This window comes from Varanus komodoensis, unplaced genomic scaffold (assembly GCF_004798865.1).
Source record: "Varanus komodoensis strain SLA01 unplaced genomic scaffold, ASM479886v1 scaffold66, whole genome shotgun sequence".
Lineage (NCBI taxonomy): Eukaryota > Metazoa > Chordata > Lepidosauria > Squamata > Varanidae > Varanus > Varanus komodoensis.
In genome coordinates, this window is record NW_025336296.1 from 1,506,815 (window position 1) to 1,578,903 (window position 72,089).

At 46.4% G+C, this 72,089-nt stretch overlaps 1 long non-coding RNA gene across 1 annotated transcript; it reads left to right on the forward strand.

Moving 5' to 3' along the window:
* Positions 1-4,020: 4,020 nt before the first annotated feature.
* LOC123033699 lies at positions 4,021-39,490 on the forward strand. The gene is made up of 3 exons (XR_006416626.1): positions 4,021-4,295; positions 4,783-4,873; positions 38,629-39,490. It is a non-coding gene; the product is annotated as an uncharacterized LOC123033699 (long non-coding RNA).
* The last annotated feature ends 32,599 nt before the right edge of the window (positions 39,491-72,089 follow it).

Below are 72,089 nucleotides of genomic sequence, written 5' to 3' on the forward strand. Positions count from 1 at the left end.
AACCTTCCAAGTAAGGTGATCCTATAGCGAAGCAGTCTGACCCATCTGGAGGGTGTGGGTTGTAAGTTGTGGCTGCTGGGTGCCATCAAGTCATCTCCAACTTGGGACAACGCCATGAATGAAGGCTCTCCATAATGTCCTATCCGTGACAGCCCTGCCCAGTTCTTGTAAATTCCGGGTAGCTGCTTCCTTTCTGTGGTCCATCCATCTCACATTTGTTCTTCCTTTTCTCCTTCTGCCTTCTGCTTTTCTTAGCTCGATGGTCTTCTGCAGGGAGTTGTGACCGAAGTAGGACAGCCTCCGTTTTGTCATTTTAGCTTCTAAGAAAAGCTCTGGCTTGACTTGATCTGGGACCCACTTTCTGTCTGTCCAGGAAATTCCCCAAACTCTCCTCCAGCACCATCTTTCGAATGCATCAACGTTCTTCATCGTTCTTCACTGTCCATCTTCCACACCCATACATGGGTTGCGAGAGGCTGGTATGAAGGCTCTCTGGAGAGGGCAAAGCCTCTGACCAGGACCTTGAAGCCCTGCTGAAAATGGGGTCTATTCATCTGTCCAGAGGGGCTTCTAGGGTCCCAGTATGGGTGCCGCCTACACTGGGAAGTCCGCTCACCTGGCTCAGTGTAGGAAGCATGGCCTACTTCTGCCACTGGCTGGCTTGCTTACCTTCAGGAAGGGGCGTGCAAAGCAGAGTTCCCAAGGCACTCGCTTTTGCAGCAACAGCCGGTAGGACTTTGCAAGCTGCCCTGCCTGGCAAGTGCCGCCTAGCGGGCTTTTATGCACCTAAAGTGCACTGAGCTTTCAGGGCAAGCACCAAGGGAGGACGCACCAATTCAAAGGAGTAGCTAGCCAGCAAGATGTGTAATAGCTTCAATGGATCAAGCAGAGACCAACCCTGTTGCGGGATGCCTGTGAACCACCTGCCTTGGCCCCTTGGCGATGGAGCACTCCCGCCCACCGTGGGCCCGGGGAGCAGAGCACGGATAGATCTACTGAGCTTCAGTGAAACATCTGTAGAATCTGAAAAGAGGACCACGATTGTCCTTTGCTCCCACCAACAGCAGCCCGATCACTACTTGGCTTTTGGGCTATTTTTGAACTGCCTCCTTCTGCATATTTTCGGCCAACAGTCAGCATAACTTAGTCACCTCAAGTTCCTGTTTTGCACCACAAAAATGAAGCAGATTTTCATGAATGGAGCCTGAAAATGATGGCAAAGTCACATGAATACTGTATTTGTTCCAACAAGGACACCAAACTCGCTTATTTATTTTGCTCAGCTGCAGCCTTTTGAATGTTGTGTGCCTTGGTGACTTAATTTGCTTCTAGACCTCAGGTTTTGTTTTTGTTAATTTAAGCTTGGCCTTTGATCTGTCTGCCATAGCATTTTTCTTCCCTCACTCCTCTGCTCTGCTTGGGGTGCATTCATAGTCTGGAGATGGGCTACTAAGTTAGGGGGCTTCAGGAAGAGTTGATCCTGCCAATGACCAGACTAGATGGATTTCAGGACAATACGTATCTCTACTCTTTTTGAAAAGTGTGAATTATATTCCATTCAGCTTTTGCTTTTCTTGCTAGAGACAAAGCCATGCAAATACCACTGATTGCAGAAATAAGCAGTAAGACTGCTATTGTAGTTTGCCGGGGCAGGTTTTGGAGGAAGAACTCCGAGTGAAGGGCTGCCATTCTCTCAGTTTCAGATGCTGATGCGAAAGAAAGCTGTGGGCTCTTCAGAGCAGTCATGCTTTCGATCAAGAAATGTGACACGTGGGAACAGAGGCAGCTGTTAGACCATTGCTCCAGTCCAGTACCATTGGAGAAGCTTTCCCAGGTTTAAGGAAACCGTTTTTCCAACTCTTCCTGGGAATGCCAGGAATTAAATCTTGGCAAGCCTTCTACTTCAAAAACAGGGTCTTGCCACTAAGATATGATGTCCTTGTCTAAGTCACACTGTGTGCAAATCATAACTATTTTTCCCTTCAAGATGCAGAGAAATGAAGGAGGAATAGATTCTCAACAGTTTCTAACTGGAAGCAATTGCTTTCTTCTCCAGTGGCCATCTGCATAAGCTATTTTGGCTCCTGGTGGTGTTCTTCACAGCAGGATCAGAAGGCTACTGCTGTTTCTGATTCCATCATCTCTGCCTCTTCTTTTCCCATCATGCACACCTTCCCTCTGTTGACAGCAGCATCTCCCTTTAAGCAGGGGCTCTCTAGTTTTGCTTCAAGGTCTGTTTCTGTGGAGGGATGCCTGCTCATCAGCAGCAGGGTGGGATTGGAGGAAAGAGGAGAATGCAGGAGCAATCAGCCAATTGTCTGTGGGGGGGGGGCGGTGCTGTGATTGGCTGGCTGTGCAGGTGCTGATGGCAAAGGGAAGATGAAATGCGATGCAGGAGAGAAAGACTCCTGGGCTAGTGGCAGAGAGATGTCGCAGCACAGAGTGGAGCAGAACACCCTCTCAGTAAGGCTCTCTCTAAATCCAAGGGTCAGAACTGGCCTGCCCATTGAGTGACTGATGAGCAGCAAGGAGGGGATGGCCATGAAAGGTGGAGTTCTGGCTAAGTCTGAAGCTGCTTAGCCCCAGAGGTGGAGAGGAGGGACGGAAAGTGGGCTTAGTGGCCGTTCCTGGAAAGAAATGTGGCTCCTGTTTGGATAAAAGAGAAAGTCAGCTAGCACGGGACTGGGAGACCTAAGTTTCTAGTCCCCACTTGGCCACGAAGCTCCTCTGGAGCCAGTCCCTGCATCTCGGCATCGCCTACCTCACAGGGATGTTGTGAGGATGAGGAGGAGGAGCGTGTGATCCACCCTGGGTTCCTTGCAGGACAAAAAGCCAGGATATGCTGTTACTTGGCTCTCCTTGGGCATTCCTGAATCAAGCGACATCTCTCTTGTTCCTTTGCTGCATGAGTGCCTTTCCCTGTGCGTCTCAGTGACTCTTCAACACGCAACCAGGCCGCAAGCAAGGGTGTGTGGAGCCCTGGGCCACAGGGAGGGGAGCAGCCACGGTGCCCGAAGCGCGGAGGATGCTGCTGCCCGCCACGTGCTGTGCTGCTTGCTTGCTTGCTTTCCTTTCTTTTCAATACATGCACCATGAATAATTTTCTACACTTCAAAGCTGGGGCAACTTGCCCGGGAACACACCGACCTTTGGCACAATGATTTCTCTTTCCCAAAGTTAAAAGCACTTGACTGAAAAGGGAGACGAACCTGACATTTTCTTTCTTTAACCTTCTGCTCGGTTTCTGTACATCACTTAGGAGGGCTGTTCTCTCCTGGCAAAGAGGGTTGCTTCTCAGAGGTGATTGAATTCCTGGGCAAAGTGGCATGTGAAGCCGCCTTATGCCAGGGCTGGACATCCAGCCTCTCCAACCTGCAGTGTCTCTGTCTGGGGTCTTTCTCAGCTCTGCCTGGGAGCTTTCCCTGACTGCTCTGCTGCCACGATGCTCACGGTTTTCAGAGCGGGCCAACCTTGTGGCCCAATGGGTGGATCAGAAATGCAGTTATCTTTCAGATGTCACATGTATCTGCACTCTGTTATGCGATTGTTGGCTGGCAACCAGAACAAAATGCACTGAAAAAAACCACTGTTTTAGGCTAAAACACGCTTAAGGTGCAACCCAGTTGGATGCCTGTAACCCTCTGAACTTGGACAGGTGCCCAGTGGGGGCAGAGTAGAAAGGTCACCTTGACACTCCACCTACCCTGCAAGGCCACTAGAGCTGGTTTGGGCATCAGGCTGCAGTCCTTTGGACTGGGAGGGAAGGAAGCTGGAGAGCTGTCCAGATGCATTGCATCTGGGGCCCCTGCCAGCCTCCTAGAATGCCGCATATACTCCTCCTCTGAGGTCACTCCTACAACCTTGGAGAAGCAGCCGGCACAGTTCTTAGCAAGCTGGCTGTGAGGTGTAAAAGATGATCCAAGCAGGGATGCCCAGCTCTGCGTTCAGAGCTCTTTCCTGATCGCAAATCGGTCAGTATGAAAAGTCGTACCACTATCTCAAAGTTGCCTAGTGGCTCTAGAATAGCACTGCCAGAAACTCTGAGCTTAAATGCATTCAGAAACGTGCACTTTGTAGAAGAACGCATTGCAATGTGTATTTAATACGTGGTTAAACATGACTTTTGTGCCTTCAGAACACCATCACTGATTCTTGTGGAAACAGGCTGGGAGAGTTTTATGAATGAACACACTGGAAACAGACAGGAACCAGAAATTGACCGGACTGTCCATCTCTTTCTTCCACTGAGCTTTGCTGATGCAAGCTGTGTATAGTGATGCTGTTTTTTTCTGGAGGTGAGCACTGAGTTGCAAGTAGTACATTAAACCATCCTATTACAGTGCCGGTCTCTGCTCCAGTGCTCTTGGTGCATCCTGAATCCTGGAATTCACATACCAATTTAGAGGAGGTCATTGATAAACAGTATGTCTCATCTTCCCCGAGGACTCAAGAAAGGACTCCAAGTATCCCGCTTTGGAAGTTGTCAACTTTGCAGTGATACAAATGTGATGCCTGCGTACACAAAATTTCCTTTGCTTTCTTCTGCGTGAAACTGAAATGCTGTCGCCATTTTCTTGTCCGCATCCGGAACTTAACAAAACAAAATGAAAATGACCTGCTCAGAATGGAATAGAACACTTGATATCACCTTTAGACCTATATTCACGTTTTTGGATTTTTGGAGACCTCTATGCAATGGCAAATGCGAATTTCTGCATGCAAATTTGAATGAAATCCCCCACCCCTCCCAGCTTACATTCTCTTTTTCTCTTTTTGTTCTAGTACTAGCACCACATCTGGGGATGAAACAGGAGTGAAATTCCAATCATGCCTTGCCTCTGAACCTCACAGATACAGTGCCAGGCCATTGTTGGTAAGCAGGTTGCTAATCTAAAAAATGTTTTTTCTGATGATCCAGTCTCATGTACACCAAAAAAGGGAGTAGCTGGCTTTGGCACCACTAGGACTTTCCCACCTCTATAATGTATCAGCGACAGGCATTTCTATTACTTTCCATTTCTCTCATTTTCTGCTTTGTCCAGTCTTCATTCAGGTTCTTCCTGAACTTCGAGTATTTTTAAAACATGTTCACATGAACATTCAGGTGCCTTTTTGTATGTATTTTTCCATGGGTGTTTTTGCCCATTGTACACACTTCTGCAAACTGTTCACCAAAGGTAATGCTTTTAAAAAACATGTTCTTGTTTGCATTTTTTATAGAAAATTAGTTTTGCAAAATTCTGAGAAGTGCAAATTTGGAAGACTATATGTGAGTTCATGTACCAGTCAGCTGGTGCAAAATTGGCAAGTTTGCTTTAAAATATATACTGAATAAATTTCTCACATCCTCTTAATTTAGCCCTTGTTAGCAACCTGGACCATCCAGCCACTGAGTGAAACAGTACCAGAGGCCCTGCTGGACGCCCCCCCCCCCCCCCGTTGTGACTAATTATTGCCCCTTTCTAAGTGGACCTTACTCCTCTTGCCCGTTCTTGTCCCATCTCCCCCAAACTCCCCCCCCCTTTCTCCTCCTTACTACCAACCTGCTTGCCTGCATTATGGGATTCGGACCTTCACTTTTCTCTTAGGGCCAATCCAGATGCTCTTCAAATCAGTTTGGCTCTGCACAATTAATTTACCTCTGTGTAAAAACGAGCGACCCATATTTAGATGAGGTCTGTAGTGATCTGGAAGCTGGGACTGAAACTTTCCCCTTCTTATTTTTATCTCTAAATTCTGTTTTTTTCTTTTTTCTTTGACCTACCCCCAGTGTGCGCATGCTCCCCCCCCCCCCCCGTGTGTGTGTGTGCGCACACACACATGCAATTTTGGCATGAACACAAGAAGGGGATGCATTAATCCTCTTCCCAAGTTACCACAGTCCCGGTCTGAATTTTGCAGACTTATACAGAAGTAACTGAACCATGCATAGCGCTGCTGTTTGTGAGCAGAACAGCATCTAGACTGTCACCATCATTATCATCTCATTTATGCCCTGCCGTTCTTCCTTTTGCAAGGAACTCAAAGCAGCTCACACGAGTCTTCTCCCCTCTACTTTATCCTCACAATAACAGCCCTGCAAGGCAGGTGGGTCTGAGTGTCTGTGACTGACCCAAAGCCGCTTGCGTTGTCAGGCAGGAAGCACTGCAGCTCAGTGCTGCCGCAGGAGCTTTCCATGGGGAAGGTGCAGTTCTGGCATCTCCAAGTTGGGGAATCATGTGGCAGAGCCTTCTCTGAAAGAATAATTGGCTGGAAGGACAAACCGTCTAATCTGGTACAGCACAGCTTCCTACTTGCTAACCTAAACATTACCAAGCCTGCACGACAGTGCCAGGGTCTTGGAGGTACGTTGTCAAGGAACTGCTGGCTCCTTTATGAATGAAGGCCACGTTACACCAGCTAACCTTGGGGAGCGATGCAAAGGAGGGACTTGCCCGTAGTTTGCCTGGAAAGGATTGGGGGCTTTTGCTGGGGGTTATTGTGTGCTGCCACTGAGAACAAGCCCTGATGATGCATTCACACACACACACACACACCACTCAGGAAAGGAAAAGGTATTCAGCAGAAAATAAAGAGCAGCCACAAGCTTTTAGCCCAGCGTTGTCTAGACAGCAAATATCCTTACTGCATCCTAATCTTACTCTCTGTATCTAAAAGAGCTTCCGGCCTAACAGAGAGAGAGAGCGAGAGCGAGAGAGATGGTTGTTTGGGAGTCCTGCGGGGTGCGGGGGGGGGGGGAGGATTCCAGACAGCTGTCCCCCGTTTGGGCAGGAAAAGCTCAAGGTGTCCACAGGCTGGGTGGAGGCAGCCCTGGGTTCAAAGCTGGCCCTTGCTTCAGGTTAGTGCCTGCCTCCCCTTCCCGTTGAGTCCTCGAACGAATGCTATTTGTGCTTGCCACTAAGGGAAGGACGAGTTTCCCAGACTGCGACTGATTGTTGGATGGGTGCTTGATTGCTTCTTGATGAGCTTACCTATTGTTCCTGGGGGGGACAGTGGGAGTTGTTTGTGGGCTGCTACTGATAGGTTAACTGCCAGGTGCCTCAGGACAATGCATCACCCTCCCTGCAGGGCTGTTTTGCCTAATCTCATTGCAGAGGAAAGGTCTGACTTGCAAGAATTCCAGCATTCATTCTTATCTCACACTGTCTGGCCCAGGATAGTCCATCCTTCTTCCCCGAATTCAGCAGTGGCCCTGGCCTGAAAGCCAGTTCTGGCCTGGGAGCTTATGGTTCTGCACCAGTATTGGTAGAAGCACTTGCTACAGGCAGAACCTGCGTCTTTGAATGAAATCCACCATGCAACCATCACAAAGATAAAGCAATAAAATCCTTTGCACCAGCACATGTGGTGCATCATGAAGCAGGTTGGGAAAAAGGGTTTGAGCAAAGCTCTCACTGGCTGGTCTTGGAGCAGGGAAAGATCCTGCCAGCAAGCTTTTCCAGAAGGATATGATCCACTGATCTCTGGGTGTGCTGAGTAACACATCTCCAGACATGGTGGGTGATGCTTCTCCACAGCTGTGATTCATAAGGGCCAGACTCTTGGATGGCCAGTTGCACAATGTGACCACAATAAGAGCCTGCAACATTCATCTTTGGATTTCTTTGCTGCTGGACTTTCAACCAAGCAGCCTTTTCAGAAAGATTTATTTAGGTGCTTATTTGTTTATTCATATCCCACCTTTTTCCCTTTCAAGGAACTCTAGGTGGCTTACCTCATTCTCCTCCTCCCGCTTTCAATCTTATCCCCACAACAAGAACCCGGTGAGGTCGGCTGGGCTGAGAGTCTGTGCCTGGCCCAAAGTCGCCCAGTGAGCTCCATGGCTGAGTGGAGACTCGAACCCGGATCGCCTGAGTCCCAGTCCCACGCTCTTCGCCACTATGCCGCACTGGGTCTGGCTTTGCTGCTGTGAGGTTCGCCACTTGGAGCAGCCTGAAATATTCAGCCTCTTGGCCACTCGTATTTTCTTGCCCTCTTAGCGTGGTAAGGTGGCCGTGCTTTGGTGACAGTAAATGGGGTCACCCTCTCAGAGCGGAGACCTTGCATTCGGAGGTGTGTCCCATGGCTGGATTCCGTTTCCCAGAAGCTTCTGGGGCTCACATTCCACGGATGTGTGGGACAAGGGTCAGCGCTGTGGCCACCAGCCCTGGGAGACAGGCCCCTAAGTACTGTGTGTTTTGACTTAACTCTCCTGCTGCCAGTGACGTCACCTTTGGAGAGGCAGTTTCACCTTTTAGAATGGACGGGGACATGAGTAAAAGCCAGCAAGCTCAACGCTGGCCAGTGTGGCATTGTAGTGAGAATGCTGGATAGGAGATCTGAGTTGCCGTCCCCACCCAGCCACTGAAGCTCACTGGGTGACTCTGGGCAAGCGACTGACTCTCAGCTTAACCTGCCTACCTCACAGGGTTGTTGTTCTGAGGGTAAAATGGAGATGAGGGGAATCAAGCACCCCACTTTGGGTTCCTTGGAAAATGTGGTAGGACTGGTAGTGGTATACTAGTCATAATGATGATGAGGAGGAGGAAGAGAAATGATCAGGGACCTGGGAAAATCACTTGAAGATGTGAGCATGGCTATCCAAGGACCAACTGACTCTTTGCCAAAGGAACCCCCCCCCCCCCCACACACACACACAAACCTGGCCCAGCCATGACCAGTCTAGACAGATCAGTTGCCGGACCTGGTATAAAAACTTCCTAAGTTCAAGGTATGCATTTAAATCCTATGCAAGCGCAACATGGAGAACAAGCGAACCAGAAATGCAAATGAAAAGCTACAGCGCCCAAATCTCTGGCTGCTGACAGCAGAGGATACACAGGATGGGTTCGCAGAGATCAGTGGCGGTCGGCGTTCTTTGGCAAGCGCGTCACAAGCCAAGCTTAAAATATGAGACAGTGCTGCTTGGTGTGCAGTCCTGGGACACAGGGGGCCTTCTGTACATAGCGTGAAATAGAAGTCGCACCGGCTCGTGTGTGTGTGTGTGTGGGAATACATGCGCATGCTTTTGCATGAAGACTTTCCTCTCCGTCTGGGCCCCAAAGGAGGCTCCACTGGGCTTTGGGGTGGGCTTCCCTTGAGTAGGGCAAGCCAGGGAGAAACAGGCATGTGAAAGCCAGGACATGGGCCAAAGCTGAAGACCTGTGGCTGTGCACCGGGGCGGGGTCAGCATGGTGAGCCGCTTGCCAGGGGCCGTGGCACAGCTGCCGCAGGTCCGGATCCCGTCCCGCTTCTTCTCATCCTTTGCTCTGGTCTCTCCCAGCAGGAGGAGTAGCAAGGGCAGCCGTCCCCCTCTAAGCTGCGCCTCCTTATGGCACTGGCAGAGAGACAGCGGCCTCCGCTTCGGCTGGGAACAGCAGGCCAGCTCAGCAGGCAGCCACCGCCATCCCGCGGTGCCTCGCTGCTGTTCACTGGCCTGCCATGGCAGCTGCTCATGGCCACTGGGGGGGCGGGGGGGGGGGCTGCAGCAAAGCACAGGGCGTGCTCTGCCTGCCGAGGAGGACGCTCTAAGGGCTCCCCCTTTTGCCCTGCCGGCTCTCCCGACCAGGGCCTTTCCCGGGGCCACTGGCCGGGATGTGCTTGGAGGAAAGGACCTGGCAAGCCCTGGCCAGCATCAGGCAAGCCCTGTTGCCACTGCAAAGCCAGCCCAAGTGGATGAGAACAGGCAGGGGAGGGGCAGATGCTGCTGTGCCACAGGATCTTCCCCCTAGCGGCTGTCTCACTCTGCCTCAGGGTAGGACCGGCCCTTTTCTCACCGTTTGTTCTTGCACGCAGACAGGAAGAGCAGGGCGCTGAATGCATCTTACCTAAGCCCTCCCCACCCAAAACCTGGTGCATCTCCTACACTACAAGTCCGTCACCCCGTCCCACAGATGTTCCTGACACATCTGGATCTGGCTTTAGTCAGAAGCAACACTAGCCTACATCGTGTGGCCCAGATGGAGAAGAAAGTGTTAACCTAAAGACACACACCACCAGCAGCAAATATGACTTTTATTTCATGCCTCCTTGCTATGACACATTTGAATGTTTAGTTTGGGGGGGGGAATATACCTATAATTTCTGTTTTGGCTGAGTGAAGAGTGACGGCCGCTCAATGGCGCATTTTTCCCCCCTGCTCCGAAGGGCTGCCTGTTGCGGGTGCATGCCTCGGACTGTTTGGTGTGCTGTCTCCGTGAGACACTTTATCACCACTTTCCCCACAAGCCTTCCCTCCATCTGGCAGGGCAAATGGCTCGAAATGAAAGGCCCTGTTCACATTTAGGGTGGCTTGAATTTATATCTCTAAATAAGCCAGTTGTATGTGGAGGCTAATTTGTAAACACTTCCCCGATGATAAATTGCAGGCCGTACCAGCCCTTAATTGGCGCCTCTCGGGGAAATGTCTCCATCAGAGTTCTCCTGGCATGATGAAAACACACTGTGGAGAAAGGCAGAGGAAGAAGGGCTTGAAAAGGGAACCGTCTCAGAGGCCCAGCAGAGGTGGGTTTGTCTGCCCGATGCAAAGAAATTCCAGAGCACTGATGGAAGGCCCAGGGAGGGGGCATTGCTGCGGAAAAGCCAAAAGACCTCAATGCGAGGCCCAAAGATTCACCCTATAGCAGCAGAGGGTGTGTCCTTGGGAAAGGATTCTGGGTAAGCAGCACACCCAGGAGAAAAGTTCACACAAGGCAAGCTGAAGTAGCAGCCTGAAAGTCTCCGAAATAGTGTGGGCAGCTCTAAGCTTTGGCAGTCCTGGTCCTGGGCAGTGGTATGGGATAGACCCAAGGATGGGTCAGAGGCAGAGCTGAGCAGACTCCAGCAGGCAGGGAGCCAAGCTTGTCCTTGCCAGCTGGGGCTGGTAAAGATGGTGGAGGGAGGCATGCTTCCATCCCTGTGTTGACGCACGCAGAAAAGCCAGCCTGGGAATCGTCCCCTCAGCTGTCATGGCTCTGGCCTGCTTCTGCTCAAAGAGTCCATGGGGGGACCATGATGAAGACACGCACAGATGCCCTGCTGTTTTCATGCTGCAGTGTGCAGAAAGGAGCCCTGGGTGAGGTGGTAAGCCTTGCTACTTCAGACCCCGGGGAAGATTCCCACAATTAGGGTTCCTCCCTAGGAAATGCAGGTGGAAGGCCAGCATGTCAGGCAGACCAGAATCCTTCCAGCATTCTTTGTTATGAAGATGATTCATTGCCTTGTCTTCTCTGCATGGCCTGAAGGCCATTCCTAGCTCCTAGCCACTTCAAATGCAGTTCTCCACCTCTTGTTCTCCTCCCGCCTCTCATTCTCTCTTTTAGCAGTAGCTGCTCCCTTCCAGCAGGAATGGCTATCTTTGTGTGTTACTGGCTTTAGTGGAGTGCCAACTGCTTTGATCTGGGCCACCAGGAGAGGCTTCTGGGCTGGGCAGCCAGGAGACCTACCACCATCAGTTGTTGAAACCCAACAGGCCAAGACCAAGGCGATTGGCTTGGCAGCCCTGCACTCCACAGGTGCTGAAGTGGAGGGGAAATGGAATGCGTGGGCAACGGAAAGCAGCAGGGTCCTGCGCAAAGCACCCAACTTCCATGAGCACATGACCCACCCTGAGTGTGCTTGTTGAAATTTACCTGTCTGAGGAAGCCATGCATGGACAACATGGAGGAGAAAGGCCAGAAAAGGTCTCCAGATGAGTCCATCACTGCTTAACTAGCAAGAGGGGAAGGAAATACCCCCCAGTGGCTTCAGTGGTGGTACCTACAGCCCAAATGAGTCTTGCTCCAAAAACAGTGAAGACTACAAATGCATGTATTTTATTGTGGAATAGTAGATCAAGCAGCGCACATGTGAACACTGACTTCTGGAGTGATGGAGTACCAACGTGGGTTTACCCCATTGTCAGCAGGCCATTCCTAGCATGAAAGGTCCAGAGGCTGCACAAAGAAAGATGGTGCAGCCTTTGGTATACTGGGTAGCTCTTGTCATCCAAGCAAAATCCACCCCACTCCCTTAAATGTATATGAATTGTGGCTTGCTGTGCCTCTTCCTTTGGGAAGTGGCATGAGCTCTTGATGGAGAGGCAAGATGGGGGTGATGAGGAAATCCTGTCTTGGTCGAGGTGGTAAAAGGAAAGTGGACTGGAAGCATAGAGTCCTTCCTCCTACACAGCCCCATGTGCCAACATGGCCCAAACCACACTTCACCTTTAGCCCTTTTGGAAAACTACAGCTCCCAGGGCTCCCTGGGGACTTTGAGTAGCGAGCACAATTGAAAGCTATAAGATAATGCTGTAGGAAAAGGCTGCATTCTGAAGGTTTGGGGGAAGAAGATGGAAAGTACAGAAAATCCTGCTTTTCTAGGAGTCAGGTCCATGTGGTACCTGTGGTTCTTTCCATCTGCCTCATTCTGACATTTTATGAACATTTGTTTGTTGCAAAGCCAAAGGATATTTTTGAGTGCCTTTAAATAGATTAGCCTGTCTGCCTGTAAAAAGAAGAAGAAGAGGAAATGAAAATGGAAAAGGATTGAGATGCATGTGACAAAATATCGGGGATATCGAGAAGAGGGTTTTAGTAAATGACCCATCATGTGTGAATCATTTTTGGGGTAGTGGATGCATCACAGGAAAATGTTATTCTGAGGAGTAAAAACAGAAGTCTCATCTTGCAGGATGAACTGTACATTTCTGCTGTCCTTAGCATGAGCAGAATGGGGGAAACTACAAAAAGAACATGACACACATTTCTTGTGGAATTTGGAAAGGGTGCAGATATGCATGGAGTGGCTACAGATCTAACTATCCCAGGGCATGGATGAACTCTCCAGCATCCCATGGAATTGCATCACTTGGCTGTGCCCGAAACATTGAAGCCCAGTCACCGGAATGCAGGGAACGGTCTTGGGATGGGATACCCTGGGATTGTTAACTCAGATTGCCAGCACCTTTCTGTTGTTGTTGTTAGTCGCGAAGTCGTGCCCGACCCATCGCGACCCCATGGACAACATTCCTCCAGGCCTTCCTGTCCTCCACCATCCCCCGGAGTCACACCAACTGCTTCAGTGACTCCATCTAGCCACCTCATCCTCTGACGTCCCCTTCTTCTTTTGCCATCAATCATTCCCAGCATTAGACTCTTATCCAGGGAGTCATTCCTTCTCATTAGGTGGCCAAAGTATTTGAGCTTCATCTTCAGGATCTGGCCTTCTAAAGAGCAGTCAGGGTTGATCTCCTCTAGGACTGACCGATTTGATCGCCTTGCTGTCCAAGGGACTTGCAGGAGTCTCCTCCAGCACCACAATTCAAAGGCCTCAATCCTTTTGCGCTCAGCCCTCCTTATGGTTCAACTTTCACAGCCATACAGTGCAACTGGGAAAACTATAGCCTTGACTATAGGCACTTTTGTTGGCAGGGTGATGTCTCTGCTTTTTAGTATGCTGTCTAGATTTGCCATAGCTTTCTTCCCAAGGAGCAAGCATCTTTTAATTTCTTGGCTGCAGTCCCCATCTGCAGTGATCTTGGAGCCCAGGAAAATAAAATCTGTCACTACCTCCATTTCTTCCCCTCTATTTGCCAGGAAGTAAGAGGACCGGATGCCATGATCTTAGTTTTCTTAATGTTGCGTTTCAAGCCAACCTTTGCACTCTCCTCCTTCACCCGCATCAAGAGGCTGTTTAGTTCCTCTTCACTTTCTGCCATTAGAAGCACCTTTCTAGCCAGTCTTTTCCACCTGGAAATTGAACGTGGAATTTTCTGGATGCTGTGCAGGTGTCTTGCCATCGAGTTGCAGTCCTTCCTGCCACTTCTTTGCAAAGGATGGCTCACCTTCCAGCAGCTTTAGTTTTCTCCCATTCACCACAGTCTCCTGTGGTTCCTCCAGCCTGCCGCTCTTCCCCAGGCCTGTATGAGCGATGGGTATTCAGGTGTGGTTTTATTCTTCGAATTCACATCAGAGGATATGTTCAAACTAGAGGGGAGGAGAAATTGGCTTGGTTCTCATTTGTAGGAGAACTAACCTAATGGTGCATTTCTGAATCATGGACTGAAACTCAGCGATTCTTTGAAATCTAACTTTTCCAAATATTACAAGGAGTTCTTCAGCTATGAAATAAGTGATCAGGTTGAGGGAAAATAAAGGAAAATGTGTATATCCTTCCACTTCACACATTTTTCTTTTAGTGAAAATAAGGTTCAAAAAAGCAATGATGCTGGGAAAAATGTTTGGGGAAAAGCGTGTCTAAGGCAATGTTGCATATCGGAATGCAAGTCTTAAGATAAGGGGCAACACTGAGCCATGTGAAGCTGCTTCTTGCTGCTGACCTGCCTGCTAGGTATGAATATGGCAGGTGTGACAAGAGGCCCTACCTGCTCGTATGAGAGTGGATGCTGGGCCAGTCAGGACCTCCAACACCCCCCTACGGACACGTGCAATGGAGTTCTCTGCATTGGCATAGACACACATCTGTCTGCTTCGCACAGGCATGGAACATGTGGCTGACCAGGGGTACATCTAGAGAGTGTGTATCCCAGTGTGGGGCTGATGGGCATGACCGAGGCATGAGGGGCAGTAACCCTCCCTCTCCCAGCTCTTTTGATGGAGCAGTTCCAAGAAAAATCAAAACTGGCTTGCTTTTCCACATCAAGGATGCGCAGGCAGCGGCCTTGTGGGATCCTGTTCAGCTTTTGGGGGTGTATTTATTAATTTGTTCAAACTGAGAGGTGCAGCAACCTGACCGAATCTTAACCAGGGATCAGAATAATGGGGGTGGAAGGGGAGCAAGATACAAAATGCTGGCCCAACGGGTGAAACCAGATCCCACATCGAGGTGACTGAAAAGGGTTCCAAGGACATTCCCCCACTGTGCCATGTATAAGTCAAACCCACAAACAGAACTGCACCCCAGAGACTCTTCCAGCTCCCCCTAAGTAAGTTCCTTCCCAATGTGTTGGACTACATTTTCCATGCTGGTAAGAGATGTTAGGTGTTGTAGTCCAACACAGGAAGGCTGCACTGCTGGGGTGAAAAAGCAGGCACACACAAATAGGCACCTGGATTCCTTCAGGTCAGAGATGTCAAGCACCAGAGATACACCAAGACCTGGCTGACACCCCCCGATGATCAAGACACATGTCCTTTTTCATCGTGCTTCCACCTTTTCCTCTCCACAAACATTCTGACAACACCAGCTGCCATTTTGAGGAGTAATACAGCTCTCAGTTGTGCCCCTACAATTCTCTTCGCATTCAGGTCCCTGGGGCTGAGACACCAACAAGGCCTCCGGCCTGATCCAGCAAGGCAATTCCTTCAGTTTTGCAGCTAATTCTAAACCCCCCTACATGGCCCTTTCACACATACAGTTCCAACCTGGATCAATGCACACTCGGCAGCCAGCAGCTGAATATGGGAACTGGCCCTCTTATTATTTATCTGAAGTGGCGTCAGAACGTGGGGGTGCTTTTCTCTTCAGTGCTTGCCCTGGGCTGGTTCTTTCTCACACATGCATGCACAAACTGTTGATGCTGCTGAAAAAAATCCATTTTCATTCCAATCCCGTTCATCTTCTCACCCCACAATTGCAGGTTCCCAACATTTCCCCAGGTTTTTCAGTCTGTTATCAAACCCACTTGTGCAGCATTAATCTGGCTTTGTTAAACAATGAAATGTCCAGGGACTCCTTCGTGGTCTTCTCTGCCTGCTCCTGTTTTGCTTTCAAGTTCCGACATTTTGTCTGCATCACCCTTTGGCAGGCCTTTCCGTGCACCCTTTGGAGCTGAAAAGGACTGGAAGCAATTTTCAGCACCTTGAACTCTGAGCCCGTAAGGAAATCTGGTGCAGGAGGTGCCTGAAAGAGGCACATGGCCCGGCATGGACTCAATGCAATTGGAAGGGTTAATTTCCCAAAGTCACAGCTTGCCCCCCCCCACACACACACACAAGCTTGGCTTACCCAGCCATTGTTTGGAGGAACTGTTCCTAGATTGACCGCTTTCCTTTTGATGTCTGGCAATGTTTGTTTATCAGCGCCAGTGGCCTGGGTTAACTCTCAGGAAAGCTTTGACTAAATCCCGTCTTTGGCCTCTTTCCTCCACCTTTTCATGGGCCTGTGAGCTGATAAAACCTCAGCACTGCCTTTCAAAGAACCCAGAGAAGTTTCTGCATGAAGCCCTGTCTGCCTCCCTGGCAAAATGGAGCCGTGTTGCTCTGCCATGCAAAAAGATGGGAGAAGAGCAAGCGAGGAGCCAGCTCTTGACATGGCCAGGAAGAACAAACGATTTGGTTTGTGCGGCAGCTTTTGTCTGCTGAACATTTTGTCAGTAGAGCAGGAGGTGGAGGTGTGCATGGGAAGAAAAGACAGGTCCCTGGTCACAGGGGGGACATGGGGAACAAAGGATAAATACAATACCAATAAAAAGTTTTGCATTTCTCCTTCCTGGTAAATTTATGAAATTACTGTCTCATAAATTGCTCTTCTGGAGAGAGGCATGCACACGCAAGAAGCCAGATGTTTCCTTTCCCAGTCTTTATTCATGTGTGCACTCTTGGTACACTGGATTCCTTCAGCGTTCATGGTATACACTCATGCACAAAAGGCTAGGTGGACACACGCACACCAGGGTGTACCAGATTCTCTTTCCTATCTTCATGTGTGCATGTACACTTGGGTGTACTAGATTCTCTTTCCTGGCTTAATGTGCCCACAGGCAAACAGTGGGGTGTTCTAGGGACCCTTCTTGTCATAGTATTTGTGTGTGCGGACTGGGAAGCACTGAATTCCCCTTTTTAAAAACCATATGTATATTCACAGTATTCATTTACTTTTTTAAAAGTAGAAAATTAAGCAGGCATGAAAACTAACTAAAAATTAACTAACTAAACTAACAAGTGAAGCTGCTCCTCTGTGTGTAACATGTCCCCCCTTTTGCTTTTCGTTTGCTTGTGGGGCATTTATAAGGCCCAGTGTGTTATCTTTAATGTGTTCCTTTCCAGCATTCCCAGGGAGGGTACCTTCTTGCAACCCCTGCTGCTTATTTACAGCTGGGGTGCTGAACCCCTTGGCTTGGGCGACAGATTATATTTCAGAGAAGCTCTTGCGAGGGGGAAGGGGGGCACATTCCAGTGGTGGACAGAGCAGATGGCAAAATGCACAGGGCTGAAATGCCAAAGATGCTGGCGTACTGTGGCCAATGCTTTTACGAACAGTAGCTAAGAGCATAGCCTGTGTATGTTTAGCAGAAATAAGTCCTACAACTCCCAGTATACTCGGGCATATTGGGAGCTGTCGGTCCTTTTTTGGTTAAACGTGGTTAGGATTATGCCCTGGGTCTTAGGAGAACCTTTCAGAATAGGGGAAAACTGGCGAAGGGCAGGAATCCAATAAAGGGCTGGTGTTTGGGGGGGGGGATGGGCCAGGGGAAGGCTGCATAGCCAAGTAGGGCACCCTGGAGGTCAAGTAGACCATGGCATCTCCTGTGCCTTCTTGGCATTACCATCATCCAGACCAGAGTGCCAGACTGGTGAACAAGCAGAGAAGAGAAGCAGCATCTCCAAGAGGATCCTGTCAATGGGCCACTGCTGGTGTGCAACGTGGCAGGTACCCGGCCATGCCAGTCCTTTACACCAGCACTGCCCACACCGATTAGACTCATCATGGGGACCAGGTCTACCAGAGTTCCTTGCCTGAGGCTCTAGGGAGCTGCTCCCAGTCAGATGAGGGAGTCGCCAGCCTTACACAAACCGAATTCATCTCTTTTGTCTCCTGTCATTCCTCGTCATTGTCCTTGCTGGATATCCAAGGTAGCTGGAAGGCTCCAAGATATTTGGAGTCCAAGATGTCTGGAAGGCACCAAGTCGGGAAAGGCTGAATTATAAGCCAATGGAAGAGACACTGGGAATGCAATCAAACTGCTAAGCAAAGAGGTGCTGCTATCCAGTTGTCACTTGTTGCCGGATGCTTTTAAACATTGTTCCAAGCAAGGCATTTCAGCAGCTCTGATTGCTTTTGAGTGTGTGCACATTCTCTGTTTACTCATGGGCTGAAACGCGCTGACTATCTCTGAACAGACAGTTGCCCTCGAAGAAGTTTACTAATCAAGCTGGAATAAATGTACAGGAAAAGAGGAATCACTTCCAACAATCCCTCAGCATAAAATATTTGGTTTTGTATGTGGGCATGGCATGGTTCCAGATGCTGAAGAAGCTTCTCTCCTCATCCCTGTAATTATGGCAAGTGGGACTCTGGTCCATACAGCCCTGCAGTTGGTATTCTGTGATTATTTCAACCAGCTTCTGAAAAATTCGAGTCCAAAAAAAAAAAAAATACTGCAAGTATGTTTAGCTTACTGATTTTGATTTGGTTTAAGTTACATTGTTGGGGAGACACAGATGCCTTTTGTTTTGGACTGCAAACGAGTTTCAGTAACAGATTAATCAACTAAGGTTTCTGTTAACTGATCCGCTGCTGAAGGCATATTTGAATAGGTGAGACTGAGAGTGATGGATACACTGGTGCATTTTTAAGCTGGGTCTAGTCATACTTAGAGCAGACCATTAAAACCAAAGGGATTTAGGTTAGGGTACAATCCTATGGACTCCCAATATTGTCTGGGAGGCCATAGCATTTTTCACAGTCCCATCACTGTGGTTCTGTGACCTTCTTGCTGGGACTCTCATGGCCAAGCCCATGCCCCACTTTCCTTGCAGCGAGCATGGGAAGAATGGTACGTCTCTGGAAGCCAATTTGTGCTAGGGTTTGGGGAGGGAAGGAGGTAGGGCTGTCAATGTTGATTCTTATCAGATGTAAGGATTGTGCCCACTTCTCTCAAAATGCAGCAGTCTGAGCTAGAAAGCTCAGACTCTGAAGGTGAGCTAGGAGAAGAACAGGATGGGCTGGAAAGCATTGCCGAAATGCCAAGGTGAATGAGTAATATTACTCAAGCAGCTGGTGAAAAACCTGGCTGCCTCTGGTTCAGGGAAGAGACTGTAGAGCAAGAACGATCAGAAGCAGAGTGGTGTGTGGTCAAACAAGCAGACCAATTAAGTAATGTACAGAATTCCCACCATCTGGCCCACATGCAACATAATGGAACTATGGACTATGTTCCTATGGAATGCACTCCCTAGAGAGGTCTGCCTGGTGCCGTCATTATATGCTTTTTGGCGCCAGGTCAAGACCTTTTTAGTTAACCAATATTTTAAAGTTCATTAATTTTAATTGTGTATTTATTCATTTAATTCATTTTAACCATGTTATTTTATACTTAGTCGTGGTGTAGCCAATTTATTTGTTTAGGACTGGATACTGTATTTGGGTTTTAATGTCTGTAAACCACCCAGAGAGCCCTCTGGGCTACTGGGGTGGTATATAAATGCAACAAACAAACAAAAACCTCCTTGAGGGTGGAGCCAGCCCCTTTTGGAGGATAAGGGAAGAGGGGGATTCAGTTTGGAATCAAGCCCTGAAATGGGCAAGATTTAACTCCAGCAATCAGAGGGATCACTGCTTTAACGGAGGTTATTGATAACAACGTTATTACTACTCTCTGCATTGCAAAGCCAGCCCTGATTGCCCAGCCTAACTCAAGAAAGAGCTGTATTTTATGCACTTTCCACCTTGATCTGCTGGAAATGGAAAAGAAGAGAGATATGCTCATGACACTACCCTTCTTCCATTGATCTCCCTGACACTATATCTAGATGACCAAAAATGAGGTGAAATGCATGGGGTGAGATATAGTGGCAGTACTTCACACAGAGCATTGGATACCCATACGTCTCCAAACGCTGGGCATTATTGCAGTGAGCACAGGGGGCATTGGATTGTGCCCTTAGTTTCTTGGTTTTAATGTGTCTGGATTAAACCCATACGGTATATGCATATCACTGTGAAGATAAATATGGGCCTTCTTTGTACTGGTGAGGATTAATCCTCACTTATTATTGTGGTGCACCCTTACTTTGATATTTTGATAGGCTTAAAACTACAATAGAAGGTATGATGTTATGCACCTTGATTTTCTTTGCAATGCTTAATCCACTCAGTCATCTTCACTAATTTATATTATTAGTGAATGGACTTGGACTTGCACAGATTGGAATTGCCTCGGTTTACAGTGAAGTAAAGTTATGTACTTGCTACAGTTGGATCCTTTGTAGTCATGCCATCTGAGTGATGTCCTGCTTGCTGGCACCCCGAGGCAGAGCCTGTCCCCTGGTGCATCTGTATAGCCCCTTGAACAGACAGACCCTCCCTCAGAGGGGAGGCTGCCCCACAGCAGGGGGAAGAGGCAGTTGTAGGTTCACTCCTTCATCCCTAGCTTCAAACTGTATTGACTTTAAAGTGATATGTTGTTTAGGGATGTCTTCCACCTAGTGACTGAAGATGGTACTGCATGCTTCAAATAGATGCATTTAAATTTATAAAAATAATTCATGTATTTGAAAGCCAAAACAAACCCAAAGTGTACACCCCTATTATGTGTGATATGTTTCAGGCATCTTTGATTCACAGTCATGGAGATATAGTGTTGACAGATGGAAACAAATCTCTTTTATTATTCTAAATTTGCTCCATATACAATATCCAAGATAGTTAGCTGTATACGTACCTACATTATATCTATGCCTATGCCTTACCTATAGTGCCTGTGTTGTTGTTGTTGTTACGTGCCATCAGGTTGTCTCAGACTTATGGTGACCTCATGAATAGAAGTCCCTCAGAACCTCTTGTCCTTCACAACCCCGCTCAACTCTTGTAAATTCAAGGGTATGGTTTCCTTTATGGAGTCAAAGGAAGCCCATAGTTGGGCTTCCTTTTCTTCTTCTGCCTTTGACCTCCTCTAACATTATTGTCTTCTCCGTGTTTTCTCATGACGGGCCCAAAGTAGAACAGCCTCAGCTTTGTCATTTTTGTTTCTAGTGAAAGCTCTGGTTTGATTTGATCTAGGATCCACTTCTTGGTCTTTCTGTCAGCCCAGGGTATTTGCAGCACCATCTCTCTCTCTCTCTCTCTCTCTCACACACACACACACACACACCCCCCTCATCTATATATCATCTCTGTAGAGAGATATAGGTTTCATAGCAGGGAATAAATAAGAGGAGTGAATTAAATTGCCACAATACTAAAGACCTTCTATAGAGAAAGTTCTGGGACTTCTGCTTTAGCCCAAAAGTAAGAAAATGAATACAGCCACTGTGGGAAAGAATTCCAGAGCCAGGAGTCGGGGGCACCACTGAAAAGACTCTTTCATGTATAACCACAACTGAAGTCCTGCTCGGCAGGCCTAATTTTCTTGAACCAATGTCTGCCGCCTCCTTCAACTCTTCTGCACTTAACTTGTGGGCAGCCGAATCCCACAATCCCTCAGCCGTAGCACAAGGGCATGTGGACAATGTCACAGAGCAGGCTGCAAGTGGCGCCCTGGTCTGCGTAAGATGGGCTTCTGAGAGAAATGAAAGAGAGGGGTGCATGCAAAGACCACCCCAGAGGCCTTTTCTGCAGCATTGTTTCAACCTACAAGACCTTCACTTTGAAGTTCCTTGTGTGAAGGATCCTCACTGTCATATTTTAATATTCCTGATTGCATTTATTGTTTGCACCATCTGGAAGCTGCTGTTTGGGCTGCCCTCAGTGGCACCCTGGTCTTCCCTCTTGGACACAAGACTTGGCCATCTCAGTCTTGTGTAGGATGGGGAGAACTTCCTCTCCGTTCTCCTTCCACTCCCCACTAGGTGCTGCAATCTTAGTTCAAAGCTATTATGAGAGCTACATTAAATGGTGCTGTTTATGTTTTTGCATTTATTGTTGCAAAGTTCAATTGTTGTAAATTGTTATGCATCACCATAATGACTTTTGAGCAGATAAGGTGGTATATTAACAACAACAACAACAGTTAAGTGTACCTGCTGAAATGGGCTCCTGCTCTGCTGTCTGTTCTGCACGATCAGAACTCTGGTGTGATTTGGGGTTCATTCTAATAGCAGAGGGGTGACCCAAGACAATTTAAGTCCAGCAGAAAGTCATGACAATAACAATGCAGCCTTATTTCAGGCTGGCTCTTGCATGATGCAGAGTGATGGCTCCTTTCAGGCGGAAGATGCTAGGAAGTGGCAACAGGAAGTGGGAGGGGAAAGCTGAGTGCCCCCTGAGCTACCTTGCTGTCTTCAGGGGGAAAGGAGGATGTTTTCCCATTGACGGGGTTGAAGGAACAGTTGTGTACATGGAATGATCGAGGGGGGCGTTGAATTCTTCCCCTCAAGCTGATGGGGCCAGCGCCGACCCTGGGAATGTCCATTCAGAACCAAGTCCCATTTAACTTCACACCCAGCCAACTGGGCAAGTGGGATGCTGTTTGAATTGTCCTGCATCCATGGTCGTCCATTTAGTGCAGAAGAGGAATGGGTTATTTGAAAATAACAATAGTAACAACAGCTTGGGGGATTGAGCCAGTTGCAGACAGACTCTGGCAACCATTCCCTCGCAGTCTGGAGCTCTTCAGTTGTGCCTTCCTGTGTCTTCCATCCTCTCCAGTCATGATGGGCATTGACATCTATGGACTTTAGAGCACCCATCCCAGCCTGGTGCCTCCTGGTGTATTGGACCGCATTGTCTAATCATGCTAGGCAGGAGGCTAGAAGATCCAGGAACTCTTCAGTTGTGTGGAATGTGATCCCCAAGTAGACAGACAAGGCACCCACACTTTTTTTGTTGCGGTACCAGGTGGAGACATTTCTGTTCTCCCAGACATTTTATTATTGCATCACTTCATGTAGATCTGGACTTAGCCATGGTTCCAGTAGATCCATTGAAATCAATAGGACAAGTTAGCCAAGACTACCTTAAGTCCCAATGATTTCAGTGGGCCAACTCAAAGAATGGCTAAGTCTGGATCCAATCTCTTGTTTTCAATCTGTTTCTTTTGTGTGAGTTACACTAATGCCCTTGTGGGGCGGAATATAAGATGAACTATCAAATGTTCCTCATCCTTAGCCAGCTGGCTGGGGATGGAGGTAACTGTAGCTCCATAAATGTGTATAAATTGTTATAAGCCAGGAACTTAACCTCACTTCTCTCTTCCTACATCACCTTTATTTGCTAATTTCATGCTTGCTGAAAGCTGGGACCCATCAGAGATGTTAACTTAAGCTTTGTGTGGATGTGTGTGTGAAGCCTTTGTTGCTTCAGCAAACAGGTCATGAATCCAGCAAACCTCTTCCCCAAACAAACAGTTCTCCCTATCATCTGTGGAATGAAGTGCGTTTGACAGAGACATCAATCTTTTGGGGACAGATCACTGTGGAGATGGGAGCTTTTTGACTGTGCATATGGGAGTCCTCGACCCCTTGTCCTCCTTCTGTTCATTTCTGGACTGCAGATAACCTTTTGGAGGGGGGGAAATTCTTCCTTGGAACTACCACTCTCTTTGCAACTACAGAAAGGGCTTGTGCACACACATGCTTTGCTGGACTGGGGGGTTCTTGTGTAAGTGGGCTTCCACTGAATATGCCTCCTCTCCATGGGCACTGGTATGTGAGTCAATTGTCCCCACCAAGCTTTCCATGGGCTGGAAGACATCACTGAGTGTGGCAGGGATTCCTCAAGAGGGCGGCCCTTATAGGCCAAGTTCTGTCCTCTGGAGGAACTCAAGGTGGCTCTCCGGGCCAGATACAGCTCCTCCACCTGCCAGATTATGTCCCTGGGCATCTCTCTTCTCTGCCATCCCCTCACATCTCACTCTGCCCTTGAACTGATTCTTCAACTTGGGAGGATACATGCATGATATCCGGAGGTATGGAAGCAGAAGCTGGACAACCCCCAGTGCACGGGTTGCTTTAGATCAGGGGTCCTCAGACTGAGGCCCGCGGGCCGCATCTGGCCCCTCAGGCCCTTTTAACTGGCCTGCCCCACAGGTTTTGCACTTGCTGGGCGGGTGAGCGGCTTGCTCGCGAGGAGGTCGTTTTGGACTCTCTCGGAAACGAACCCCTTGCGAGCAAGCCGGCACCTCGTCCCGCGCCTCCCCTCGCGTGCACACCCCGCCCCCACACTGGCCCGCGCCTCCCCGTTGGCACCACCTTGGCAGCCCGCAGCCATCACTGGCACCTGTCACCTGGCCCCCCCTGTTCAAAAAGTTTGAGGACCCCTGCTCTAGATCAAGACTGGTCAAGTGATCTTTTGATGTGAAAATAGTGTTTGGGGAAATTACAGCCCATTTTTCTTCTGCTCACCTCTGCATTAGAGTATACAAGTGTGTCTATGTCAAGGTGAAGAAAAGCCATTTTTGTGATCCCTCAGATTTTCTAAAAACCACACTGAAACTAGTTTCACCTGGTTTCCTGTGTTCATTCTTTTTTCATTCCAATTGAATGGGCAAAATATATATTTTTAAGAGAACATACCAAAAATGTACCTTTCTCAATAAAGCAAAGCATTAAAATATACATTTAAAAACCATAATCTTCTAGAAATCCATAATTTTGATGTAAATTTTTGTCTTGAGCAAACATTTTCGGTGAACAAACTCTCTTGCCCTCATCTGTGCCCATAGAGGCAGGTTCACCTGATTCAGAAACATACACCGCTAATTGCCTGGCTGAGGAGCAATTTCCTAGCTCAGACTCCTGCCTCTTCATCCTTGTAATTATTCAACATTCCCATTCAGGTCTCAGCAATAGTCTTATTACTGTTTTCCTCCTCTCCTCTCCTCTCCTCTCCTCTCCTCTCCTCTCCTCTCCTCTCCTCTCCTCTCCTCTCCAGTTCAGACTTGGAAAAAGTTTATGCATACATTAACAAGGAAGTCTTAAAGCAAGCATCTTTACTTGTCTAAAAACCCACATAACTGCAAGTTATGTGACATGTGAGAACTGTAACTAATGGGTGTCTGCTACACATACAGTCTCTCTAATCCTGACAGCAACAAACTTTGTGGTATTTATGCTGAGCTCTCACAGGCAGAGTAATGGTTTCGAGGATGGGTTTTCCCCCAGACAGCACTCAGGAAAAATAGTGGTCCCAACTGAAACAGAGTTGCGGGTGAGTAAACGTTAAACTCTTTCATCCCCACCCAACTCTGGACAGCAGGTCCTTGTCTTGTGCTGCAATCTTTGAAGCTCCCCTGAGGTTTTCCACACAGGATGGAGTATTTGGGGCAAAAGGCCTCATACGCTACGCAACTGCCATCCAAGGAAGCTGTAAGCACAGCTCCCTTAAACAATTTTGTATTTACATCTCAGGAATTGGTGGAGAGAACAGGCATGGGAAAAAATCTTGTATTTACGTCCTAGGAAAATGGTGGGGAGAGTAGACAAGGGAGAAAAATAGAGAGGGACAGATGACAACCTGGCATATGGATTCAGAGACTGTTGAGACAACCCTGAAAACAGTCCTCAGTTCCAGTTGGCTCTGGGTTTTTTTTTGGGGGGGGGGTGTTGAGTGACACGTCTTCCATGGGCCCCATGGAAGAAGAAGTATTCCCTTCTTCTCCATAAACCATTCCTCATTAGCTTCCAGGACTGATAATCAACCAATCAAGATCTGGAAGATACTGATAACCCAGCAAACCTAAGTCAATAAATTCATAGAAATACACCTCACAGGGAATACACTTTAAGCTAGTCATTCTTCAAAGAAGTTAGTTTTACTAAACATTTTCCATGTTTGAAAGTGATGGAATTCACATTTTTGAAGTGTATAGTGACATGTATATTCACACATTTTCAGTCTTTCCTTTGAGACCCCACATTTTACCAAACATATCAGGCTTGAATAAATGCTGGCATTTTAAAGAAGCATTTGTCTCCTGCTCCTTGGATCTTTGTCATCCTTTGATACAGAAAAGGTTGTTGTTTCCTGGGCACACTGAAGCTTGCACATATCTTGTACATGTTTGGTGCAGAACGATGCCTGTGGGAAACAGCATGCATTTGAGTTGCTGAGACCATGTTTGCATTAAGACATGACACATCGAGTGGTAATGGGAAATGCCTTTTTAAAAGGGGACAGCACCCAGCCAAATCACACTCTGAACAGCACAGTGCCTGCAAGTCAGCTGAAATTCATACTGAAAATGTACAGATAGGTCATTTCACCTTTCTTATGAGAGAGGTGGGAGTTGTTTCCGTGTATGAAAGACATCACTAAAAAATTGCAACAAGAAAAAGAAAGCAAGAACATAGACACACACGTACAACTGACTGATTTCATGTACCAGAAGGTTTCCATCTTCATTTTCTTCACATGAAATGAACACATCACAGGAATCGTAAGTCCTAGGTTGTTTCCCCCACCCGCTCACTTCTTTCACTTGACCTAACCCAAGCACTGGTGCAACCTCGAGTGACTATAGCAGAGTCTGCAGCTCCTGCCTGGATTCCCACACCTCGCCCCCTTGTTTGAGGGTCAAGCTACAAGTTATGGAGTCTTCCAAGATTCTACCCTTTCCCAGAGCTGCTGGGCCAGCTGCCATGTTCAGGGAGGGAAGGTAGACGGACAGGGAAGCATCCTTCAGTCCAGAATCGCCTCCCCGCTAGCTGAGGAAGTGTCATGCACTGCAAAACGGTCAGGTTACAATGCTGCTGGGCATGGTGGAGGGGAGAAGCGGCTTAAAGCCCTCACTGGGTCTCTCCATTGAAATGTGGCTTCCCTGAGTGGCTTTTTCACCTGGTGGGGTGGGGTGTGGTGGGGGTGGAAGAAAGATGAAGGTCAGAGTGGAGGAACAGAGAACACAAAGGGAGGTGGTGGGAAGATTAACCCTTCCTCTTCCTCAAACTTGTCTTCCCCAAACTTACATTTTACCCAGTCCAAGATGGAAAATACAACCTGGGCAGTCTATAGGGCTGAGTAGGGTTATAGCGTATTTTTTATTCGTTGATGTTACATGGCATTTATGTTCTATTTCCTCTTGTGGGGAACACAACATTGTTAACAGAGCTTCATTTTATCCTTGCAACAACCTTGTGAGTTAGGGTGGACTGAGAGTGAGTGACTGGCCCAAAGTCATCTCGTCACCCCTCCAGTCCTATTCATGGCCAAGCGGGGACTGGAACCCAGATCTCCCGGTCCAGCATTCCAGCCACCACACCGCACTGGCTTTCATGCACTTAAGCATTGCTGATCCCTTTCTCCTATGATTGCTTTTCAGCCTATAATTGTTCTTCCCAAGTTGCCCTTTCACCCATGCATGGGCAGGGAGGGGCAGAGGTTACAGGAGATGGCAGAGCTTCATTGGTTCAGTCTCAGGCATCTCCAGGAAACCCGCTCTGAAGCTCTGGAGATTAACCTGCACTCATAGGTTGAGTATGGCTGGAGTGTAGCTTGTTGTTGAAATGTGGGTTAGCGTGGTGTGTGAACCCGGTTTATGTAAGACATTTCCTGAACTTGATGGGCCAATGATCTGAGACATCAGCTTTCCCTGGTACCGAATTTGGCTACCTGCGGTTCGGACTGTCAATGATTTTGGTTTTGCCTTTTCCGAGTAAGTGCAAGTGTCAAGTATGAAGTTTTGTGCTGTTGCTCTGCACGTTTCTTTGTTCGGACAGCCCATTGTGTTATTTTGCCACATCTTCTGCATCTCATTGCAGGCTGCACTCAGGTGATTTGTGGCTTGTGGTGTTGCGAGCACTGAGCGAACACACCCAAGACACAAACATTAATTCTACTGGATGGAAATGCCCTAAGAGCCGTATGATGATGAGGCACTTTGAGATCTGCTGGATGCCACTGTGGGCGGAGCCCGTATTCCCAATGGCTGACACATTGTTTTATTTATGGTTTGATGCTGAGATCACACACTGTGCTAAGCATGTATATATTTGAGCTTCCCGTAGAAAAGTTACAGGCTGTTCTGTTTGAGTTTTCTGGCTGTTTGACCCAATTGTTTAGAAAACGATTTCAGTTTCATTTTTCTGTTGAGTCTCCTTTGGGCATTTGACGGTGGTGGGAATGGGAAGATGGTGGGCACAACAATTCACTGGCAGTGCTTCAGATCTTTGTGGGTTCAGCACAAAGTTTGGGAGGGGACTTCTACACACATTCAGTTGGACTTAGGAGCGGTGGTGTTTTGCAGGCAGGACCCCCAGCACTGAAGCGCCAGGACTTTTAATTTCAGAGGGCGGATGCCATCCTTTGACACCCCGCTCAGTCTTCCCCATAACCCTTAAACTAGAACTGTTAGAGAAATCTGCACTGGAATCAAATTAATTTGGATTTCAATGAATCCAGAATGTGGATCGTGCAGCAGGCTAGCTTTTCCCAATTCACACAGATTCTGTGGCACAAAAACACAACTTTTGGAGGTGATCTGTTCAAATTTGCACTTGCACTAATGTGCATTAGTAGTGGCAGATGCACATGGGATATGGCAGATCTGCCTAAAGCTTGACCTATGCCAACATCTGAATGAAAGAGGAGTGAAGATGGCAGAGTCCTGACTACACTGTAGGTGAACGATGGCATATATCTTAACACTCCCCCATGTCAGGCTGGGGCGAGATCTAGTGGAATTCATTCCTCTAACATTTCCAGACTTCCCCTCCTGCTTGGCCTGGTCCTGCAAAGTGAGCCAAGCTGAGCAGAAGTCTGTGAATGCTTGCAGAAAAAGGGTTGTGTGCTACTAGCAGCCTTCTTGGGCATTGCAGGCGTCTGAAATATAACCGTTGCATATTATTTATTTATTTATTTATTTATGAGACTTCTATGCCACCCCATTCACCAAAGCCTCGGGGCAGCTCACAACCGTAAATAAACTTCAAAATAATAATATAATATTATTATTATAAATTAACAATATAAATTAATGATATAAATTAAGTCACCCTGGCCAAAGAATAAAATGAATAACTAATATTAACAATTAAAATAACATTTGAATAAAAAGGTCTTCACCTGGCGCCAAAAAACAAATAACGATTGTGCCAGGCAGACCTCTCTGGGGAGTACATTCCATAGATTGGGCGCCACCGCAGAGAAAGCCCTCCTCCTCCTAATTTCCTTCACGGAGGGTTCCCAGAGAAGGGCCTCTCCCACAGATCTCAAGGGGCGGGCAGGCATACATGGACGTAAGCGCTCCTTCATGTAACCAGGACCCAAGCCGTTAAGGGCTTTATAGGTCATCACCAACACCTTGAATTGGGCCCGGACTTCAATGGGAGGCCAGTGGAGCTGACGGAGGACTGGAGTCATGTGAACATAATGCCCAGTCCCCGTCAGCAGCCTGGCAGCTCTATTTTGAACCAATTGAAGTATCCGGACCGTCTTCAAGGGTAGCCCCACGTAGAGTGCGTTACAGAAGTCAAGTTGGGAAGTCACCAACGCCTGTGTCACTGTCGCCAGGCAGTCATACTCCAGGTAGGGGCGCAGCTGATGGATCAGCTGAAGCTGAAAGAAAGCGCTCCTCGCCACCGCTGTCACCTGAGCTTACAGTGAAAGCTCTGGGTCGAGGAGCACTCCCAAGCTGCTAAGCTTGTCCCTAAGAGGGAGTGCAACCTCATTCAGGACTAGGTTCAGTTCACCCTCCCTGAAGCCCGATCTGCCAACCAACAGGACCTCCGTCTTGTCTGGATTGAGCTTCAGTTTATTGGCCCTCATCCAGCCCATTACCTTGGCCAAGCACCGGTTCAGCACTGCCACTGCCTCACCTGGATTGGTGGAAAACGAGAGGTAGAACTGGGTATTATCATCGTACTGGTGATTCCGCAGCCCACACCTCCTGATGACCTCTCCCAGAGGTTTCATGTAGACGTTAAACAGCAAAGGGGACAAAATGGACCCCTGGGGTACTCCATGGCATAGCTGCCATGGTGCAGAGCCAAAGTCCCCCAGCACCACCTTCTGGAATCAGCCATTAAGATAGGAGTGGAACCACTGCAAAGCAGTGCCTTCGACCCCCAATTCCGCTAGCCTATCCAGAAGGATACCATGGTCGATGGTATCAAAAGCCGCTGAGAGGTCCAGAAGAATCAACAGGGACACACTCCCCCTGTCCTTCTCCCTGCACAGGTCATCATACAGGGCTACCAAGGCAGATTCAGTACCGTACCTGGGTCTGAAGCCGGACTGAAATGGGTCCAGATAATCCAAGAGTTTCATCCAAGAGTGCTTGGAGTTGTCCTGCCACCAGCCGCTCCAACACCTTGCCCAGGAATGGGATGTTGGCCACTGGTCTATAATTAGTGGCCATCTCTGGATCCAGTGATGCTTTCTTCAGGACCGGTCAGACTACCACCTCCTTTAAAGGGGCAGGTACCCGACCCTCCCTCAGAGAAGCGTTAACCACTTCCAAGATCCAGATCCCAATCCCGTGCTTGGCGTTGTTTGTTAACCAAGATGGGCAAGGGTCCAATAGGCAAGTGGTGGGACGTACTCGTCTGATGGATTCCCACCCCTCTCACAGCCCCAGCTCTGTGTAAAACTGCAAGTAGAAATTAACACAACAGCCTTGTCTTAAACGTATCTCCTTGATGAACTAGATGTTTTAGCCACGGGGAGTTGTATGTTGTTGTTGTTGATGTTGTTGTTGTTGTAAGAATATTAAAAAATGACAACCTGTATGTGTGTTTTGAAGGGGCATCATCCACTGAGCCATTGTAGGATTTTACTGCCTTGTTCTGCTACATAAGCATCTCTTTTTAGTCCATTCTTTAACAACTGGAATGTCCATCAGTGTCATCCTACTGAGAATGGTGCTTTTTTGGCCATATGGGAGTATTCAGTCATACAGTCCATGCTAGAGTACAGTCCTGAAACATTTTTAACACCGTAACAGCTGTGTGCTTGCCACTGGGCCCCCAAAATGACCACCTGTCACAGCCAAAGGTTGTCCTACCTAGAAACAGGATGGTCGGATGGGATGGAATTGTGGTCCAATAACACTTGGAACAACTTAAAAACAATGCTCTGTCTCAGATAATAAGCCAGAGGTGATGAACCCACGAACCTCCAGATGTTGAACTACAGCATCCATAATGTCTGATCAACAGTGACTATGCTGGCTGGGAGCAATGGAAAGTGGAGTTCAACAATACCTGTAGGCGCATGAATCCTCTAGCTCTGTATTAAGCTTTGGGGAGCATAGAATGAGTGGAAAATCTGGTGCACACGTACTAGTGCAATGTGCAAATTAGCACACTCTTTTCTGCATGGAAGAAGAGTCTTCTTCATGGGAATGTTCTAAGAACGCCATGAAATCCCCACCAATTGTGCCCCGATTTTGAATCAGCTTAATGGGATTTTTCTTCTGTATGCACATTCCCCCCAGGGGTGTTCCAGGGACAGTATTAAATTTGCATACATCTGCACCTGTCAGTCAGCACCTGTTTTTAGCAAGCAGTGAAGGAGGAAGAGAGAGAGAGATTGAGACTTTAAGCTGGGGTGGGGCGGGGGGGGGGAGGTTTTTCAAACCAAGGAGTGGTGGAGAAATGCTCAAGACATTTCATGTGCTACCAGGAATTGGAGAAAGTTGCACCCAGGAAGGATCCATTGGCTCCAGGGACTGAAACTCAAGGGCTCTGTTCCCTTTTAAGCCCTTGCAAGAGCTGAATGTGGAGAAAGAGCAAGTGAGAAGTCATCAGCTTCAGGAGTTTGCCGTCTCCCCAAGGGAAAGAACTGCACTGTCCTTTCTAGCCATCGCTGTTCAGCTATTAAGGAACCAGCCCAGCAAGAGGGGTCATTGGGGGTGGAAATGCACTTCCTTTGAATTATGGATAACGACAGGCATGTTTAATGAGATTGATAGGAATGATCAGTGGTTCGTAATGGCATTAAAAAGCAATTCCTCCACCCACCTGAAAAGAAAAGGAAATGGCAGGTACTCCAAGTGTATGCTTATTACAACCTCCATTTTCCACCACAAAAGAAGCAACTACCATATGTATGTGGTCAAAACGTATGACTAAAAGAAGCATTAGCAATTTTATACCTCCAGAAGTCGGTTGATCTAGATATTGTGATATCCAATAAACATGGAAGACAAATTCTGGTTCAAAAAAGGCCCACTGAAATTCTGGATAAAGTGGCTTAGACCACGCATGACACCCCAGTTCTCTATTCATTCCTCATTGCATTTATTCATCAATAATAGATATTTGTAGCCATGGATCATGGGCTGATATCACTGATCAGCCTCAGTATGTATTTCCAGTGACCAAGCAGAATGTGAGGCTGAAAATGCTGCAGGGCCAAACGTGGATTCTTGCAAATGTTGCACTTACAGCCATTGCCCCCAGATATCAGAGGCAAATTGTATCTGCCACTCAATTCATAAAACGGCAAAATCCCTTTGTCTCTCCCCACTCACTGCTCCAAAGTAGAAATCGATTTCTCCATCCTAATCCTCCACAAATGCATATCTTATTTTTACTGACTTTCCAAGATGGATTTTTTCATAAGGTAAAGTTAGCAAAATGGATCAAAGTCTAATGGGCACCATCTTTTCTGCCACATGATCAGAGCTACCATAATGGTGGGAAGATCTTTCTCTGTTTTAATATGGTGGGAACCTAACGCCACCCACTCGAGCAGAGGGTCTAGGCCAGGGAACTGTAGACTTCACATCTAAAGACTATGTATGACAACAACCCTTTTATATATTGGGGACCCATAACATAGTCTGTGGATCTGAATACAATGAATTGCTTCAACATGAAAGACTGGACCCATCTTCTTCAATGACCTTGTGGAATGGATACCATGAGCAGGATAGGATGTCCACGTTATTTCCTCCTCTTAAAGTCCCCCATACACCCTCCAAATCTTCTCTGGATGGTTGCAGGAGGGCCGTGAGCTGAATCCAGCCCACAATGTGCCATCCATTGTCATGTTCAACCCAGTATCAAAAGTTTCCTATTACTTGGTCAATCACAATCTAGACTTGCATAGAAGCCTTCATAAGACTGTGCAACACCTCGACGTGATTTAAGGTTCAACTACATCGTGGTTATAATCCACAGAGAAGAAAAACTTGTCAGGATCAGGGATATAGCCAGGGGAAGGATAACGGTGGAAGTCCACCCTGACAGAGATGGCTGGGGCCCACTTTAGATGTTGCATTTCCATTAAAAAAAATGTCTATCCAACTTGTGGAGATACCAAGGAAAACATGCAAGCAGTGTTCTACCCATTTTCTTTGAGTTGCCCCAATTTATTTCCCAGAAATTTTTGCAAAATGAGTTTATTGCAGTTGGGGCACAGGCCATACAGTGTATCTGAAAACATGAGTTTGTGTCACACACAAATGCAACTGTGGGAGAAGTCAGAGGACTTTGAAAGGGATTGTGGCAGGGAAATGACCCTTTAAGTGCCTGAAGTCCATGTGAGTAATTTTTTGTGAGTGAGGCTAGTGGAGATCATCTGATTTACTTCTGAGTAAGCATGCGTTTCGGTCAGTTGCTTCTTGAGCAAAAGGACAAAGCAGACAATTGGGAAGACTTGAAACACACCACAAATTTGCAAATCAGAAAGAGGGAGAGAGATGGGGGACACTTTCCTGCCCTCCAGCCTGCAGCCAGGAAGCCCAGTGAAGTCACTTCTGCCCTGGGGACAGTCCCTGAAACGTAATACAAAGTGAATCTCTCTCTCTCTCTCTCTCTCGCTCTCTCGCTCTCTCGCTCTCTCTCTCTCTCTTTCTCTTTCATTTCTATACTGCCCCATACCCAAAGTTAAAAAAATCACAGCATATAATAAAGCTGTTATATAATACATCCAAAGAAATCCAGGATAGATTGACGGGATATATTGTTGGGTGTTACAGTGTCCCTAAGGGCTTAAATTGGGCTTAAATTGCAGGAAGACAGATTTCTGTTGAACATCAAGGAGAAAGCTGGCTGCAAATAATCAGAGGAGTCAGAAAAAGGAATGAATTGCTTAAGTCCTTTAAGCAACTCCAGGCTCTCGCTACTGGAGGGATTGGGGCCGAGACTGGCAGCCATCTGGCAGAGATGATCGAAATGGATTCTTGTCCTTAGCAAGCGATTGCACTCAGTGGTTTAATGGCCCCCTTGAACGCTGCGAGTTTAGGACTCTAGAGATGCTCAAGGATTTTATTTGGTCCACATTTTTATGGGAACGGGATGGATTTGCATTTCCAGACTAATACACAAATCAGAACACAACTCTCCTTTTTTATTTTAATTGCACTTCTCAAGTTTAAGCAAGGTACTAAAATGCATACAGAAGGCCTATTTTATCATAAAATGGCTTTGCGGTGCAAAAAATATTTGCACTTAAACGTGCATTTTCATCTTTAAAGTGAATCACTTACAGATTGATGCTGAACTAGAATGGAATGGACTTTTGAATGAGCACATGTGAAACTGATACAGACCCTAAATCGATTCATGTGTTCCTCCCTACTTGGACTTACCCTTTCATTCACGTCCAAAAGCCATGGTTGCAATCATCCATGCTTGCTGTTTTTCTGCAGCTACACAAGCCTCCCTTGGCCTAATCTCCCGTACAATGTCCATCTCGCCCTTCAGGGAGTCTGCTTCTACAATAAACCCCCATTTATCATCCTTTCCAGCCCTCAGAGAACTCCCCGCTGTAAGTGGAAACAGCAATGCTTTATGGTATGGCCTTGTAGGCCATGAGGTGCAAACAGAGAGTGAGATGCCTACAAGAAATGTTTCTGGCAGTTTGGCTTGAATGACTAGCGTTTGCAGTATCATCCCCGCACTCCTATTTCTAGTATTCGCTTGAATCGAATGCAGAAAACCACAGGCTTCCACAGTGGTTAACCATGAGTAAAGGCAATACTACTTGAGTGACTCAGATCTCTCAAGAGGGTGGCCTTTTGAATGTAGTCTTTCCATTGGCTTTCAGTTCACTTTGACTGACTCACCATTCATGAAGTCATTGGCGAGCAAGAGAATGGATGTGACTTTTGCACATAGCCTACCTGGGGGACGGGGCAGTGACAGATCATGAGGCCAAGAACAGTGGTGGGAGGACATGCTTGGCATGACGAAGTTCCCAGTTTCAGTCCCAGGCATTTCCATGAAAATCCAGAAAAGCAAACCCAAACACTGTCCGTGTCTACAGAACTGCTGTTTCTGTATTTGACAGCTGGCTCATACTTAATTTTAACCAGCAGTTCTCTGGAAAGAAATTCAAGTCCTACCTACATCACGCACTGTCAGCCAAAACTCTCATTTCACATACCTTTCCTCCAAAGGAACGAAGCATGTCTTGGACCTATTATTCTGCTCAGGGCATAGTTAAACATCACCACACTAGTGCCATCAGGTAATTTCAGCCACAAGAATTCAAGTCATGGTTTGAAAGGTAACCTGCATGACTTCACTCACTTTCGACTACCCAGAGGACTTTCTCGACGGTTGTCCTTAAAATGTGGAATTGGCTGCCAAGAGAGATGTTAATCCCAGACTGCTATTTTCAAGAGGGAGTTAAAGATGTATCTTTTCCAAAAGGTCTTCCCAGATTCCTTTGATGCTTGTTTTAAGTGTACATTTGAATTATTGTTGGTTTTAATCTCTTATAAACTACCCAGACCGTATGGGAATGGTGTAGTACATAAAAGTCTAAATAAATGAAATGTTAAAGCAGCCCGTGTGTATCTGCAGCCCTTCCTGCTAATTCTGCTGAGCAGGTCCACCGCGATCACCCCCAAAGTTCTACCCTGATGGCACCACTGATGATAACGGATTTGAAAGCAAATGCTTATGTGTCTTTTTCTTTGCTGAACGTCTTTCCAGCCAGAGAGCTGAAGTCCACTTTGGAGAAGCTTTTGGAGGTTTCATTCCTGTGGCTGTTGGACTAATAATTCATTTCACAAGTGAAGTCATTTCCTGAGTGTTCAGCAATTATTCTCTGCCTGACAGTTGAAAGTGTAATTTTTATTATTTTCCAAAGATGAGTCAAGTACTGGTTATCACAAAGAAAAGTGACCTATGGAATGCACTCCCCAGAGAGGTCCGCTATTTGTTTTTTGGCACCAGGCCAAGACCTTTTTATTTAAAACTTATTTTAACTGTTAATTTATTATGGTATTTATAGGATTTTACATTTTTAAGCTGAGATGCTACCGGGCTTTTTAATCTCTAATTGTATTAATTGTTATTTATATGTTTTAATTATGCTGTGAGCCACCCCGAGGCTTTGTTGCGATGGGAGCGGCATAGAAATGTTTTAAATAAATAAATAAATAAATAAATAAATAAATAAATATTTTGGGCTTCTTTTCACAAGGCCCATCACCTGGTACTTTACCAAGTTTTCTTGCTCCGTTTTCTTTGTGGGAGGTTTAGCGCATCCATTAGAGTATGATTTTTGTGGGGGGTTTTCTTCTCAGCCATTCTATATGTTCTTCTATATGTTCCATTACAAAACACAAAGTGGCCCAGGGCTATAGAACAGGATTGTGAAAATGCATGAGCTCTCTGTGGTGCGTAATGGTGCCACCTAGGAAAATACCATACTTTCCTCTCCCTAAGCAAACTTGCAAAAAGGGATGGATAACTCAGGAGATGCCCTGGAGGATGGAGACACCATAAAAGGCTTCACAAACATCTATGATCAAAGGACCATGACTGCACAACAGATTGCGGGTGGAGAAACTGTTTTCTTAAAGAGAATATTCCCTGCCACATCCCCATTCCAACCCTACTTGCTTCTTCTGCAATTACATTTCTGTGTGACAGAAGATCACAGTTTCAACACAGTGGAAACTGCACTGTATTCATTAACAGATGCCATTACAGTGCTTCCTCATAAATCCAGAATAGATCCCTTCCTAGAATCAGAGTTGGTAGAGATTTTGGAGGTCATCTGGCCCATTTTTTTCCTGTTCAATGCACACTTTACATTGCAGGGCAGTTCTACAGCATCCCTCTCTGGAGGCTGTCCTGCTTCTGCTTAAATACTTGCAGCAAAAACGAGCCCATTACCACCCGGTGCCATCTTTTCTACATTCAAACACCTTTTACTCTCGAGAAGTTTCTCCTAATGTTCAGGCAAAATCTGTTTCCCTGAAACTTCCACCCATGAGCTTCCAGCCTGGAACAACAGAGAATGAGCTCACTCCACCTTCTGCAGGAAAGAGCTTCAGAGTTTAAGCACCCAGCTTTTTCAGTCATTCCTCACAAGAATGATTAGAAGTGTTATAACTTCTGGGACTGTTTAGCTTAGGAAAAAGGTGTGTAAGAGGAGCCATGATATTGGGGTACAAAATTATGCCTGATATAGAGAGTGTGGACAGGGGGACATTTTTCTTCCTTTCCCATAATAGTAGAACCCAGTGGACTCAACCTATGAAACTGATTGGTGGGAGATTTGGGAGAGATAAAAGAAAAAGTGTTTTGCATAGCACATAGTTAAACTATAGAATTGGCTTTCACAAGAGGTTCCATTGGCCACCAATTGGGAGGGCTTTAAAAGAGGACAGATTCATGAAGGAAGAGGCTATGACACCAGATCAGATTCCCAGATTATGGTGGTTGATTTGCAGAACCACTGCTGATGAGCCAAAGGCATCATGTATAACCTGAAATGAAAGCGCCATGTGTATCATTTTCTTGTTGACCAAAAGCCTCTCTTTTCAGCCTTCTCCTTTGGCTTGACATGAAGGAAACTTTTCTTCTTGATCTCTATCTTCATCAGCCCTATCAGTCAAGTGTAGACCATCATTTGCATGTGTGAAGTAACAACTTCTTGATTAAAGGCACCGGCTTCCACCAGGAAGAATGACGAAAGCAAAAGACCCTCATGGATGCTGATGGATTCACTGTTGCAGGCTACGACATAACCGTACCATATCTGGTTTAATGTGTTTAAACTCTCAGCATCATTTCACTGTGTGTATTTAAATCCCCCCACTTTCTGCCAATATACTCCTAAGATTTATAATATAAACAGCACTTTACAACAGCCTGCCCCAGGCTGGCTTTAAAATGTAGTACTAATAATCAGGAAGGGAAAAAATGGGAAAGACGGGAAGTGGAAAACACACAAGGAGAGCTACGACTCAGTACAAATGGAGGTTGAATTGATTTGGGTTTCATTTCAGTACCAGCTGATCAAATGTGCACTTCCCAAATGAATACATGTATCCTTTGGTCTTCACATTTCTTTGCATGATGTGATGCAGTTTGCTGTTTAAAAAAGCATGCAAAATACGTATTTTTTGGAAAAATGCATAAAGCAGATATAAATGAAAGGAAATGGCTCTCAAGAAATGAGTGGTCCATTAGGAGAAAATGCCTATGGTAGAAGAAATGCATACAAAAATGGGGTTGACTTTTCAAATGGACATTTTGCTTCCTGATTTTGCACACTGATGTGGAAACAGAACAGCACAAAAAATCCAAAAGGTGCGAAAGGTAAAACAGACATATACATCCACCCTTGCTCTTCAGTTACCCCTTATCGGTGTCACAGTGATTCTCAGTGACAAGATGTTCAACCTCTTCTATGAAAGTCTGCTCATTTATGCCTCCATGCACCATGTTGCATTTGTAAGAGTGGGGACAACTCCTGGCATGGTGATGTCTGTGCCCAAACAGCTAAGAGCTGCAGGCCGAACCCAATACTGATAGTACAAGAGGGGGGAAAGGCTCTCCCATACCTTCTTAGGAGCACAGCCAAGACCTCATTGCTGTGATCTCCCAGAAAGCTTTAGCTATTGGACTGTGTAGACATGTAACAGAGAAATCAATTCTTCCTTTTCAGGTACTTGTGGAACAAAGCAACCTGGGAGCTGAGTGGTACATTTGTGGTCAACCAGGCATAAGGTAACCAGGATCTCTGGAGGGTTCTTCCTCAGAGCTACCATCAAAGACAGGAGTGATTGGACACCTGCTGTGCACCCACTGGAACACTTTCTCCTCTTCTTCACTGCAATCTGCTTGGTCCTTGGACAACTGTGGTGGCCGCTGCTAAGTTGCTCACTCACTCTCTGCCTGTCCAGCGAGCAAGCAAGCCATATGACGAGGAGAGGGTGCTGGAGGAGCAGGAACAACTGAGGACAATGATGGTCAGAAGGTAGACTCCTTGAAGGAGGGGGGCTCCTGAGTGGGAATTGTCCAGAGCCCTCAGAACCTGGAACCAGCCTGATGATTTGCAGCAGATGATTCAGGGTTTCTGAGTCTGTTTTAACAGTTTTAACAACAGTGCCAGCAAATTTCTCCATCATCTCCATCTCCTCTTGCAAGGAATGCAAGATAGTTTACAAGCCTCTCTTCCCATTTAATCCTCTCAACAGCAGCCCTGTGAGGTAGGTCATACAGAGTCCATGACTGGTCCAAAGTCACCAAGTGAGCTTCATGGCCAAGGGGGGACCAGAACTCAGAATTCCTGGTTCCCACTTCATTACCTACACTGGTTCTCCAAGAACCTCCATCCCAACTTCTGAAATGAAGAAAGTCTGGGGGAACCAGGAGTAGATTTTTGTGTGGAAGGACCAAGGAAGGATAGTTTGAGCTCTCAAAGCAAATTTCTGGGCTCATCCATCTTCCACATTAAATAAACCTTTGTTATATCAGGTTATGATCGATGGGTCAGCTCAAAAACGAAGGAGATCCCTGCCAGCCTGAAGCCTGCCCAAACCCCAAGAAATCAAAGGCACTCAAACAATGTCATCTGACAAGTGAGCTACAGCCACCCATCCCCCCCCCCCCCCGCTTTCCTCTGGACAAATGTATTGATCGAATCGAGTGAGTCTGCACACAAGTTTTCCTGCAGTCTCCAGAATTCGAGGGCAACTTTGACTGGCTGACAGCAAGACCTGCATCAGTCAGAGGGCCCATAATCAGGCTGAATAATCTTCACACTTAAGAAACATCACACTACAGCCTCTTACTGGCAGACCTAACACTTCATCTTGCCAGTGTGACCTAATATTTCAGCAGTTGAAGAAATGAAAACAAGGCACAAGAAATAGGCCATCGCTAAGCAGCATCTAAGAGGTGCTCACGTTTCCAGTTAATATGGAGGAAAGGGAAGCCATTCTATCAAAAGCAGCTTTCCCCAAGCTTGTTTGCTGCACATGTACAAGATGGCAACCTCAGTCGTCCCCACCTGAAACTGAAGGACACTGGATTGGGCAACGGCTGAATTTGTGCTTATAGTTCAACGGCAGCTTATTCAGTCTGCCAAATGTTGCATGCTTCCTCTGGAGCCTGGATCTCATATTTTCCCAGAAATGACACATTTCTTTTGTCATTTTATTTTATTTTATTTTATTTTTTTTTACAAAAGTTTGCATTTGCAATTCTGTGGATTTGCACATTTCAGACACCTAAAATGTTAAACACGGGATGTTGAAGGTTAGGACACTCAGCAGTTTGTCCTTCTTTCCATTTCATATGCAGGTCTCTTCCCTCTTTCCCTCTCCAGAGATCTTAGAAGCACTGGTGTTTTTTAAAAAAACCCAAGTGGCTACAGAACAGTATAAATCCAGGTAGAATTCTCTTTGATATGTGGGAGAGGCATTTGCCCATGGAAAGAGCTGAATCCAAACTGAACCTTCTCCTTCTTCCCATAGGGGTGGCTGTTGCTGCTTGTGGGCTAGACGGCGGGACTACTGGACATTTCTTAACTGGTTGGCTTTCACACCCCTATGTAGAGATCGGGAATACATTGATGTGGGTGATCTTGGCCTTGGTATCCAGTGCAAAGCAACAGAATACCCCAGCTCCCTGTGCTGAAACACATTGCAATAACCCTTTCAAAAAATGACTAGGCTGAAATGTGGTGGTGAGTGTGATAAAGAAGCTGGAATTTCAGAGAAGCAATTTCTCAGTCGGCTCTGAAAAAACAACTACATGTCAAACTTGCAGACTGGCAGAATGAGTTAAAAATATACTCCTAAAATCAGCAACCTTAATACCTACTGCCACCATAATCTTATTTTGTTTTCTGTGGCTTTCTAAAAATATACACGTGGCCACTGCAAAGAAAGGGTAGTCAAATATTTTCAGAGAGAAGTGTGGCATTAGCTGTGGGTGGGGTGCTGCTGAGGTCCTTACCTTTCCCAACCAAGCAAATATAGCATCATGTTTCCATTGTCATTGACTGAAAGATGCAAGGAACAAGATGTGGACAGAATGAAATCATGGGGAACCCATGCACCAACCTGGCGCAAGGAGGGGCAGGGCAGAGTAAGGCTGTGTAATAAAAAGTTTCTGTTTGAAGTGAAGAAAGGAGGGGGAAACAAATGCAGAAGGAATCGGTAACTTGCAAGCAAAAAAGATTACATTAAAGGATGAAAGAATAAAGTTGAGGTCAGCCAAAGGACTTAAAGAGGCGAGTTGGCCTACCGAGGAGGAGAAGAAAGTCTGCAACAACGGAGGAAAGAAATTAACTCTCGTGATGAAAAATAGGTGGCGGGGAGAGAGGCCGGTCCTCCAGTAGAAGAGCACCGTCCTCTACTGGAAGGCTGTCTGGTTCAGAAGCAGTTCAATGATGAAGAACCGTCAGGAGGGAGAGAGTGAAGGCCCTTGTAGTTTTCCATCCCCAGTTAGTACCCACACAGCAGACTGAGTGGGGAGACTCATGGGCCACCTGGTCGTAGACACTCCCACCATGGCACCACAGTTCTTTGTAAGCAACAGCCATGCTCTCTAAATCTGTATCCAGAGATGTACATGAGCAGGCGGATGTCCCGCACCTGAGCCCCCGCTCTTTCGCTCTGTTTTTGGCCAAGGCATTTCCTCCTATTTGGTGATGTGCCAGGTGCCACCCTGAGTCTATGCAGTGCTGAAGGCCAAATCTTGACCCCTTGACTCCATTTCCAATTAGGGATGTGTTGACATGTCCAGTGAACTCAACCAATTCCATAGCCTTTTCACAACTCACAAGAAGAATGTGCCGAAGTGGGACTGAAGGCAGAGTTTTCAAGACTATGGCCACCCTGTTTCCAGCCAGTCCATCCTACCATGCCAGGGCATGTTTACTTGTTCAAAACCTTTTCATGCCTCTCCTTAGCCAAATGGGTCCCAGAGTATTTTAATAAGATGGTTTCTGGCCCCAAGCTCACAGTCTCTTTCCCTTTCTGCTGCACAGGAGCCTTTAGATGAATCTGGTACCTTCTCCCAACTCTAGGAGGTGCTTTACAGCAGATCAAAGGATTTGTTCATCTCCCCCTGATTTGTTTCTAGCTGGAAGCAGCTCCCAGTGGTCTCAGGCACAGCATCAGTCTCACAGCAACAGCCTGTGCTGGGTTTGCATATCACCTGCCAACTTGAAAGAACGTGGGGCCTTTCATATGAGCTTTGCCTCTTCGCTGCAGTTCTCCCTGAGGGTGCTCCAAGTCCTAGCAGCTGCTTCTCTATACACCTTCCCAATGGAATCCATGAAAAGTTGCCCCATATCACAGATGAAACTACCTGCAGGAAGCTGGATTTCCTTTCCCCTCTCTGAATAGAACTGTATAAGCTATTTGAATGAATTGTGTCTGGTTTTCTTTTTGCCTAAACTAAGAACATAAGAAAAGTCAGGCCGGATCTGACCAAAGGTCCATCTAGTCTAGCACTGTGCTCACATGGTGGCAAACCAGCTGCCCTCGGGATCCCTCCAGCAGGATGGGTGCAGGACCTCCTCCTGCCCAAGCTCCTCAGCAACTGGTGGATGCAGGCAGGCCGCCTCTGGCCGAGGGGGTAGCACACAGTCAGCAAGGCTAGTAGCCCCATGAACCTGCCCAATCCTCTTTTAAAGCTGTCCAGATTTATGGCCCTCACTATTTCCCATTTTAGTAAATTCATAGTATAAGCTGTGTGCAGAGGTCCTGTCCCACACCTCCCACCAATCAGCTTCATGGGAAGACTCCAGGTTGGAATGTTAATGGAGAGGGAGAAAAATGCTTCCCTCTCCACACTATGCATCATTTTGCACACCTCTTCCATGTCTCCCTTTCCTTGGCTTTTTTCTAAGCTAAATAGTTCCATTTGTCATAAGTCCGCTTTATGGGGGACTGGTTTCAGCCCCTTGACATTTTTCCCCTTCTCTGCATTTTCCCCAACCCAATAATGTTGTTTTTCAGGTAAGGTGACCAGAACTTAACACAATATTCTACATGCTGTCATACCAAACATTAATGGCACCAAAGAGTTGTATACGGTTGAAATGCACTAAAATAACTTGAACTGATATATTTGGTGAACATGAGCAGGAAAGAAATCTCAAGCTTGTCCCCTTTTTAGATGTGTTTGTTCCACTTTAAGCCCATTTAAGGGGATATTATTAACAATGAAAGTTCTTCTTTGGGGTTGTGGGTGGAAGCGTAATAATTCAGAGAGAAAAACACAACCTTTGAATGAAGTACGCATGTGTAATTGAGAAAGCTGCCAATCTAACCACCTGTTTTTCATTCTTATAATCATGAAAAAAGGAAACCATTAGCGTGGCTCATTTAAAAAAAACACACTGGGCCAGTTTTGGGTCTGTGAGAAAATGAAAAAGGAACATTTTGCCACACGTTTAACACAAGTGGTGTCATCCCATATGGTGGAGCTTCAGCATCAATGTGCACAAAGCTTTCATCATGGATCCAAGCTGACAGGTTCACCAGTTCCACATCACCCTGATAAAGGATCTGATGGGGATGGGTAGGAGAGAGGGCTTCTCAGTTATGCTTTAGCTCCATCCTCCTCCTCCTCTTCCTCTTCCTCATCTTCTCAATACCACCCAATAGTCAAAGCTCTTCTTTTTTTGTTCTTTTTAACTCTGTAATTCCCCGTGCTCAGTTTACGGCACTGCTAACTACTGTTTTAAATGAAACACAGTAGCCAGGGACTGTGATGAGTAAACACAAGCAAACCAGGTAACGAGTCCGCCTGTGATTAAATTTTATTTTTATCTCCATGCAGGCAAACTTCCTTGCACCGGTCTACAAAGTGAGACAAAGAGCTAAGATGATCCAGCCAAGTCATGTTTTGCTCACAAGGTCTGGGAACTCGATCCTTCCGCTCACCTCTCCATGAGTGCTCCAGAGGTGGATGCCTGCAATGGGGGGCAAGGTTTTCCTTTTTCTCTCTCACTGCAGCTGGGTGGTAAAAGTGCATCCCTTCTGAGTGGAACACAGGGGCGTTTGAGGGGGCTATAGCTCAGCCTTCCAGATGTTGCACTTTTTCCTGCCTTGAAGTAAGTGAAATTGGAATAGAACTGCCAACACGGCCATCACTTTATTTATTTAAAACATTTATATCCCGTCCTTTCCCACAAACAGCTCAGGGAACTGTTAAGCAAAGGGAAGAAAGCCAGGCCTGCAAGTGGGGGAGAACTGGGGATATACATAATCGATTCAGCTTCCAACAGAGACTAGTATTCATCTGCCGCATTTTGTGGGCAAACACGTTTTATCTGCCACTTATTCCGAATTGTCATAATGTTGGAGCCATTTGTGCTTGTTGTCATGTTCACAGTGGTGTAGTGGCAAATTTAGAAGTGTCTGTGTGGGGGTCCCTTCATGATAGAGCCACGCCCCTCAGAGCCACGCCCCTCAGAGCCACACCCACTCCCGTGATCATGCAACATCTGATTATACAATAAAAATGAGCTTTGTCACTTTGTTAGAATTTCTGCTGGGTAATGAATGCAAGATGATGATACCTCTTTTCTGAGGTGAAATATTGACAACGTCTAGAAGTTATTCCTTATTATCTTATTTATTATGCATGAACTATTTTTAAAAATTATATTCATACCCTGCCCTCCCACCAAAAAGTTCCTAGAGTGGCTTGTGTAGAATTAATAAAGGCAGTTCCTACCCACAGACTTACTATCTAAAAGTATGAGATACAAGGGGAAGGGACGGGGAGGTAAGACGAAAAAAAAGAAAAAAAGAAACACAGGCACTAATTACTCACACTTAACACATGTAATTATATGCTCCCAAGAGCAGCAGTCTGGATTGACAATCACTGTTTGGTTTCTTTTTTAATTTTCTGTGACCTCTGCAACCACTGACTTTCTTTGTGCATATGTGCGGGAGATCTTTCATGGGTCCAGAGTCCATAGTTTAGGGGTTCCAGTTTCTCAAAATATCCAAAAATCTTTTATTGAGCTCTCATTGGATCCATGCTGAAGCATGTATAAAATAGCCTGAAGTAAGAGGAACCTGAGGCTACCAGAAGTCATGGCTAATTTTTCCCATTCCAGTTAAAATACTCCAGTTATGATACTTTTATTCCACTTTAGCCATTATTTCTCCCAAAATAATTCTGGGACTTAGAGCTGCTAGAAAATACCTATTTGTCTCACAGCAACAATTCCTTGAATGGTTTATTGGTCAGTTCCTCTACCCAGGAACTCTGGAAATTGTACCTGTTTAAGAAATAGGTGTCCACTAATGACACTCGGTACCCTTGATGATCTACCGCCCTTAAGTTTCGGTGTGGAAGTAATGACTACTTAACGTGGAATAAAAGTGTTCTATGTGGTGGTGTGAATGCAGGAAGGATGGGAGTTCGTTTAAGGAAGCTGCCTTAACCCAGCCACGAATCCAACTAACCTAGGACCAAGGATACATATCACAAATAAAAGAAAAAACCCCTCAAATATTTCGGGATGTTCCCCCCTTCCAAAACTGTAACGATTCTTTTGATGGTTCAAATCCTTTCCCTTTCATTAAAACATACTCAATAAATACATACCAAATCTCATTAAATGTATTTTTCTCTATATGCCATTTTCTCAGTTGCATATCACATTTTAATTTGTCATTAATAGCTGTATTCCAAACATCTCTGTACCAGTCTGACAACTGGTAACCATATTTTATTCTCTGATTCATATTTTATTCTCCAATTCATAGCTATAATTAATCTTGCTGCAGTTATTACATTTGTTATTAATTCTTGATTGTTCCAACACCATTGTTTTTACTGAAATGCCTTTCCGAAGGCTTTGTTATGGCAATAAGAGCTTGAAGCTAAAATCTGGTGCTCTTCTGGGTTGGACCCCACCTGTTTGCCCCTGGGGAAGCTGCCCTGGCACCTGGCCCTGCTCTGTGCTGGGAGGCAGCCCCTGAGAGAGCCTCTGAAATCAGTTTTGGCCTTTGGTGTGAAAGAGGTTTGCCATCCCTGATCTCCATTGGCTGGATTGAGACAACACCATAAGCCACACTCATGGGTTGGGCCTAGGTTGAATGTGGGTTGTTGCTGAGGTATGGATTGGCCTTCAAAAGTGGTCTGAACCCAGCCAAGATAACAAACCATGGTGAGCAACCTGAATTACACTACCCAACAATAAAACATGGGTTCTTTTCACAGAATCTTAGAATAGGAGAGTTGGAAGGGGTCATGAAGACCGTCGGGTCCAACCCCCTGCTGTTTTCATGGGTTGCTTGTGGCTAACAAACCATGGCTTGCTACTATGCTTAGGATCAGCTCACATGATAACCTACATTTCAAAAACCACACACAGTTCAACAAGAAATCCTCACTCATTTTGTCTGAACCCAGTTTCCGCCTGGAGCCTGTAAGTTTTCAGACTGGTTTTTGACTGCAATTTTGAGCATTCCTGACCACTGTTCATGCTGGCTGGGGCTGATGGGAGCTGTAGGTCAAAGCCTCTGGAAGGTCACAAGCTGCCTTCCCCATCTTAAGGCAGAACTGATTAAAAAAGACCTAATGATGTGATACACTCTAAATGTTGAAGAGAAAGATGCTTATAATTGTCCCACTGTCCATTACAAAACTACCTTTCTTTACAATCTGAGTCCAAGCCTGAGTAAAGCACCATAACGCCCAAATAAGCCAAGCCTACTTTATCTTGACAACAATCCTGTAAGGTAGGCCAGGCTGTGTTACAAAACCTGTCACTTATTGATGTTCCTAGCTGAAGAAATATTTTTGAATCTGCCTGCTCAAGTTTCAAGTCTGTAGCTTCTTTTGCTACCGTATCCCAGGTGAAGGTGGGAAAAAGTGAGGATACGTTGCTGAATTGAATTGCATGCCGTTTTGTTCAGCTGGGCATGAGCGTGTGGACATAGGCTGCCTTCATGTCCCAACTGAGCCTTCATTGAGCTATACAGCCAAACAATAACATACATTAAAATACATCCGCAAAATCACCATCCATCCTCAAAAGGCTAAGCACATAAAGCATTTCTAGAGCCCTGTGGCAAGGAATGGGTAAATCAGCCAATGCCAATATCACATCTATTCAGTCATGAGTCCATTCCATCCAATTTCTGCCATTATTCTGGATTTTTTAAAAATGCACATCTATTTCACCAAAAACATGCATTTTTGTAGACAACCTTCCTCAAAATGCGGAGTTTTGAACTGAGAACCGCACTGCAAAATAAGGAAAATCACGCAATCGGAAGGCAAATTGCATTCTGCTCCATGAAAGCATCTCTGAAGTGCGAATGTCGGTGTTGCCACTCAGCTACGAAGCTCACCAAGCAACCACGAGCAAACCACCAATCTCTCAGCCTAACCTACTTTGCAGAATAAGATGACAGAGGCTCATGAGTGCCACTCAGAGTTTCTCGGAGGAAAGAAGGGGTGGGATGCAAATCTGCTGCAGAAATTATCATTAGCAGCTGATTCTCACTGTCTGCTTTAGCAAGATTTACAAAAGCAGGACTGGAACCAGAGTCCTTCCTACGTGAACTGCATGTGTACCGCAGAAGTGCAGGTACCATCTTTTTCTTAGTGCAGAAATGTTTTTCTTCATCACTGAGATCCTGATGCATCATGCTGGGTTCCGTGAGGTGGAGGCGCTTGTATAATGCGGAGCGTGTATCATGCACCCTTATTGCAGAAACCTGCCTGAATGTAGTTAGGATTCAAAGAAAGCGGAAAGGATCTGAAAATGAGAGAAAATGGGCGGTAATCCAACAAGCCAAGGGACTACTTGTATGATTACATTGCATGCACTTCCATCTCTGCATTTGACAAATGCGAATTCTTTTTTTAAAATGCGTTTTCCTAACACGATTTTCATGCTCCTTTTCTTCTTGCAAAGAACTCAGCACAACTTACAAAGTCCTTCTCTCCATTTTTTCATCACAACCACAACCCTGTGAGGTGGGCATGGCTGAGAGTGAGTGACAGGCCCAAAGTCACCCAGTGAGCTTCATATCTCAGGTTCCCAGTCCAGCTTTTGCACCACCTCACCATACTGGCCATCATTAAATTCTCTTTAAATTCCCAGCCAGTGTGGAATGGCAGTTAAGATTGTGAGGCTGGGACTCAATAGATCTGGATTTTGGTCTCCACTCAGCCATGGCTCCAACTGTGTGATCTGAGCCAGTCACAGACTTTCAGCCCAACCTACCTCACAGGGTTGTTGTTGTGAGGGTAAGACTGGGAGGAGGAGGAGCTTTGGAACGATCAAAGTGCGCATCGTTCCTGTGTGGATATTTCAAAAGTGCACACTTCCATCTCTGCATTTGAAATATCCACCTTCTTTTTTAAAATGCATTTTCCTAACACAGTTATCAGTTTGAGAATTTGCAAACATTTTTCCAAAAAAAGCACCCTGCTTGTGTCTGGGTTCAGGGCTGGAAACCGAAAGAAACAGCATGATCTGCGAACAGAAGCAGAATTCTTGTGCATCCCTAGCCAAGTCTGTTCTGTGCCTCCAACCCCCCTGCCGTGCGCCTAAGGCACCTGGTGGGTCTGGATGTGTTCTTTGTTCATTGCAGAAGGAGGTTGCTCGGTCTTGGCAAGAAAAATAGGACAAATGCCTCTTTGTGTGGCATTTCTTTTTCTTTTGTTCAAAAGGCACTGATCTAGGCATGTACCGAGATGTCCCAGAGGTCTGTTGCTGGGGATGGAAGGAAAGAGAAGGGGTGGGGGGACGTAGGCCCCTTTCAAGTGACACTCGGGAAAGCATGGCTTAATTAAGGATATCTAATATGGCTGTAGGAAAGGAAGGGCATGGCTCATTAACTTGTTGGAATCCTTTGAGGATATGGCTGTCAGGCGAGAAGCAAAGGGGGTGTTGTCTGGGCATCACACTGCAGTGTGACCCTCTGGTGCATTCGGCAGGTCAGAAGCCAAAGCAAGGAGACTCCAAGCAGCACCTAGTCTGAACTCAGGGCTGGTTCTCAAGCTCTCGGTTTCTAGCAAACTCTTAAGCAAGGCTGTAGAGATACAGGTGTGGGGCCCTGGAACCTGTTCACAGTTTGAGAAAGACACAAAGCCAAATAAAATACGTTGTACTAAGAAACCTGTTTATTTGCCCCATGACCTGTGTGTGTTGTGGACAACTCAGGAACATTTTCCGTGATACAGTCAATGGATCTGGTGCACTGACTTGTTAGAACTAAGTGTGCCCCTGTGAACTGAGAGAGGATCCTGGGAAAGACCAAGGCACCGCTGGGTTTGAGCATTGCACAGGAAGATGGCTTGTGGGAGAGCACATTGTCTTTCAGAGACACTGAGTGGCCATGATGGATGATAAGTGAATCTATGAGGAGCTCCCAAGAAAGGTGGAGGGTGTCCTCTTTTGCAGAGGACGGTACTCAGTTTGAAGGGCTGTCCAAGCACAATCTTTTATTTGAAGGCACCTGCTGTTGGAAGGGCCATCCAGGCCAGGTCTGGTTAAAAGAAGAGGTGACAACAGCCACCTGAGCAAGACACACCTGTCACATGCTCAAGCTCTTCCACCTGATGGTGTGATGCATTGGTCTCTGATTTAAAGAATCCCAATCATTTCTAAATGTGTATCTATAGGAAGAAATCAACATTAGCAAATGGTCTTCTTCATTCATCTGCTCTCTTGGTGATTCCTAAGTGTTGCTTGAGCTCAAGGAGACCCAAGGTAATTCCAGAACTAATTGTCCTTACCTAATTGCCCAAAGAGATGGTTCTTAGCCACATTCTTACTTCATGGCATCAGGAAAACCAGCCTCATCCTTCCACTTATTCATTCTTAGGGATGAATAAGAAATTCAATTCATTCATTTTGGAACAGAATGTGCACCTTTTGAACTCAAAATGGATTCTGACATGCTCTGTGATTGAAATACAAACATTTCTGAGCTTGCAATGTGCTTTGTGGAACATCCAAATGAGTTTGACAGCATGCACATTTTTGGAAACAGCACACACAGGCAGTGTACTCAACATGAGAATGCATACCTTTCAAAGATGCCTGTTAATTGATGTGTCCATTTGGGAAAATGTGCATGAAAATATGAAGGGGTTTTCACATGAAAAAGGAAGAGGAGCTTGCAATCTTTTATTACTTGCATTGGAATAAACTTTAAGATGGCATATGGAGAAATTTGAAGTCCAGTTTTGCTGCTTTTCATTCTTATTTCCCCTGCAACATGAGGATAAACTTACTGGCCTACCATGCAGGATTGTGGTAAGGCTAGAACCAGATAATGCATGCAAAGAAATTTGAGCTCTCTTGAGCAGAAGCAGTCAGCTGACAATCAGGATTTACTGGTGGGTCCCTAAATGGTATGCAGTAGATTAGCAGGGGTTTCTGACCCCTTGATTCATCAAGGATAGCAACAACAAATTAGGATGCTGAAAAGAAGCTAGAAGGAAAATCAGGAGTGGATGCATGGGTGAAACAGCTGTAAACTCAGCTCTGGCAATTAAGAAAAGAGAAAGAAAAATCCTGGGCTGCGCATATGCTCAGAAGCACCTGATTCCTTAGTTCTAAGCATCTCTCCATGCTACATGGCCCCTTGGGATTCAAATGGACCTCAGAGTTCTGGTAAAAATCAAAGTAGGTTTTTGAAGCCTGAAGCCTGCCCTCCTCTTCTCTAAACACAAAGTGGATGCAATATGTTTATTATTTTCTTGCTTTATTATTTATTGTGTTAAAAAGCCGCTGATCAACAGGATCACCTGGCTGAAGGGCCCAATAAACTTGTTGATGTAATCGGTTGGCTTTTCTGATTCCCCTGGAGATAAACTTGTTATTATGCTTGTGGGTGAGATTGTACTAAATCCACGAGAGTAATCCCCTTTATAGATACCAGAGGATTTAGATCCAGCCTGGCAGATGGCACAGCCACTTAAAAAGAGCAAATAAAATATGAGGATGATGGTGATGAAATCCAGGAAAGGGCAGTAAGCCAGAGGGAGAGCCAAATCAAAGTGGATGGAATTGCTCGGCGCATGCAGACATAGAGAAATGGCAGAGTTATGGGTGGTGGAACCGACAAAGAGGGTTTTGACTGGGCAAATGCCAAGGACCCATGCAGAACTCAGCAGTTTGCGGCTTAGGGGGTGGGATATTAGTGCAGGAAAGGCACATCTGATTTAATGTGCAAAGAAAGAAAAACCCGGCCATATATTCTGGATAGAGTTGCACTCTCCCATCAAGTTCAAGTCCTCAGGGTGGGATTGTTGTTGGGTCAAAGGTCACCTTAAAGAACTTCCATTAGCTCAGGGTGGTGCTCCTGTGATGGACCATCTTGGACAGAGGGACAGTGGCTGAGCCAGGGGGACTCAGGACCAGTGTAGTTGCTCAGTCACCAGCCAATGGAAAGGGCTGAACCTATTTATGTAAAACAGAAACAAATAATGTAGATTTTGTTTATAGTAAATTGTATGGCAAGCGACAACAGGTTCAACAAAATGGGGGAGAACAATCTTGCAACAGAGTCAATTCAAAATCTTTTCCACTCTAGACAAAATTAAAAATATATTGCCCCTGTAAAGCAATATATTGCTTTCAACTAGGGTCTAAGGGTCTAGGGTCTACTAGTTAAGTGTCTCTGGGCAGAATATACCACGATCAGGTGCTGCGACTAAAGAGGCCCTGTTTCCACTCATCGCCTGCCTAACCTCTGAAGGTAGGCCAACCAGAGCAGAGTCTTTCCCAATCTAGTAGCCTTTAGAGACATCGGATTGCAACTCCCGTAATTGCATTCATAGACTCTCTGGGTGGCTCACAACATGGGATGTACAGGTGCAAGACAGCAGATCAGTGGCCTGTGTCCAGAAATAAACTGGAAGGCAGTGAAAGCCTCTCATTACCAGTCTGTATGTTCCGTGTAGCAAGTCACAGTCCACGGTTGTCTTCAGGGACAGCCACAAGTACGACGCATGGTAGTTACCAACTCTAGATGTTTCTGGCACAGGGAAAGCCATTCATTACCTTGGTCAACTACTGCACTAGTCAACCAAATGGTTCCAGGCTTGTTTTTCCCACCCTGGTGCCTTCCAGATATGTTGGGCTGCAGTTCTCATGCTTCCTAGCCAATGCAGTGAGTGGCTCTGTGGGCTGAGAAATGTGCAGTCCAGCGTGTCAAGCACACCAGTTTGATATATCTGGAGGGATCCAGATCAGGGAAGCAAAGGCTGCTCTAGACAATCGACAAGCTGCACAGGAAGGTAACACTTGGACGTTCCTTCTTCAAAGCATATGCTATTCAGTTGCATGCATCTGGAAGTTCCATTTATCCCTTAAGGCTCAGCCCTTGAGAGAACCACACTCTATGGATTTGTCTAGTCCTCTTCATCTAAGGCCTCCTGAGCTGGTGCCCATGGCCCCATCTTGTGGAAGTGAGTTGCACAGTTCAGCAAGCACCGAGATGGGTGCTCTCCCTTTGGGTCTGTTTAGAACTGGCTCGGCAGTTGCAAGAGTTGTTTGCAAGTCCCTTTGTCCCCAAGGGCACACTGCCGTGGTGCATCATGGTGAGGCACATGGGCCCTGAGGGTGCAAAGCTTCATCATCTTTCTCTTCTAGGAAGGATTGTTCCTAGGATCCACCGGCACCCCTCTTGTCAAGCCCAATTCACCTGGGAACAAGAGTGTTTGGGGTTTGTTTGCTTCCAATTTGGATGAGACTGTCTGAAGGAACATCTGCACCCATATGTACTTACCCACCCCCTTAGATCAGCTCAGGAGGCCCTTCTATGAGAACCACCCCTCAGGGAGGGGAGAGGGTGGCAACTAGGTGAAGGGCCTTTTCTGCTGCCTTTCCCCATCTATGGAACTCCCTCCCTAGGGAGATTTGCCTGGCGCCATTTCTATTTTCCTTTTAGTGCCAGACGGAGACATATCTTTTAAGGATTTTTTTTTTTAACATTTAGCCTTTATGCTGTGGCCCTTTTTAATTCTTTTATAGATGTTTAATTCATTATGTTTTAATGTGTTTTTACTCTGTTAGTATGTTTTATGCATTGTAAGCTGCCTAGGAAGGCCTCGGCGATTATAGGCGGCCTATAAATACACGTAAATAAATCAATAAATAAATGATGAGCACATGAAGTGCTTGTGAGTAACTATCAGATTAGTTGGCCCAGAGAAGAGGAGATCCCAAACACATGTCTGCGTGATTGTAACACAGCCCCATCACATACTTCTCATCAATCATCAAGTGGTCAGCAAGGATAAAGAGCTTACTGTGCAGAATCTCTTTGAGCCTGATGGCTGAATTCCATTCTAGAGTAGTTCTCCGAGGCCCCTTGCCAGTGATGGATGGGGCTGAAAGCCAAAGAGGTAGACCTAAAAAGAAACAAAACTCACCCAATTTAGGCAGAGGCACTAACTGCCAGTAACTAAGCCTTAGGATAGAGCTGGGATGAAACTCAGTGGGATTCCTCTCTCCACCATTCATGGTCAGCCCAGGCTTGGCAGGTGAGCAAGCAAGCCAGGAAGAAGTCTATGAATGCTTGTGGAATGAAGGTAGCACAACGGGCAACTTTCTTCTGTGTCAAGTGCGGCAATGCAACTGCTTCTGTGCATGCCTGTTTGGGCACCGTGTTGAGGGCTCAATTCCTGCTGAGCACCCTGCAAATGTGGGGCATGCTCCCCAGGAACTAGGTCTCAGGGCCACTACAAGGTAGACCAGAGCCCAGAGAAATGCATACAGGGAATCCAACACCCAGTACAGATTCCTCCACATTCCCATCTTAGGAGAGCTATTTCAACCTTTTAGAATGGGGAAACAGCTGAACAAAAAAGGGAAACTACCAATAATCAGTGGTTGGTGTAGGGGAAAGGTGAGGAAGGGATTCTCAGGGTGCTGGATTTGACCATTGATCCTGCTGTTCTGTACTCCCTGGTGTAATATTTAAAAGTATTTGTGTATGCAGTTTTTAGGTAAGTGGCTTTGAGCATATGGTTTGGTCAGCTGGTATTTGCAGGTCCTCTTTTTACATTCTGAATCAGGGAAGAAAATGAAATGTTACTTAATATTGCTGACGGGGACTGGGCATTCCTCTCATATAACCCCAGTCCTCTACCAGCTTCACTGGCTTCCCTTCGAAGTCTGGGTTCAGTTCAAGGTGCTGCTTATTGCCTATAAAGCCCTTAACGGCTTGGGACCAGGATACCTAAAGGAACGCCTTCTTCTGTATTTGCCCTCCTGCCCCCTGAGATCGGCCACAGAGGCCCTCATCTGGGAGCCCTCCATGAAAGACATTAGGAGGCAAAGTACCTGAAGGAGGGCCTTCTCTGCGGTGGGACCCAACTTATGGAATGCGCTCCCCAGAGAAGTCCGCCTGGCACTGTCGTTATTTGTTTTTCAGCGCCAGGCTAAGACCTTTTTATTTCAACAATATTTTAATAACTTTTAACATAGGTTTTAATCTGCAGCCAGGGTGGATCTGGATTTTATTTGTATTATGTTTTATTTTATTCTTCTTATTTATGTAAGCCGTCCTGAGGCTATGGGAAAGGATGGCATACAAATACACTAAGTAAATAAATAAATAAATAAATAAATAAATAGGAATATTATGGTCAAATTAGTATTCCGAATCAGATAGTTCCAAACTTCAGCAGCATCACTAAATCTGCCTGGCAGGAAAATCCCCTTTGCGTTTGTCTTAAATGAACTGCCAGGCAATTTCATTGGGTATCCCTGCTTATTACAAGAGTAAATAATTACCAACTGTGCTCTTTCTCTGCTCTGCTCATAATTTAGAGATCTCTCTGCATGTTCCCTCCTTCTCATATGGTTTGTGAACTTAAAACAAGGTGACCGATCTGCTTTAATTGCATCCTCTAAGGAAAGTCCTCCAGACCTCTGATCATGGTATAGATTTCTGAAAAGGCGTTATGATTACCCCGTGGGGGAATTTCATAATTAGTCATCTCACTGGCCAAAATCCATCCAAAATCCATCCAACGTAATGCTCACGTTCATAGATAAGCCAGTCAGCCAATCAGAAGGAGGGCCAGCCGCATAGTGATGAGTGAGTCATGCCGCAAGACACAATCCCAACTCCAGCTCCTAAGAGTGAATCTGATAGCGTGCATGTACAAAACCTTAGATGCACAGAACAAGGTTCTTCACGAGAACAACTTTTGTCTGAGATCACGTGGATGAATTGGTTACATTCTGAGTAAATAACGAATTCTCTTGGGGAAGTTTGCCCATCACTCATTGTGATACTCGCTCATCTTGTTTTGAGTCCTTTCATAAGCAACCTCAGCAAAGAATTTGCTTCTTGTATTATTTTTTTCCACAGGTGAGCAACTCCTTTTTGATGGAAGGCTCCAAATGCTGAGCAGTTGAGCAGGGGCAAAGCATCTGCCAAGATTGGCACTAGAGCAAAAAGGAGAAGCCTATGCATGTCTACTCTGGGCTGAATCCCTCCCAAATGGCGTCCCAAACACTAAGCCCCAGCAGGTCTACACAGAAGTAAGCAGAACTGAATTGATGGTGCAATATGCTCAGCAAGAAGCTGTGTAGGCTGGATTAAGGGAAATTCCATGCATGCTTGCACAGAAATAAGTGTGTCCTTTGCTCCAGCAGTTGGTGAAAATCTTTCAGGATGGGAACTCCTGTTGATCCATCTCTGTCCGTTTGTGCTAGTCTTTCTTCCCCTTCACTTGGAACATGGGTTCTATGTCTCCTGTCAGGCCACCCCCCCCCCCCCCCAGGATAGGAGAGAAGGAAGCAGTTGCAGGAAAACACTGAAGTTTTGTTTGGGTGGGGCGGAAGGAGGAAGTAAAACATCAGGAAAGTGCTACAGTCTTGCTTGGGGCCAGGAAGGTGGTCATGCCACGTGCAAATTTGCTTGCAATTTGGTGGTCACAGGGGGATCCGTGCGAGGTGCACAAAAATCCATCACAGGCCAGATGGTTCCTGCAGACCATGTATTGCCCAGTCCTTGTCTAGTCACACTGAGCCAACACCTTTTTGTGAAGTTGATCTGGTGGGCTAAATCCAAAAACATGCTCTTGACCAAGCAATGGCCCAGCCACTTTGAGCATGAGCAAAGCTGGGCTCAGGTTCGGGCATAGTGTGACTCAGCCTATGCTAGTTCGGCCAATGAAGACCTTCTCTGCTTTTAGCTGTTAGCGGTCCAAGCATGATGGTCTAGCTGTGGAACATGGTGGGCACCCTACTGTTCTAGATGTTTTGCCACTCAAATCACTGCATTTCAAGACCATGCCTCTAGGTGGGCAAATATGCTTGCCAGGTGCTCTCTCTCTCTCTCTCTCTCTCCCTTGCACTGAAACGAACAAGAAATAGAAATGTTGAGGCACCATGAGAAGAGAAGGTGGAAGGATGCTCTGAGGAGGGCCAGGATTTGGGAGAGGAGGAGGTGCAAAAGTGCAGTTAGCTGGTGATTGTCCATCTCTGCTTCAGGGCTGCGAGGAAAAGATATTTCTTTTAGTTAAAACAGTGCTGCCAAGTCATGTTCCCCATGGAGAAATTCCATTACAATGCGATGTGGGTTGCTTCTGCATAAGCATGCATAGAAATAGTAATGACTGTGACAAGGTTTTCCATCAAATTGGACTCTTTGATGTAAGATTGTTCATATCATAATGTAAGATTGTTTTTATGTAGGATTATTCTTGTGAATTTTTGTATCATATAGCTACATACACAACACACATACCATATTGCAATAAAAAGTTGTTACTGACTTTAAAATGGATTGAAAATATTGAAATACCATTGGTAAAAGCAAGCCACCATAGTTTTTGCTTTTATTCTTTTACTAATGGGCTCTTGCACTCAGCTTGACTTGTGCTGGATTGTGTATTTAAATATAATTTATTAATTTGTCATCAGTTCCTCATGCATTTCAGTGAAACGGCTGTCCAGGGGAGAATGGCCTTCCTGTTTAATTATTAATCTGAAAAGTAATTAGGAAAGAGAGCAATTGTCCAGGCCACTTAGACAAAAATCTGTTTCCAGCCAATATTATTTGCAATTCTACGCTCATTGACAGCCTAGGGTTATATTTGCAGAGAGTTTCCTCCCCCATTCCCTTTGAAGTCTATTAAAAAGCAAATATAAACAAGAGGCAAAACGGTTCTCAAGACTGAATGAGGAATCACTTCAGCAATATGCCAAAATAATCACTGAATCATGGGATTATAAAAATCTAACATCTCTCATCACATTAACATGCAGGAGTCCTAATCCAGGGGTGTCAAACCTCTTCCCCATTATAGAGAAACTTTTTGGGCTGGGAGGCGTGTTGTGGTTAGGGCCAAGAGCAAACAGTGTGGATTGAAAACACTCAGAATATCAGGATAGTTTAGCTGAAATTTCTTGCTGTGAGAAATAAAGCCGTAAGAGAGGCATTTCAGCCTTCTAGCATGTGCGAAAGCATCCTAGGAACTCCCAACCGATCAACAGCTGGGGCAGAAGAGATGGCACTGGGGAAAGGAGTGTGGATATCTGGGGAACCCTTAGAGGCTGGGTTGCGAACCCAGGTGGACCTAGCTTGGCCCATAGGCCAGAAGTGCCAATTTTTAAGCTGCTTTAAAAAAAAAACAACCACTTTTATCCTTTCAGGGAAAATGCACATTTCTGGTATGCGTGTCTCCCCGCCACCCCCTTAATTTTATGTCCTTATACAACTAAATTTTCTGCAATGTAAAACACCAGGCTGCAAGTGTGCAGAATCTGTGAGCGTCAGAAAAAATGGTTCACTGCAGAATCTGCTGGTTGGAATAGTAGAAACCAAAATAAATCAGAATGCAGTGCCCATTTCTCCAACTTCCCTAGAAGTGGTAGGATCCATAAAGCGATCTGATCCAAAGGCGAGGCCCTTTCCCAGCCGCACCAGGTGGCAAGAATCATCTGCGCGCTGTGCCGTGCAGCTTTGCCATGGCTCTTCCATCCCCTTTGCAGTACTGGCGGCTCAGCCAGCCTGCAGAGTCATGCAAGCAGCGCCCATTTGTATGGACTGGCCTGCTCCTACATGCAGTGCACCACTGGAGCTGGTGGTCCAGGGCCTACATGCCAGCCCCTGCTGCAGAATATCCAACAGCAGATGCTGGGCAAGCAGTACAGCATGAATCAGGCACCAAGTTTGCATTTGGTATGGACGTGTAATCACAAAACCAAGACAGCGATCCAACAGAACAATCCTATGACCCCCTAGAAGGGATTTCTCTTTGAAGTCCCAGCCCCAACATCAGAACCCAAGGAGGCTCACCTAGAAACGTAAAAACAGAGTGAGTCAGAAGGGTCTCCTGGGCCATCTAGTCTGACCCCCGGCTCCAGCCAGCTCCCCTCATGACATGCCTACCATGTGCATGTCTAGCCTATCCTTGAACACCCTCACTGATGGGGCCTCAACCACCTCCCGTGGAAGCCCATTCCATACCCTTGGGGTCCTAACTGTCAGGAAGTACTTCCTGGCATCTACCCTAAATCTTCAAAATCTTCTTTGTCCCCATTTTAGCTTTGCAACAACCCTGTGAGGTAGCTTAGGCTGAGAGTCAGTGACTGCTCAGACTCACTCAGCAAGCTTCATGGCTGAGTGAGGATTAGAACCTGGATCGCCCATGTCCCAGTCCAACACCATTCCACACTGGCTCTTGATGGGTTGACTCTTATATGTGGATAAATCTGTATCCAACCCAGTGTATTATTAATTGGGTATAATCCTCACAATGTTATGTACAAATAAAATGTTAAAGAAAATCGCTAAATAACAGGCATCATATATCAGCGATCGCCATAATACTAGAAAAATGTGTCTTTCTACAGCTGTGGATTTTACTTATGTATTTATCATTTGCCATCAAATCTTGATGACTCATGACAGATTAGCAAATAAAAGGAGCATTGCCATGAAAGGAAGCAATTTTTCACATGTACTTCTGACTTGTCCAAAAATGAATCAAAGGATGCCATTTTTCTTGCTTTTCTGAATTAAAAAAGCTCAGTGACTGCTTTCCCACTTTCCTTGAATCTTACATAATTTCTGAACTTTGTCCATGCCGCACGGTTCCACCATGTTTGTTCCCGTTGTTTTGCTGATGGCATCTTTGCTTTTCCTCTCATCTTTTGTACACTGCAGCTCCTGCTTCTCTAGATTTTGATTCTTCCAGGGAACAAGCCAATCCCAGTCCTTTGAGTCCATTTCTAAACGCTGTGATGCCCACAGAGAGTGAGAGAACTGGCTCGGATTCTCTTCTTATCCTCAATCAGTCAGCTGCCTCACATCTCCACTGGAAGCTCCCTCTTGGGCCCATGCTCTGTTGGACATGGAAACAGGCCGATAATGAATTAAAAACTTCCCCTGCCCCCATGAAAGCATCATCTCCCCCACTCCCAAGAGACCTGATGTTCTTTCCTGGTTTATTTATCTCTGACCAAGAGCACTGGGGTATAGTTCTCCTGAAATCTTCCAGGACTCGTCTCCTACACAGATTTTCTTTTAAGCTTGCAGTATTAGGCATGATCAAAGATTGGCTACCTTAGGTTGCTTCTACACTGGGTTGGGTCAATTGGGTTGTCAATTTATTTATGCTGTGATCTGACCAGAGACGCAAGTAATTGGATGGCATACAAATTTAATAAATAAATAAGCAAGCAAGCAAGCAAGCCATTCATTGCTACTCTTCCTAACAAGGTTCCAGCACTGTATGGTATTATGGAATAATAATCAGGTCTTTTCAGCAAGGAGACAAGGGATCTTTTAGTGACTTACAGGTATATATGTTGAGGAGGGCCCTGATCCATTCTTCCCTGCACTGGAGGACAGGACACGTTCCAATGGGGCACAGCTCAAGGAACCAGGCTTTAGGTTGGATGCCAGGAAGTACTTCCTGATGGTTAGGGCCCCTAGGATATGGAATGGGCTATCATCAGTGAGGGCATTCAAGGAAAGATTCAACTACCACTTGTTGGGGATTGTATGAACGGAACTGGCTGGAGCCGGGGGGTCAGACTAGATGGCCTGGAAGAACCCTTCTGACTCACTCTGTTTCTATGTTTCTACATTACGGATATTGTGCAGGCATTGGTTTACTCTCATGTAACCAGGAAGCAAGAGTTACAGATGTTGCATGTGCATTATGCCATTGCAGCTGAAATAACCCCATTGCATTGATCCCGTAAGATCTACCCACAAAAAAAGTTCCTGGTGAGCCCTCTATCTTTTTCTCACTGCAAGAAGTCCCACTTTTTTGGGAAGGATAGTGTTGTCTTTAGCACAGCCTTCCTTAATCTGTTTTCAGTGGCAGTGCCAGCTGGGGATTATGGAGGTTGCAATCCAAGACATCTGCAGGGCAGAACATTGCAGAAGAGTGCCTTAGCATTGTTTTTCTATCTTTTTAACAATGCAAGGTTTTTGGCATGGGCAGTGACGTGTATAACCTTTGAGGTAGGCACAATTTTATGGTTTTATATTCCCGTTAGCACTGAATTTCCCCCCCAGATATACACCTAAAATAAAATATTAACAAAGACTGCTTAAATGAAAGGTGTTATAATGCTATGATACCAGAATGCTAATCTTAAAAATTAATTAAGGGGTGAGGGAGCTATTTCCAGTCACTTTTATTTCAGCAATGTGTTGTTTCCTAAATTCTCTTCCTTTCTAATGTACACTGCAATCCATTTATTAAACATATTACAATATTAGAGACATGCTGAAAATATTAGTGAAATTCCATTTGTACTGGAGTGTTTCCAGCACTGGGCGTAGAGTGCCAGATTGGGACTTTGATTTTAGTCCCCACTCAGCCATGAAACTCACTGGGTGGCTTTGGGCTACTTGCTCGCTTTCAGCCCAGCCTAGCTCGCAGGGCTGTTGTGAGGATAAAATAGGGAGAGGAAGGAGGAGCGTGTAAACTGCTTTGCGTTCCTTGCAAGAGGAAAATGCTGGAAAGGAACAACATAATGCTAAGTTTAAAACTTGAAAAATCAGTTTTTTCATTGCTTTCAGTAGATCTGTCTTAAGTAGGATGCCACATGTCCTATTTTGCAGAGGATAGACTTGGATCTGTAGATTTTCTGTATCTGAATGGCTGGCCAGTCTAATGCACAGTGTGCACTTGGACAGCAGGCTGAATGGATACAAATTTCACTTGGCCACAGTTTCCTCTATAGGAGAAAATTAACTGAATTGCAATTTGCATCTGTAAAAGAGCCTGCGCACACATCATGCTCCTCCCCGCCTTTTCTGGGATTATTTATTTATTTATTTATTTAGAAAATTTCTGTGCCGCCCCATTCGCCTGTTAGAGGACTCATAAGTGGCCACCCAAACCACCTGCTACTCTGTCTCAGACAGCCTGAAGGGCATGACATGGGCTAAGGAGAAATGGATGCTTGGACTTGCCTCTATCAGATGCTAAAACAGCCCCAAATTTCTTGTCCTTGTCCATTTCATATCCTGTGCTGTGCATCATTCCATTATATTAACATCACAGCATCCTTAAAGGACAACTCCAGGCCTTCCAGGATTCTGGGAAAGGTTGACTTTTATTATGGCCATGGTAAAAGGAGGGAGAAAAAGACGCCCCGTACCGCAATCAAATGCCAAAGCCTCCCGCGTCTAGTCTGCGCTTAGAATAACTGAACTTTTCAACTCCTTCTTGAGTGGCTTGTCTCATTATGCTTATTCTACCTGACCTATTTTCCTGTGTCCCCTCCCCCCAACTCCTCTGTCTCTGAAGATATCATAGCATCTTTCTGAAGGATCTCTAAGGAGGGCAAAATCATCTTGTGCAGTGCTGAATCAACAGGATACTTGGAAACAAACCAGATGGTGAATAAATTTCGGAAATCTGGGTTGGCAATGGCCCTCCTCTGGCTTTGGGTTCTGACTTTCTGTTGCTGCCTGATTTCTTCCTCTTGCATCCTGAGAGATGAGCACTTCCTGAGGCAAGGAAAGGAATACCTGAGAATTGCTATTTTTTTCCTCCCAAAACATGTGAGCTGGTCCCATTCAAAGAGTCGAACACAAGTAGGAGCTGGAGCACATTTCCCTGGAAATATCCTCAAACATGTCCTCAAATATCATGAAACAAGCAAATCATCAAACATGTATTTAATGTGATCTTGCTTCCCATTGTCCATGTAATTCATCTGGGTGCAAGAAAAAAAGGTGGGATATGAAAGCAATGAGGAAGGAAGGAAGGAAGGAAGGAAGGAAGGAAGGAAGGAAGGAAGGAAGGAAGGAAGGGAGATTCTCCATCTAATCCGTCCCAAGGAAAATGAGCCTGGGTCTTGGACATGCCAGTTTTCTAGGAATGGTTTCAGTTTACTTTTTGCTCTGCCTGGTGGAGCATTCCATGATCTGTGCTTCTTTGTTAGTCTAAAATGTAATAATCCAAATACAGATTTACCAAATCCAGGCCACTGCTGTCACCCAGGCTGATTAAGTCGCATTTTGAAATGTGGAGTGTGGACACACTTGCCGTCAGAAGGTTTTCCAAATGTATACATGAGGGAGAAAATAGACTTACTGAAGGCTGATGTCACAAGGTTCTTGCTTTGGAGAATCTGTTCCTTATTGCTGTGCTTAGACAAATTGGGAATGTGAGCCTGGAATCTCCTAGCATGGCCTTCCTCAGCCTTGTGCCTCCCAGACACATTTGACTGCAACACCCAAAATTCCCAGTCAATGGCCCTGCTGGATGGGAATTCTGGGAGCTGAGGTCTAAATGCCTCTGAAGGCCACCAGATTGGGGAAGGCTGTCGTGGAATCCACAGACAACATTCCTCTTGGTTGCCTGATTGTGCTTCTTGGATGGTCACAAGTATTTGGAACAATGTTATAGCGAGCAGCACTGATATAAGGTTTTGGATAGGCCTTTGGTCATGGTGGTCCCCATGATCGGCTCTCTCTGCATCTGCTGTCATGTCCCATTCACCTGCACATGCGACTAAGTCAGGCATGGGCAATATGCAGCCCAAGGGACGCAGCTACGTCCCTCTTTCTGGGTTGCCTGCCTGCCCCTCTGGGTCTTCTCTGAACCAAGGAGAGGATGAGGCATGTGGAAATCACTCCTCTCATTCCCTGCTTCTCTCTCTGCTGTCTCAGGAAATAGGTGACAAGGAATATTAATAGCAGGACCAGGAGGCTCCAGGGTTTGAGCATGGCTTCTCTGGTCAGCACATGGACCTTTGCAAATGCTCAGTGATGCCAAGCACAGATGGAAAAGCCCCATCTAGTAGCCTGTCAATTCCTGAGGTTTCCAAAGTTTGGGGCACAAAGTTTCAAGGGGGCATCATTTGGCATCTTTGGACGTAGCTATTATGAACAGCAGTGCCAGATTTAGGTTTGTGATGGCCCTTGAGAAGGCTCCCTCAGTGGGCCTCTCCCTCAGTGAACCTACCTTCTCATGGCCATGGCTCTTGCTCTTGCCCCTCATCTTCCTCTTCCTCATCAGTGCTGCCACTTGCTTGCTTGGAGGCAGAAAGGCAGTGAGGAAGCAGGCTGGAGAAGCTGCTGCTCTGTGCCACCCTCTGGGCAAGAAGGAGAGGCAGGTGAAGAAGCAGCTGCTATGGTGAAGAGAAGGACTGAGTCCAGAATGCTCTTGTTGGAGGGCCTCTGCTAGGAAGTGGCCCTTTAGCAGGGGCCCAGCCGTGCCCACCCTTGACCTGGGTGGACAGTTCAGACTAGAACTTTCAGAGCCCACCCCTCTAGCATCCACTCTCTTCGCCTCATGCTTGGCCTTGTTCTGCAAAGTGAGCCAAGCCAAAAGGGAGTCTGTGAATGTTTACCAACTCCTGCTATGCAATTGGCGACCTTCCCCATCAGGATCTGCTGCAGGACACGGAAGAGGAGCACCGTGAGTGGCACACCAGGAGCCGTTCCTGACAACTGAACTCCTGCTGGTCATGGAGGGGGTGGACACAGAGGAGGGCCAGCCACTGATGGCAGGCATGGAAGAGGAGCGCGTGGGCTGTGCTTCCTGGGAAGCACCCTCCAGAAGTGGACTCGGGGCTGCTGCAAAGTGGACCAGAGTCTGGGGAATCTGATGAATTCCCACCTCAAAATGGATTCCTTGCACATCCCCATTCCATACATCCTGTTCAGCAACTTATCAAGATAACTCTGACATCAAGGGATGCATTGCACCTGCCTGCTTTGTTTAAGTTGGTACAGTACAGATGCATTGGAGGTAGAGGGATGACAACAGATTTAAATTCCAGTGCAATTTGTCCTACCTGCTGCCCAGTCCTGCTCCCCCTTTTCCCCATGGCACAAAATTATGCTCACATTTCACAGTGTCATGGAAAGTTCCCTGCTTGGCATCGGAATGACACAGGGCTGATGGCCATGTAGATTGCACTAGATCCACAGAAGATGAATAATTTAATTCGCTATCTGTCAAAGTGGCAAATATATCACCTGCATAATTTGCCAATCATGTGAAATTTACTGTGGCCCTCTGGGATTTTATGAGAAAACAAGAAAATATTGCTATAGCTCCTGAAATATGAACAATCCATAACTATTATGAAGTGGCAACTCTGGTGATGCAAAAGAGGTGCAGTGAAGGTAGGGGTGGAAGGGTGCTTTTGGGGGCCTGATCCTATCTTCTGGCAAAAATTAATGCACACAGACTTTCTCTAGTATCTAGTCTATCAAATGCATTTAAATTCTGTGCCTTGCCTTGTCTCCCACTCTGTCTCCTAATTAACTCAACATTGGCAGCAGCCTATTCTGCAGTAACTTAACAGGTCTCCTAGAAGAGAATAGCAAATTCTGTGTGGGCAGTGGAGGCCCAGGTGCCCGTTGGCAGTTCATCTGTTGAGTCACTCTTGGTCTTAGCCATAACTTTAAAAGAACTGTCCATGGTGCTGAACCCCCTCCCCAGTAGGTCCAGCACCATAGATCGCTGCTTAAAAGTTCAGGCTACCACCTGGAGTGGTGACACTGTCCCATTGATATTGGGGATAGCAGCCTTCACTGCCTTCGGGTCCATGTCAATGAAGCACTGCACAGAAACATGGTTTGCTTCCCTGGAGCAGCCCAGCTAAGTGGTGCTTACAGAAGGGCCCATTTTCACCCCCTGGGATTTCCAGGAAGAAAGGATCAGGTAGCAAGAGCAAGGAAAGATCGCTGCCCAAGAGGGAGTGTCCCTCGCTGTGGAGATGGAGGCCATGTTCTCCCTCTGTCATAGTACTAGAACTCAAGGGGGGTCATTCCATGAAGCTGATGGGTGGGAGATATGAGGGAAGAGAGAAAATGAAGGACTTCTTCACATGGCACACAGTTCAGCTATGGAATCCACTGCCACAGGACGTGGTGATGGCCACCCATTTGGGTGGCTTTAAGAGAACCGGACAAACTCATGGCAAAGAAGAGGTTACCAATGGCTACTTGTGCTACCCCTGGTATCAGAGGCAGTATGATTGTGTACACCAGCTGTGGGGAGCTTGGTGGGGGGGGGGGGTGTTGCTGCTGTACCCATCCTTCTGGAGGGCTCCTGAAGGTGGCTGGTTTGCCACCATGTGAAAGGAGTGCTGGGTTGGATGGAGCATTGGTCTGATCTAGCAGGGCTTCCTTTGCTTACATTCTCATGCTCCAAAAATAAAAAGAAATACATTTAAAAAAGGAGGAAAACAAAAAGAAAGAAAGGACAAGATGTGATGCACAGAAAACTGAAGATGAACGTCAGTTCCAGGGCATTTTCAGGGCATTCCACTTCAGATCAGAAGGTCAATGTACTCCACCAAATGTTCCTTAGGAACAGTACTAAGCACAACCGACTCTACTGAAGCAACGAGGCTTGTCACTTGAGTTCATAATTACTCAGTATAACATAGAAATGGCTCCAGCACACAACACTCGACCCCATTAGGAAACTAGGCCCCATGTGCCCAAGACGTTCTTCTCTTAGCTGGAGAATAAGTGGTGCTACTGAGCATGTCCCCTTCGTGGATCACTGCCCTGTCATGGCGAAGGGGCCTGTGTAGGTCAGTGAAGCTATGAGCTATGCTGTGCAGGGCCACCCAAGACAGACAGGTCATAGCAGAGAGCTCTGACAAAAGGTGATCCGCTGGAGAGGGAAATGGCAGCCTGGAGGAATGTTGTTCATGGGGTCACGATGGCTCGGTCGCGACTTTGCAACTAACAACAACAACTGAGCATGCGCAAATCAGCAAGTTGCTCTGGGAGGCAGTGTGATGGTATAACTACTCTGGGTTTACCAGGAACACCTGAAAAGCTATACTAGGTGCCGAACTCAGACCACAAATAGGTTCAGGACCACGGACAGCTCCTTCAACATTCAGATGATCCCAGAGCAGAGGCACCATCCCACTGCTACCAGCCACTGCCTAGGGCTCCTGAATAATTATTGTAGGTATCAGGTACCTTGAAATTGACATTTCAGGCAATCAGGTGGGAACAAAGGCCTTCTGGAGAGCTGTCCTGATGCTGTGGATGTTGCCCTCCCACCCAGTAATGTTTAGATGGCCTGGGTGGGATCTTTGAGGACTGAGAGAAGTTGGGAGGTAATTGGGAGTGGGATGATGGCTCTGAATGTCAAGGCTGGCATTGAGGAACACATGACTCGCTTGCCTCCGGGCCTTTGCCATGCTTAATTCTGTAACGAGCTAAGGAAAATTCACTTGTCACTACCATACTCAACAAAGATGAAGTGTTCAGGAAGGAATGCAATGATCATGCGGGATAATCTCAGCTTCTTCCTTGGGTTCTGGAAGCCCAGTCTGAGAGCCACTCAAGCTCTTCCTTTGCTCTCATCCAAATTGTGCTGAACTCAGGGGCTGCTAGAGCAAAGCTGCCCATCCAGTAAAAACTCTTGCCATGCAAGATTTGCCAGCACGGCTGTGTGCCAAGATGTCTTGCAAGGCAGTTCAGTGTTATTTTAATTAATAATTCATGCCAGCCACCGAAGCTCAGCTAAGCCAATTCTGATCCTGACAAATTAGCTACCGGTGCCTTTCATAAGTAATTTATCACAAAGACTTGTTAAAACTGGCCCAGTTTTACACAAAAGAACATCGGGGGCCCCTTGTTTGACGAATGGCTTAGCTGTGCACAGGCATGTGTGTGCCTGTGGTAAGGAGGTAGAGGAGGAGCCGTGGATCTGCTACCTGAAGGTTTTGCAGAATGCCATTAATTAACCCTGACATGACACCCAAGCTAAGCCCAAGCTTGTAAACCTGCATTTGCTGATATCCCCCCCCCCCATTGATCTTTTCCCTTCCTTAATTCTCTGTTGTTTCCCCAACTGTTGTTATTTACAGTGTAAGTCCCTTGGGGCAGGGGCCTCTGATCTGCTAGTTGGTTTTTTTGACATAACTCAGATAAGATGGAGCACATCCCTCTCTTGACAGGCTGTAGGCTCCAATGTCATCAGGGCTGTGCACCACTTCAGATTTTGTTCCAAAGGTCCAAGGAATTATTGATGGTGCCAGATCCATGCTGGGATAGGACAGCACTGTTAAAGTTCAGACTAAAGCCCAGAGCAGAGATGCTGCTCTGCAGACACTGAAACCACAAATTGCCATGGGTAGCAGCTAGCCCTTCACCCCTGGCTTGGGGTGTTGTTCTTGTTGTTAGTCATAAAGTTGTGTCCAACCCATTATGACCCCATGGACAACATTCCTCCAGGCCTTCCTGTCCTCCTCTATCCCCTGGAGTCAACCTAAGCTCTCACCCACTGCCCCAGTGACTCCATCAAGCCATCTCATCCCCTGCCATCTCCTTCTTCTTTTCCCATCAATTGTTCCCAGCCTTAGGCTCTTCTCCAGGGAGTCCTTCCTTCTCATTAGGTGGCCAAAGTATTTGAGTTTCATCTTCAGGATCTGGCCTTCTAAAGAGCAGTCAGGGTTGATCTCCTCTAGGACTGACTGGTTTGATCGCCTTGCGGTCCAAGGGACTTGCAGGAGTCTTCTCCAGCACCACAGTTCAAAGGCTTCAATCCTTTGGTGCTCAGCCCTCCTTATGGTCCAGCTTTCACAGCCATACATTGCAACCGGGAAAACCATAGCCTTGACTGTACGCACTTTTGTTGGCAGGGTGATGTCTCTGCTTTTTAGTATGCTGTCTAGATTTGCCATAGCTTTCCTCCCAAGGTGCACAAGCTTAATTGTGGGGTGATGCACTAAGTTACAGGAAATCTCCACTGACATCTTATAGATTGCAAAGAACAGCATTCTGGTCTCCATCCCGACTGGGCAGAGGAGCAGATTCACTGGGGATTCTCCACCCTTGTTTTGGACCCCTTGTGGGAGACAACAACAAGGCTTCTTCTCCCTTCTGGCCTCTGTTCTGGTTTCCAGGAGGGAAGGACTTAGGGAGGAAGGTAGGAAGGAGGGTAGGAGACCAAACCTCCATGGGCCAGAAATAGAACCTCTGCAGGATGTGTGTGGGGGGGTCCCCTTCTCACTTAAAAGCAGACCCACAGTTTTTGTTGCCGCAGTGCTGGTTGCAATGGGATGGCAGTGTGACTGGCACACAGCACAGCTAACAAAGTATATCTCCCTGACCTTGCATGGCACTGTGGTCTGCTTTGACAGATACTTCTCTGGGCTGAATCCTTGAATAGTTGGAGGGCACTCCATGCCACATGTTTCATGCCACATGTCTTGTTTCCTGGCACATGAGCTTTGCTCTTTGCACGCATATTTTGCATGCATACTTGGCTTCTTAAATCCCAAGAGGAAGAGCAGGTGCTGCGCTCTTCCTGAAGGTGCAAGTCATGGAGGGAGCAGAGTCAATCCTTTGCAAAATCAAGAAAGAACAAGGCAAGGTTGGTATCTGTACAAGCCTCCTGAAGCAGCTGCAAGAGCTGCAGAGCTACCTTGGCATGACCCATCTGCTCTGACCTTTGTCTTGGGCACCCTTTGCAGCAAGAGAGGAATGCAAGTCAGCATTTTAAAGATCCCTACTGGGCTGTGGACTGTTGTTCTGGGGCATTGTGGGACCTTTAAAATGGCAGCCACCCGGTGATGATGAGAGGGGTGACTGCCGTTATTTATTCATTTAAAACTTGTCTAGACTGTCCCTTACCAAAGTCTCAGGATGGTTTAAAAATACAACAATGTATAATAAAACACAGCATTCTAAAAATCTCAACTGACAATAAAACCCCAATGAAAGCAATCAGATCTTAAATCACCGGGAAAATAAAAAGGGTTTAGCCCAGCACTGAAAAGAATACAGGGATGGTGCCAGGCGAACCTCTCTGGGGAGTGAATAATGAGAAGATTGGGTCATTCCTATGGGCACTTTCAGGACTGCTCCATTTCTGTGCATTCTTCATCTTAAGTTGAACTTGCACTGGACTCAGCCCTGATGGATGCCGTTAAAGAGAGAACCGTCCACCACAAAGTTGCACATACAGTCGCTCTGCCTCCTCATGAGAATGGCCCTGGCTTGGATCCAGAGAACTGTTCTGAATTCCATGGGTCAGTCGTGAAACACTGAAGCAGTAAGGGTGCCTCTGAGTATGGGCAGAAAGTGCTTCCCTCTGTTCCATCAGCACCCAAATATATGAAGCTGCTTTGTAATGGCTGGGTTCAGACAACAGGGTCACCTGCATTTCTACAGCAACACACAGTTAAATGGCAAGCCACGCTCAACCCAAAGGCAATCAACAAAGCCAGCTTGTGCGAATGTAGTCACTGACTTGCTCTGGGGCTCTGGCTAGTCTGGTTCTACTGATTCGGGCTAGCAGCTGCTGCTGAGAATCAATTCTAGCAATCTTTCCTCCCACATTTGCTTCCTTGGACTGAAGACAGCAGGCTGAATGGGGATGGTCTGTTCTCAACCACTGAGCCATGCTCATTTTCAGATTGGGCATCTCCCTGGTGGAGTGTGCTTTAGGTCTTTGGGCAGCCCTTTCCATCAGACTGGAGCCCCCAAACGGTCCTGAGTGCAGCTTGCAGCTCCCCAGCAATTCCTGTCCTGCCCTTATCAGCTCATTTATCAATAATTAACAAAATGTTTGAATAAGAGCAAAGAAATAAATACACCACAGGATGCAGTTTCCAGTTAGTGAGGGGTCACATCCCCTGTGGAGATTTACAGTTGAAATGGCATGCAAATGAGTGCTCCAAATCATGTTTGGATCCCTCCCTTTTTGCCGCGGGCGACCCTGCATGGGATCAAAGAAGGCCCCCTATGGGGGAGGCAGTGTGGAAGCAATGCTATTGCTTTTCATAATAAGGATGACTCGAGTCTTGACAAGAGGATTTTCTAGAGTTGCGCCTCTACTCCAGCCTGCCAGACACCTTCACACAAGCAGAGGGCTACTGAGCAGCATAAAGACCACAGGGAGGTAGAGGCAGGGTGATTAAGATGACTTTGTATGCTCCAAGTTCTAGTCCTTATGAAAAAGCAGAGCAGAACTCTGCCTCTGCTGCCCAGGTTGCATATTTCCTTTCCAATTCTTTTTGATCTCTCTACGCTACTGCATGGGTGCCAGTTTAGATTTCTGGAAAGTGGCTGCGGGATTTCACAAAAGTTTAATGTCCTTCTGCATCTTGGATGTAATCAAAAGAACAGGAGATTTGCTGCTGATTAACAACAGCAGCAGCATCACTATCAACAGCAACAACTTCATAATAAAGTTATCAAAATGGGTGGACGTCCCAAACAATTTTTCCACTGCAGGGAACTGGGCCTTTGACTCATGTACTAAGTGCATAGGCATGCTTAATTGTCTATAAGGACCACTCTATTTGCCTTAGTCACCCATGCAGTGTGGCTACCTGAAACCCTTCAAATCCGGAGAGTTCTGGGCATCCCCTGGATGGTAGAAGATGCGTGGAGGCCAGGATTGACTCCACATTCCCTTCTTCCTCAAAAACATTTAGGTGGCCAATTAGTCTGTCTAGCTGTTTTCTCCCTCCTTGCAAGGATGGGAGATTAAGGCGCCACTAGGATCCTTTAGAGTATGGAGGTGCCTTGCATACACCTCCCCAAAATGCTCCCCTTGTGCAAGCTCCGAAGCCCTCAGTCTTCAGAAAGCTGCAACAGCCCCTCATATTCCTTCCAGCCCTCTTATTCTCCTTCCTGTCCAGGAGGAACCAAGGGCCAGCCCCAGTAGGTGGAGACAATCCAGGGCGTGATGGTATTTCACCGAGACAGCTTCCACCTGCAGTTTGGTGGGTTGTCTCCATGTCCTGACATATGGACGGATGGATGGGCATTTTTGGTCCTTGTGTGTGCATTCACACATGCCAATGAGTATCCACCTCTGTATATATTGCCTCTGGACCTGTACAGGGTGGACAAATTCTATGAAAACACCAGGGAGAACTTCAGGTCTGTAGGTCCAATTAAGCCCTTCAGAGGTTTCAATCTGGTCTTCCGAGGTGCTGCAAAAGACTACACAGTCTCTGCACGCTGCACCCTTTCTTGGTTCTTGATTATTTATTCTTCTCTAGCTTTTGCATGGCTGAAGTGCCTCTGCAAGGGTTTAGTTGCTGGCAGCAAACCTTTGCATTAAAATAAGCTGGCATTGTTGGTTCTGCTCGCTTACTTTTAGTCTTGCCCATCAGTGGAATGCGCCTCCTGAGAGCTTCAACACAACTGAATTTGGCTCTTACTATAGACTCACAACATCCTTTTAGAAGGAAGGAAAAACAGCTTAGCATCTCCCCAAAGAGCAAAGCAGGCACGGGACACAATGCTGGCAGCTTCTGTTCTGTGACATTTTGCATGACTCTCGGCGCCGGACAACTTCAGCTTCTGCCGTGCTGCCAACCTGGAATGAATGAGAGATGTGCGCTGTAACTCAGCCAAACACGCTTGGAGCTGAAAGTTGACTTAGCCATTTGGAAGACAGATGAGCATGTAGAGAGTTTAATGACAGGCTTGGAAAGTGTAACCAGATTGTGTGCAGCTCACGCATGTCTTTGGAGCTTTTGCAAGCTGTACCAGCCTGTGATTTAATTATATATGGGGCTTAGGTATGCCTATCCGTTTCTTGCTCTGGATTTTTATGGCAGGACAAATGGGATGGATCAGGGACATTCATCAGACAATAGCACCAGAGGTCCTGCACTTGCCTTTCAGCAACATGGCAGGGCACAATGCAGGGACAATACGGCTACTGCTGCGGTTC